General features: G+C 38.2%; 3 protein-coding genes across 4 annotated transcripts in view; all 3 read left to right on the forward strand.

Annotated features, from left to right (window-relative positions):
• LOC148875397 (protein DETOXIFICATION 40-like) overlaps nt 1–631 on the forward strand; it is a 6,311-nt gene extending 5,680 nt beyond the window's left edge. For both annotated transcript variants that reach the window (XM_088945334.1, XM_088945343.1), the window contains 2 exons: nt 1–31; nt 293–631. The exon at nt 1–31 is cut by the window's left edge and continues 56 nt beyond it. In XM_088945334.1, coding sequence (XP_088801460.1) covers nt 1–31; nt 293–364 — 103 coding nt within the window. In that variant the 3' untranslated portion in view covers nt 365–631. The remainder of the gene's footprint in view (nt 32–292) is intronic.
• Nucleotides 632–35,514: 34,883 nt separating this feature from the next.
• LOC148875398 (uncharacterized) lies at nt 35,515–36,213 on the forward strand. Its single transcript, XM_088964427.1, has one exon. It carries the CDS (start codon nt 35,515–35,517, stop codon nt 36,211–36,213), a length of 699 nt encoding a protein of 232 aa, XP_088820553.1.
• A 3,923-nt stretch (nt 36,214–40,136) lies between these two features.
• Nucleotides 40,137–48,218, forward strand: LOC148875399 (protein DETOXIFICATION 40-like). The gene is made up of 7 exons (XM_088965073.1): nt 40,137–40,937; nt 41,047–41,678; nt 41,790–41,846; nt 41,987–42,225; nt 44,279–44,397; nt 46,096–46,182; nt 47,781–48,218. Exons 1-7 carry the CDS (start codon nt 40,596–40,598, stop codon nt 47,844–47,846), a joined length of 1,542 nt encoding a protein of 513 aa, XP_088821199.1. The 5' UTR covers nt 40,137–40,595; the 3' UTR covers nt 47,847–48,218.
• The last annotated feature ends 3,283 nt before the right edge of the window (nt 48,219–51,501 follow it).

The raw sequence follows: 51,501 nt of genomic DNA on the forward strand, positions 1-51,501 counted from the left end.
GGTTGCATGTCGGACAGATTGGAAACGAGAGGTGAGTGCCTTAAACCATCTTCTTCTCAAATAAAAAGCAAATAAGCCCTCTACATTACAGGGATTGCATATAAAAAACCACTGAAAAAAGAAAGAAAGAAAAAATTTGATTGATAAGATGATGAAAAACGTATTCTTGTTAATAGAGTAAAATTAAGAAAAGAAAATTAATACAGCAAACATCTGTCTTCTGTCTATATATATATGTGTGGAGTAGGAACATATATACTTACCTCGTTAGTTGGAGCGAAATGAATTACAGGTGGAAGAAGCAGCAAAACGCTTGAATAAATGGGAAGACAAGCACAAGCAAGAGTCGCTTCAAATAGAATAAGGATCGATGAGGAAACTTGGTTCAGTTTTTAATTAGACGTTGGATGATCGCCACCTCTAAGTCTAAACCACCGGATGGCAAGTTGGCCACATTGAATTTGTTTGCAGTTGCAATGTACGTGTCACTATTATTAAATCTTTGTACTTGATATAACTCTCTCCTTCTATGGATTTGGTGCAATGTTTAACAGTAATCAATTAGGGAGTATTGGGATAGTTGGTTAATGGAATTTTGATTCTCATTAACCGAGAAACCCATGTTCTTTTTTCAAATATATGTGGGTATCTGGGATATCCATCTCCTAGATGGATAAATAGCATTCTCAGTTGAGGGAAAATCAACACTTGAATGGGATAAAAATGTCCCTTTTAATATTGAATTTTTATGGCTAAAATGATCATTGCAATATTTACATGGAAAATAAAGGAACATGGGCAAATGAGTAAATGTATTTACCTGGGTAAATAATTTATCAAAAAGAAAATGGGGTCTTAAGTTCATTATGCTCACATTCCTTTGTAGTATTTAGTGGGGGTAAGTTGGTCAACCCATAAATTAACCTTAGAATTTGCATTCATTTGCTCTTATATCGGGTTCTCTTGTAAATCAGGATAACTGAAAATATATCCTCTTCTGAGATGAATAAACAACTTACCCACATCTATACTATTTATAAAAGTGTGAATGATTAGGTATTGCCTTCTAGAATTTTTCTTTACTAAAATACCCTTCCTCTTAATGTAATTAAAATAATACCATTAAATACATTCAATTACCTCTTATTAAGTCTCACATTTAAGTCATGAAATAAATCACATTCTCTCTCATTGAATCCAACATTTATACTTTTGTTTATCATCATTCAATTCTATTAATAAATCCATACATAATAATTATTAATAGAATAAAATTTTATATTTTTAAAATAAACATAGAAATGAAATCATATATTTCATCTAGGTGGTGGGTAAGTAGTTCAAACATTTGGGTCAAACGGATAATTTCATGATGTCATAAATAAATAATACAAATTAATAAATATAAAAAACACTTTTGTTTATCATCATTAAATTCTACTAATAAATCCATACACAATAATTATTAATAGAATAAAATTTTATATTTTTAAAATAAACATAAAAATCAAATTGTATTTTCCATCTAAGTCATGGGTAAGTACATCAACCATTTGAGTCAAATGGATAATTATGATTTATGATGTCATAAATAAATAATACAAATTTAAAAATATAAGAAATACCAAATATATAGAAAAAAAAAAGAAATTTTGAAAAAAAATTGGACACATTTCTATTATTATATACTTGTCAAATTAAAAAATAACTATGATAAAATAGACGTAATTTTATTAATGATGGACATCAAATATACAACTTAAAATCGATGGGAAATTAAACCATCTTCCTATCTAGGGGTGAGTTAGTAGTTCAACCTTTTAGATTAAATAGGTTAACCCATGATTAAATAATTTTTTTTTAAAATAGAATAATATAAAAAAATATGAAACAATTTTGGGCACATCTATAATATTATACACTAATATATAACATAAACAAAAATAAGTATGATAAATAATAATTATTTTATTAATGATATAAATGAAATACAAAATTTAAAACCAGTTTGAAAATAAAGCTATTTCCATATCTATATGGTAGGTAGATCAATGATCTAACATTCCGGGTCAAATGGGTCAATCTATTATGTCATAACTAAGTAACGAGTATTAAATATATATACATACATACATACACATATAAACTCAAAGAAAAATATAATCTTTGTATAAAGCATTTTGATACAATTCTATTGTTATATATTCACTATGTTAAGCAAAAATAGATGTGAAAATAAGAATTACTTTTATCGATGATGAAAATGGAATACATGATTCAAAATCAACCAAAAAATAAAATGGTTTTTCCATCCTAGTGATGGTTTAGTGGTTAAACTATCTATGTCAAATGGGTGTTATTACTAAATAAAAAAATACATAAAATTCTAGAAAAATGTGGAAATTTGTTGATAATTTTAGGTACATTCTATAATATTATATATTCATCATATACAAAACAGTGATTAATGAAAATTATTTTCATTAATGAAAAAATAGGATAAAAAATAAAGAGCATTAATGTCTAACACATGACTCGACTAACCATGTCAAATGGTTCAATAATTTAATTAGCTATGTCATCTTAGTCAAGTGGTTCAATAATTTCAAATCATATTGAAATTAGGGTATATTCAAATCTTATCTGATCCAAAGATTTAACCAGATCTCATAAATATTGATTTGAATCTGAATCCGATCAAGATGCCAGATATTCAAATCTGATATGATCCGATTTGATTTTTTTAAAAAAAAGTAATGAATTATTAAAAGAAAAAGAAATATATAGCAGTTGAAATTAAAAACCAAAACTATACGTATTTTTTCAACTATTTCCATCATATAAAAAGTATACAAAAATGCAATATAAATAACATATTTATAAATAAATAATAAATAACATATATATCATATATAAATAATATATGTATATAAATAATTAAATAATTTATTTGACCACAATATTAAAAACCAATGTTCAAATAATATATAGGAATTGCATTTCCTCTTGGTAAATAAGTAATTTTATTATATCATAAATTAAATAATAAAAAATAAAAATATAAAATAAATTTTATGAAAAATTTGAACATACATTAATATTATATATTATTCATATTAAACAAAAATATGTTTGAAAAAAACGAGATTTATTGTTTGTAAAGATAGAAATGGTCAAAATACAAAGAAGAAAATGAATTAATGTCTTAATCATAGTTCATTTTCCTAATTAAATAGGTTAATGGTTCAACTAACAAGGTACTTTGGTTACTGATTATTGTCATCATCATTATTTGGTATTGTCACGTGTAAAAATAAATGCATAAATAAGAATACTTTTACTAATGATAGAAATGCAATACATGATTTAAAATCAACTAGAAAAGAAAAAAATGATTTTTCCATCCAAGTGGTGGGTTAGTGGTTCAAGTATCTATGTCAAATGGATCAACACATGATGTTATTATTAAATAATAAATACATAAAATTCTAGAAAATGTAAAAATTTGTAGATAATTTTGGGTACATTCTACAATATTATATATTCATCGTAAAAAAAGTGTGATTAATGAGAATTATTTTCATTAATGATATAAATGGGATAAAAATTAGGATAAAAAAAAGAGTACTAATGTCAAACACATGACCCCACTAGTTATGTCAAATGGTTCAATGATTTAATTAACTAGATCATTGTAGACAAGTGGTTTGGTAGGGATCCAAATAGATCGGATCGGATTTGAATCAAGGTATATTTGAATTCGATTTAAACAGAAGATCTGATTGAATCTCATAAATATTGATTCAAATCTAAATCCGATCAATATGTTGGATATCTGAATCTGATACAACCTGATTTAATTTAAAAAATAATAAATTAATAAAAGAAAAAATATAATAATTGAAACAAAGAAAAACAAAAAAATATAAGTATTTTTCAACTATTTTTATCATATAAGAAGTTTACAAAAATGCAATATAAATAGCATATTTATAAATAAATAATAGATAACATATATATTATATATAAATAATATATACTATATATAAAAATAATTGATTTGACCACAATATTAAAAACCAATTTTCAAACAATATATAGGAATTGCATTTCCTCTTGATAAATAAGTAATTTTTATTATCTCATAAACTAAATAATAAAAAAATAAAAATATATAAAATTTTATAAATTTTATAAAAAAAATTGTACATTAGTGATGTTGCGCGATTTGACTGCTCCCTGTTGGAGAATGATCTGGCTTCCAGCCAGACGACAAGTTAGGTAAATCTACAAAATAAGACGAGAACCCGGGGTGGCTAGCCCGGCAAGGTCGCTCCGATGCTTAAGTTAGTAAGTTGTTTGCAAGTTGAAATAGGTTTGAGAGTGTAGAGAGCTAGAGAGCTAGAGAGCAGCGAAATCACGCGTACCTTGGGCCATCGGAGTTGGAGCCTTTATATAGCTAAGTCCTCGTGGGTTTTGCGGATCGGTTCTGGGATTTTCGTCATGATGGGGTCCATTTCCGCTTTAATTGGAGGATAATGTTACCAACTAATAAGGCTTATCAATTTTTCTCGAACCAGGCAGGGAGGAGATAAGGATTTCCGTTATGCGGCGTGATCCCGAGAGGTTTGGGGTCTATTGGAGAGATTTCTAGGTCATCACGTAGTGGTTTGGGTCGGTATCTCCGAGCTGATACTTTTTTAGTTCCAAACTGGACTAAATGCCGAAGTGCCTTGGGACCGAGGTGACCCTGTACCGAGGTGGTCGGGTGTCTGAACTCAACTAGGCATGTTGGGCTGAGTTGTCATCTCTTGGTTGGGTCATGTCCACGTGTTCCCCTTTTACTAGGTTGGGCCAAATCACCCTTCATCAATTGCTCCCCACTCCCCGAGCCAGGGGTTTCGATCCGGTGCGAGGAGTTCATGACGAGTCCAGGTGGATTTTGCATGAGGTCTAGGCAGTTTGCTAAGCGGATCAATTGGTCGGACCTGTTCAAACTTCCAGTTTAATCAGAAATAACCCAAGTTGCATCAAGTGTACGCGTGGATGTCACACTGTTTATGGACTCTGCGGACATCAAAAATGCGCTCAACCGATTTTGTCCTCAAACGACGTGCAATTGGTTTTCATGAGAGCCGTCGGATCGAGTAGGTCTTAGTCGTTGATCACCTCGCGGTGAACTATAAATAGGGGGTTGAGGGACCCTTCTTCCTGGCCAAAAATCTTGTGATTGAGCTCTTTCGAGGTCGCGTCGGAGTCCTTCAGCTTGCTACTTCCTTCTTTGTATTCCGAGGTCGTTCTCCTTTTGGTGAGTTCGTCTTTTCTTAGTTTGTTCTCCTTTCTTTTTCCTATCTTAACATGCCTAGTGCTAGCATAGATAGGCTCCTTGGCGATTCTAGTGAGCTTGAGAGTGCCGAGGTGCAGTCCTCGGCTCCCATTGGCGAGGTCAGCTTCCCCCTTTGCCCCTTAGAGAAAACCTTTTTACCAGAAGTTGGGCCATCTCGGCCTGAGGAGCCAGAAGCTCGGGAGGAGGGACCGACCTCTAGAGAGGAGGTCCCATCTTCTTCTCGGGGTCGGGATCCGGATGACTTTGGTCCTTCTACCATGACCTTGGACAGGCTGCTGCCCTTGGTATCTCGTTATCATCTCCCTGATAGCATAGTTTTTAGCGTTCCTTTAGGTTAGTATCCTTGGGCTCACGATCACCATGAGCTCGTGGTTTTCGAAGAGGAGTTCGTAGCCAGCCTGCACTTCCCGCTCCATCCATTTATTATAGAAATAATCAAGTTTTTTGACATCACCATTGACCAACTACACCCGAACTCTATCCGGACCATAGTAGGTAGTATCTCCTTGTTCCACGAATACAACTGACCTCGATCCTTAGACGTCTTTAGTTCAATCTGCTCGATCAAAAAGAATTCCGCTTGTCTGCGCGGGACGTCCGACAAAGTTACTACATCTCTCAGCCCGGGTTTAAAATCCTGTTCGATAGCTCAAACAAAGTATCGGCTTGGAAGAGAATATACTTTTTTGTTCGGAGTCCTGAGGGATGGCCCTTCCCAACTCACTGGAGGGTGACTATCAAAGATCTTGGAGTAAGCTTAAACGCGGAGACTAGAGCGGTTGTTAACTCCTAGAGGGACCTTGGCATGGAGATGAGAGATTTCTTGGCTGATGAGAAGCTTGTGCGAGTTGGGTTGAGCCCTCCTGGTAGGTCTTCACCTCAGTACTTATTTACTTTAAATTTTCTTTAGTTCATGACTAACCTTTTCTTTTCCTCTTGTAGTAGATAATGGTGCGCGATCTGGTCACTCCTAGCTAGCGACGGACGCGACACCTGCGAGGAAAAAGGTGAAGGGTCTCGGGGGATTCACCCGGTGGGAACTCTCCGACGATCAAGTTAGTAACTCAGACTGAGAGTTGTGTGTGTGCGTGTGTGTGTGTGTGTTTGTGTGTGTGTGTGTGTGAGAGAGAGAGAGAGAGAGAGAGAGAGAGAGAGAGAGAGAGAGAGATCAAAGAGCTAAGAGTGATGATCACGCGATCCCCTTGCCCTTGGGGGTCGGGGTCCTTATATAGTGGTCTTCTGACATATCAGGTGTAGCTGCCTCCAAATCTCTGCCGCGGCGGTCTTCTGTCAAATAACGGCTTGGCATGGTTGGCCGTTATCTGTCAGAGTTGTGCTGGCGGGCAAAGGTAATCACTGCAGAGTATGGTCCTGCCAGATGCCGCCAGGCGAGAGACGTGGGTGCAGTCTGGCAGGTAGGTTGTTAGGCAGTGAATCTCCCATGATACGCCGAGCTGCTCTGCCACAAGCTATTTTACACTGAGCTACTGGTGATGCGGCAAGGTGCTTCTCCGAGGCGGGTCTTCTGAGAGCCTAAGTTTAGGTGGGAGCAAACTGATCCTAGTTAGGGGGCTGATGAATCTCACCTCTACTTGGGAGTCTTAGCTCGGGGTGCTCCCTACTTGGGAGTCTTAGCTTGGGGTGTCAGAGTATCATCTTGCAGTGAGCTGCCACTTCGGGCGAGCTGTCAGGCTGAGTTGTACCGAGCTTGTTATGCTAAGTTGTCACTTATGTCGGGTCATGTCCACATGTCCCCTTATTATGAGGTCGGGCCAAATCACCCTCCATCAATTGCCCCCCACTCCCTAGGCCAAGGGTCCTGACCTGGTGTGGGGAGTTCATGACACGACGAGTGGATTTGGCTCGAAGTCTAGGTCGCTTAGTCAGATAGTTCGCTAGTCGGACCAGTTCGCTGCTCGACTCAATAAAGGATAGCCCGGGTTGCATACAGTTCACGCACAGACGTCACGCGATCTATAGATTCCGCGGACCGCCCTGATCCTGACCGTTGATTCTTGGATATAGCGGCTATAAATAGGGGGGACCCGAGTCATTTTCTCCGCCATAAGTTCACTAGCGTTCACTCTAAGGTCACACCTAAACTCCTCAGCTCGGGTTCTCCATCTTGTCAACTTCCTAGTTTGATTGTTTTCCCTTGGTAAGTTTCCCCATCTCCTCTCTTTTTTCCAGTTCGTTTTAGTTCGTAGTTATGCCAGACCATAGCTTTGATAGTCTTCTAGATGCGCCCGAGGTGGGTACCTTAGCTCAAGTAGGTGTCTCTGAGGCACAGTCGACCTACGAGGCACGGGAGGCCTTGGATAACCCAGCGTCTACCTCTCTTCGAGTTCGGGTACTGGACAAGTTCGGTCCCTCAACTATGACCATAGAGAGACTTAGGACCCTGATACGTCAGTATAATCTTCTGAGGGAGTATTCCTATAATCTTCCCGCGGGTAACTTCCCTTGAGAACACGGTCATGATGAGATCGTGATTTTTGGAGAACAGCTCGCAGTTGGGCTCCATCTTCCTCTACACCCCCTAATCATAAAGGTCTTAAAGTTTTTCAATGCCACAATAGACCAACTTCACCCGAACTCCATTCGGAATGTGGTTAGGACAATCTCCCTCTGCTTCGACTACGCCCTACCCCTTGATCTCGACATTTTCTCCTCTATCTTGTCTATATAGAAGAATGCCTCTAACGTTCTCCCCGAGCATAGGCAGGCCTACTACTTGTCCCCTTGCCCAAGCTATAAGTTGTTGCACAAGCTTCCTAGTAAAATCCTGGCCTGGAAACGAGATTATTTTATAGTCCACAATTCCACAGGGTGGCCCTTTCCTACTCATTGGAGGGCGGTTGTTCAGGACTCTGGTATTAGGCTGGACTTGAAAACAAGAGAGATGCTCTAATCTTGGGCGGAGCTCAGGTTCGACTACAAGGACTATATCACCAAGGACAAGCTCATAGAAGCTGGCTTGAGCCCTAGTAGGTTGCTTTGGTCTAGAGTTAGTATCTTATCTTAATAGTTGTTGTCTCTTTTTTATAGCATCACTAATGTTGAGCTTTGTTGCCTATTCTTTGGTAGTGTTGAGGTCTTTTGTTAGCTCGGCATTTTAGCCCTTAGGCTGGGGGAGTGACTCATAGTCCACTCTCTTCTGGAGTTCGCCTAGGCCAAGGAGGCGACCAGGTGCCGAGGTCTTTTGTTAACTCGGCGTTTTAGCCCTTAGGCTAGGAGAAAGACTTGTAGTCCATTCTCTTCTAAAGTTCGCCCATGCCAAGGAGGCGACTAGGTCCTTCATGGTGCCAAGGTCCTTGCCAGTTCAGCACCTTTGGTCCTTAAGCTGTCGGAATGACTCAAAGTCCGCTCAACTTTGCCTATGCTGAAGAGGCGACTAGGGCTTATGGTGCCAAGGTCATTGCTAGTTCGACACTTTAGACCCTTAGATTGTGGGAGCGACTCGAAGTCCACTCAGTTTTTCCCATGCTGAAGAGGCGACTGGGGCTTATGGTGCCTAGGTCATTGCTAGTTCGACACTTTTGGCCCTTAGGTTGTGGGAGTGACTCAAAGTCCACTCAGCTTTATAATTACAGGTAATTTTGCCTTAGGTTGACAATATTCCATGCCCGACGTACCTGCTGCCCTTCTAGGGTTTCGAGCTCATACGTTCCTTCCCCAAGTACCCGCTTTACTCGGTAGGGTCCTTCCCAATTTGGCTCGAGCTTACCAACACCGAATTTAGGTATCGTGACTTTACGAAGGACCAGATCTCCGACGCAGAGGTTCCGCTTCTTAACCCTAGCGTTATAGTACCGAGCTACTCTCTACTGGTAGGCCACGGTCCTAATGTATGCAAGGTCCCGTACCTCATCGAGCAGGTCGAGGTTGGTGCGTAGCTCATCCATATTTGCTTCGTCATCATATGCTTCCAGGCGTAGTGTTAGGACCTCGATCTTGGCTGGGATGATTGTCTCTGTCCCATAAGTGAGGTTGAAGGGAGTCTCAACTATCACGGTCTTCACAATATTTTAGTAAGTTGATAGTACGCTGGGTAGTTCATCTACCCACAGTTAGGTAGTCCAGCCTAGCCTAGTGTACATGATTTTGTCCAATATTTAAAAAATTGTCCAGAAACTGGATCATTTTGACCACCAATTTCTAGGTTAGCGATTCGAATGTCTGGGTCGAGCAGATCGAAATGGTCAAGGTAAATTTTAGTTGTTTATTAGATATTGACCATTCAATTAGCATATTAGGTTACAGATTAGGAAGAAATATAAATAGAGAGGAGGTAGTTGTCGGTAGGGGAAGGAAAGAAAAGAGAAAGAAAAAGGAAGAAAAGAAAGAAGAAAGGAAGGAAAGAAGAAGAAGAAGAAGAAGAAGGAAGAGGACGAGGAGGAGGTGGTGGTGGTGGTTCATCCACGATGACGACGGTAATAGACAGCAGTGGCAAGCCAGTGATAGTAGATCTGACTTTAGATCTCATCTTAGGTGGCGTTTGATAACACTTTTCGGACCTTTGAAGTCTGAAAATATTACTTTTTAGACGCCACCCATGTTTGGGTTTGAGTCTGAAATTAAAAAGATTTGAAATATATTTTCAGATCTGAAACGATAAGACCCAAGCCAGGCACTAAACGCAGTCAAATGCGTTTCAGAACTGGCCAAAAGTTTAAAATATCCTCAATATTTTTAATAATGACATATTATACCCCTATTTTTACCCAATAAAAGCCCCATTGGATCTCTCTCTCTCTCTCTCTCTCTCTCTCTCCTATCTTCCTGCCACTGCCATTGCAACTCTCAACAGCAGTGGTCCTGTCATTAGCCACTTGAGCCATTCGAATTCGATAATGTTCATCTTCTTCGACAAGACCCAGAACTAGCGGTGGTTGGTCTCCATATCTCTCTCTCTCTCTCTCTCTCTCTCTCTCTCTCTCTCTCTCTCTCTCTCCATTTCCTCTCCTCTTTATCTCTCGGCAACATCCTCAACCACCACTCGGCCTCTTCCGTCGCTACAACAAGTTACAACAGCAATTTTGAATCTACCAGTGGTGGTGACCATAATCCTCTTCCCTCTACCTTCTCACCATTTCCATCATCACTATCTTACATTCTCCTCTCTTCCTTTCATTCTTCTACTCTCCCTCATGATTGTCCCCTCTCTATAATTTCTCTCCCTCGAACTAGTCATTGTGAGCAGAGCATCGCCACTCATCATTCTCTCCTTCCCTTCCTCCCCCCTCTCTCTCTTGAATTTAATAAATTATTTTTCATGAAATAATGTAAAATGAACTCAAAATTACCAAATATTCTATTTTGGGGGTAAAATAATAAAGTCAAGGAATTTCGGATGTTGAAGGGTTGATCCAACACAAACAACCTTATCTATTTAGAGCATCTGAAAAGTAGAAAAGCATTTATGCCTCTTTTCAGATTTTAGACACTTTATCTTTTTAACTTTTCATATTTCAGATTTATCAAACGTCACCTTAGATCTCCCAAATTTCAGATCTCTCTCTCTCTCTCTCTCTCTCTCTCTCATCTCAGTGATCTCAGAACTGATATCCCTCCCCCATCTCTTGATCTCCTCTTTGTTAAGTGTTAGCACTTCAATGAAAAATGAATTAAATAACAATTCAATAAACCATGAACCGCTGCCTAGGTTGAATGGTTTAGTGGTTCAACCACCCAGGTCAACGGTTTTTTACTAAGTCAGCATTTTTTTGAAAAAAAAAGGGTCCACTTAAAAACTGGAGTCGGAAATATGACAATTTCCTAGGTCAAACAATTCGACTATCCGATCTGGTTCAAACCGCCCGATTTTTAAAACAATGATTTTGTCTCCAATTCATCCAGTTCCCTCGTATCCACCCACTCTCATTTTTATTTTTGAAGAATTTGACCAATCAACATCACTCCATGAAATTATATCAATTTTCATCAATTAGTATGAGCCTTGCCTATAGCATACTTACAAAATAAACTAAAACATGCATGCACCTCTTTGCTTCTTCTTATTGAACTGTTTCTTGGGCCATTTGATTATCATGGGCTGTTACACTAGTACAAATAGGATTGTGTTTGGTATCATTGCCACTTCTACTTTTTTTTTAAAGATAAAAGCAAAGTATATTACTCAGAGGAACAAACTAAAAAGTTCTATACAAAGGGAACAAAGGAAGGATAATAAGAAAGCAAAATATGTTCCTATGAACTATGCTTACACCATTTCGCTAGTTTATGTGTAGGAACATTATATTTTCTATTAATATATACAAACTTTATAGAGTTAAAGTTAGGAAACAAGTTGGTAGTTGATAAAAACAGTCTAAGAGTAGTCCAATGTAGAGAATATCGATATTCAAGTGCATTGGTCACCAACTGAGAGTCTGAGCAAATTATAGGATTAGATTTCCCTGGTTGTCCTTGATAGATTGCAAAAAGTTCTGCTTCCTCTACTAATTTCAAAAGTTTCCTTCCACCTGCAACTTGTAAGCACTCCCATTGAGTAGTTAGAATAATAAGGCCAAAAGAGAAATAAGATTGGGTAATTTTGCCTGCATCTATAAGGATGATACAATCAGTATTATGCTTAAGATGAAGACAAATTTGAGGAGAGAAGATTGGACTTGAAGAACGATCTGTTGTTTTTTCCACTATTTCGTTAAAAATAATATTTGTTTTTTGAATAATCCACATATTAGAAAGGTCAGAATCCTTGAAAACTCTTTCATTTCTAGTAAACCAAATATAATATAATCCAGCTAAGAATCTTGCAAAGGTCAGTTTTATTTGGAATTTTTTATGCAAGACTAATTATACATTCAATCTAGTTATGATCCGAAGAGGTGTCCAATATAATGTTCATAGAGATGCAAAGAGAATAGTTTGAGTATAGGAATATTGAAGAAATAAATGATTGGTAGTTTCTAGATAGTCATGGAAAAAGACACAAGATTGATCCTAATCTCTGTTGAGTATTTTAGTTTTTACTAGAAGGTAATTATGTATAATACGCTAGAATAAGTGTTGATACCAAAGGGGACAAGCCAGATTCCAAATCCACTTAATGCAGGATTTCAAACTATCATTCAACTGAGGTAAGCTATTTTGGATTAAATCTTTATAAGCCATTGAATTTGAGAACTTTCCTGAAAAGTGTTTAGTCCAAATCCATGAAACATGAGCATTTGGAAGAAGGATAGGTGTTTGGAGTATGAGTGATTCTTGTACATTATCAAAAAGAGAATGGATTGCATGTGTATTCGAATCATCATTTCGGATTAGATCTCTAAAAGTGTAATTCAGAACTTTTGAAGTAATGTGATGGATCGTATGAAAAGAATTATTACTTTGGATCTAGGGTACTTGGGAAATAGGATTTATGGAGTTTACTGACACAATGAAACCAACCTCATGAAAGAGGGTTTGAATCTTGGGAGCAGTGTATTTCCAAAAATAAGAGCTGGTACGAAGAATGTTTCAAGGAAAATTTTCATTCGAAGGGATATATTTTGATTTCCAGATCTGAGCTCACCATTTATGTTGTTCATTCAAATAACACCAGGCAAGCTTCTTAAGAAAGACTAAATTAACCAGTTTGATTTCTCAAAATCTTAAACCTCCATGGATTTTAGGTAAGGATAGTTTGGACCAGGAACACCAGTGGTAAGGATGGGGTTTGGTTGATGATTTACCCCACCAGAAATTTTTAATGATACGATCTAAAGCAGAAATTGTTTATAGAGGTAATTATGCTATAGTCATAGTATGATTGGTAATTGAATGAAGCATAGATTGAATAAGAATTCATTTGCCCGCTTGACTAATAGTTGAAGCTTTCCAAGTATTGAGTTTATTCTTAAGAGTATCCAAGAGGAAAGAAAGTTGGTTGTGTTTGTTTCTACCCCAAATTAAAGGAAGCCCTAAGTATTTGGAATTGACAGGAAGGTTTTTCATCTGGAGTTGTCTTCGAATCATTCTTTGGCAAGGGTGAGTGCTTTTACTACAATAAATGCTAGATTTTTCCAAATTGATTAATTGGCTAGAACTAAGTTGGAAATTATCAAGAATGATTTTCAGATTGTCTATTTCATCTTAATGGCTTCTCATAAATAAAAGAGTATCATCAACAAAGAGAAGATGAAAAATAAAAGAAGATGTAGTGAAAATTTGGATTCCTTGAATCTATTTCTCCTATTCATCTTTATGAATCATACAAGTTAAGCATTCCATTGCTCGTATGAAGAGGTAAGGAGATAAAGGGTCCCCTTGTCTAATACCTCGAGAAGGAGAGAACTTGCCTTCAGCTGAACCATTTAAGAGAATAGAATAGAATACCAAGGAGATGCATTTAGAAATGATTTGATATAAATCTTGGGAAAATCCAAGGGCTTTTAGGACTGCTAACGAGAAAGACCATTCAAGTCTATCATAGGCTTTAGCCATATCTAACTTTATAGCTAGATAACTAATGCCTCTCTTATGATGTTTGAGATAATGGAAAACTTCATGGGCAATAATGGTATTATTTACCATTTGACGTCTTGGAATAAAGATTGATTGATTTGAGGAGATACATTTATCCAGAATAGTACATAGTCTATTAGCTAGAATTTTTTAGATGATTTTGTATGAGACATTACAAATATTGATGGGATGGAAATCTTGTACCTCGGTGCAATTTTCTGTTTTGGGAACAAGGTAGATAAAGGTATGATTTAACTATCTCAGTAGTTTCTTATTTTGGAAGAATTCTTTGGCAAAATTTATGATTTCTATGCTCATCAAATCCCAGTATTCCTTACAGATTAAAGCAGGCATTCTATCAGGTTCAAGAGATTTTAGATTTCCTATACTGAAAAGGGCTGATTTAATTTCTTCTTCAGAGATGATGGTAGTTACGATATGATTGCCTTTCTCAGTAATGATGGGGGAAAAAAGATCATTGATAAAGGATAAGACAGAGGGAGTTTGGTGGGAAAAGAGATCTGAAAAGTAGGAGATAAAAATATATGCAACGCCTTTGTGATCAATAATCCATAATCCTCGATTATCCTTAATTCCTTGAATGTCATTTCTTCTCTAGCAACACATGGTGCTTTTATGAAAATAATTGGTATTTCTATCTCCCAAGTTTAGCCAGAGTTGTCTAGATCTTTGTCTCTAGAAGCTTTCAATTTGGGATTGGAGGTCATCATATTGTTTATAAAGAGAAAGCTAATTTATTCCGATCCCATGGTGTTGATTGTTCCACGAAGATAATTTGAGATTCTAAGTCATCTAATTTAATCTGAATCAATAAATTTAGTTTTCCTCCAAGTAATCTAATTTTGTTTAATACTATCCATTTTGGAGGTTAATCGGTAAGTGGTATATCCATTTATATTACAGTTGCATCCATGTATTATTTCAGCTCTGCAAGATTCCTCTACCAGCCACATTTTATAGAATCTAAAAGGTTTGTGATGTAACGCAATCCAGTCACTCCTAGCTGGTGCTCGCGTGGCTCCTGAGAGGTACTTGAGACGAGAGGAAAGAGGAAGAACTCCCGGGGGGTTTCCCGACGGGAACACTCCGATGCTTAAGTTAGTATTGTGTGTAAGAAGCAAAAGAAAAACGAAGGCTAAGAGTGCAGGTTGCGCAGATGATTCGAAGATACCTTGTTCTTGAGAATAAACCCCTTATAACTGAATTCTGTTGCTTCAGGCCCTCTGACTTCTAACAGGGCAGGTATAACCGCCACTGTTAGTCTGCCACAGCCATTACAGGCAAGGCTGTGGTGGCACGCACGGGGCCACCATTGCAAGGTGTGTGTTTGTCAGGCACGGGACACCTTTCTAAAGGTGGCAGGAGTGGCGAGAGGGACAAGTCTACTGTCCACAGATTTGTTGAGTACAGCGGTCGAGCAGGAAGCCCTCCTGTGGTATACCGAACTACCCTCCAGTGAATTACCCTGAGCCGGGCTGTCCTTTGAGTGACAGGCCGCCTATAGCCGGTTATGCTGAGCTAGCTGACCCGAGGTGTCTGTGCCTCAGGGTGTCCTGAGAAGGATCGGTGTGTTCTTTCTTGGGAGTGATCGGTGCGTTCTTTCTTGGGAGGGGCCCGAGGTCCATTGGGAGGAGCTCGGGCCTTAAAAGGGGTCAGGGCGCCCCGAACTCGGGACCCCCCGAAGTGCCTCAACCTTGGGGAGGAGGTGCGGGTAAGGCGGCTCCCGGCAAGTAGTTTACTTGGCGAGTTGCCGAGCTGAACTCGTTGGGACTTTCCCTCCAAGTTGTGCTCACGCTCGTTGCGCTGTCATACTGAGTCACTGTTTGAGCAAGGTCACGCCCACGTGTACCTGTGCTGCGAGGTCGGGCCAAATCACCCTCCATCAATTGCCCCCACTCCCTGCACTGGCGGCGGTGACCCAGCGCAGGGAGGTCATGACGCGTCAGGTGGATTTGGCGTCGGTATTCATGCCACTTTGTCGCGCGCTTCGTCCAACTGGACCAGCCTAGCGTCCGGTTTGATCCGAAAAGACTCGAGTCGCGTCTGGGTTACATGTGGATCTCATGCGATTTGGACTTCACGAACGTAAAAAACGCGCTCAACCATTTTTGCCTCGAGGAACCCGCAACCATAGCTATAAATAAAGGGGCCCTTGGCCATTTTCTTCGCCACATGTGGATCTCTTAGCTCAGGTCTTTTGGTTCGTCCTGTTCTCCCAGTCCAGTCGTGTTTCCTTTGGTGAGTCTCCCCGAGCTTCCTTCCCCTTTTCAATTTGTTTCATCCTTTTAGTTCGCTATGTCGTCTAGCGTAGACAGTCTTATCGACGAGCTCGAGGTAGGTACCTCGGCTTGGGGTGTCTCCTCCGCTGCCTATCCATTTAGTTCGCTATGTCGTCTAGCATAGACAGTCTTATCGACGAGCTCGAGCTCGAGGTAGGTACCTCGGCTTCGGGTCATCTGGCGTCCACCTCCCATCGAGGTCGAGAACTAGATCAGTTCGGACCTTTCCATAATGACTTCGGAGAGGCTTCAGGACCTCATACAGAGGTTCTGCCTCCCTAAGGAATACTCATATAGCCTTCCCATGGGAGTACAGTCCCAACGAGATCGTGATCTTCAGGGAACAGCTGATAGTCGGGCTCTGACTTCCTCTTCACCCTTTAATCATTGAGGTGTTGATACACTTCAACATCACCCTGGACCAACTCCACCCAAACTCCATATGGAATGTGGTGGGGTCCATCTCTCTTTGCTTCGATCGCTCCCTCTCTATAGATTTAGATGTCCTCAGTACAATTTTGGCTATAAAGAAGAGCGCTTCAGGCGCTCTCCCCGGGCATAGGCGGTCCTATTACTTGTCCCCCCGCCTGGGTTTCAAACTCATGCACAAGCTCCCAAGCAAAGTGCCAGCTTGGAAGCAGGACTACTTCGTAGCCTGGAGCAGTATGGGGTGGCCCTTCCCCACCGATTGGAGGATAGCCATTCAAGACCCTGGCGTCATCCTTGACGAGAAGACCAAGAAGACACTCCAGTCATTGGCTCAGCTCGGGTTGAATTATAAAGAATTCACTTCTGAGGAGAAGTTCGTCCAGGCGAGCTTGAGCCCGGGTAGGTTTTCCCCACTTCAGTTTTCCGTTTGCATGTTTGCTTCGGGTTGCTGATGTTGTGTTTCACTACAGGTCTCATGGAGGTGGAAAGAATAGACAACCAGAAGCTCTTCCACCAGATGAAGAGAAAGAAACACATAGCCAAGAAGGCGCGTGTTGAGTCCCTGCAAGCTTCAGCTGAGCCCCAACCTCCGTAGACTTCTGCCTCGGGGCCCGAGGTGGTAGCCATGCACGTCGTCAACATGGAAGAAGGGGTCATGCCTAAGGGGCCCAGGTGATGACAGAACCTACCGTTAAGCCCACCGAGCCTGCTGGAGAAAGCGTTGCCAAAGCCAACGCTGCTGCTGCTGCCGGGGCTCATTCCGCAGAAGTTTTCGCTAAGACCTCTAAGAGTTCGACTCATGATGTGGAGATGACGGCTTCTAGCTCGGAGGGTCAGGGGAGCCAAACCGTCTTGAACCCCCAGTGCAGCCTGAAGAAGAGCAAGCTGGCTGCATACTCGGGGGAGGTCAACAATTGGGTCGAACTCACTCCTGGTCAGCTCGGGTGCATACTCGAGGGAGGTCAGCGATTGGGCCGAACTCACTCCTGGCCAGCTCGGTGCTCGAGCTGCCACTCATACTATGGCGGTGAGTCTTTCTTCTTCTTTCTTCTTCGTTTTTTCTCTCTTTCTTTTTTTTTTTTTTGACCAGTTTCCCTTTTGCAGGTGAACACCGCCATTCGGGCCTTTACCCTTCAATCAGATCAGCACTTGAGGCAGGTTCTGGAGGCTGAGAAGTCATCTCACGCAGCCCATACTGAGTTGATGGCAGCTCATTGTCAGGTTCACCGCCTGGAGAGTGACGCCTCGGCTCAAAAGAGCTTCATCGAGGTGTTAATGGTAGAGAAGGGGGAGTTGGCCTGAGACAAAAACAAGTTGAGGGCTGAGGTGAACGGCCTCAGGGTCGGCTAGGAGGCCTTAGGGCTCGAGGTGAGCAGCCTCAAGGCTGAACGGGATGCCTTGAAGCTCGAGATGCAAGGCCACAAGGAGGCGAAGGGGAAGCTGGAGCATGAAGTGGGGTACCTCCAGGAGAACATAAGGGAGAAGACTACAATCTTCGAGGGTGCTCTCGAGGAGGCCAAGACTTAGGCCGTCACTAATTACGTCAACTCTTCAAGATTCAACGACTTGATGACGGAGGCCTACCGTAAGGGCTTCAAGCTCAGTCAGTGGCTGATCAAGCACCTCTACCTCGAGCTGGACACGAGCGCCATTACTACTTCACAGATTACTGACAACATCGTGCGTCAATCCAAAGATGACCCCAATTCCGAAGATGAGGGCATCGAAGATGAAGCAGAGGATTCCGGTCTAGATACTATCCCCGAGGGGGTCCCTGATAGAGGCGACGAGCTCCCGAAATAGTTTGCTCTTTATACTTGTAACTTAATCTTTTCCCTTTTTCTTTCTTGTAAGGTGTTCTTAATGAAATTTATGTAATGAATTTTTTGAAATGAAGAAATTTTTTCCTTTTGTCAAAAGTTTGCGCAATTCATTTTTGTCGAAACGGTTATCTCACCCCAAGCTGTCAACCTATCGAGTTGGACTTCCGAAGTGGGTGTTCCTTAATGGCCATCGTGGCCCCGAACTGTTTAGTAGGGGTAGCCTCATGTACGTTGGGGCGAGGGACATAGTAGGGCGCATGCCCGACCTGTCTGTACCCGAGGTAGGTTGCCATCTATTATCCTCAGTGGGTCTAACTCTTTGCACGCCAGGGCGAGCTATTTGTTGTAAGTTCATGCCTGAGCCGCCTGCACCTCAGGCGCTACAAGTACTTTGTTCATGCTGACGGGGTGACTCAATTTTGTGTGTTGTTGAGGTTTCTTCATTAGTTCGGTGTTTCAGCTCTTAGGCTGGAGGAGTGGCTCATGGCTCACTCTCGGAGTTTGCCCATGCCGTAGAGGCGATTGAGTCCTGTTGTGCCGAGGTCATGTTAGCTCGGTATTCTGGTCCTTAGGCTTTGGGAGTGGCTCGTGGCCTACTCGATTCTTACAGATAGTATTGTCTTAGGTTGACAATATTCCATGCCCAAGGTACTTGTTTCTCTTCGAGGGTCTCGAGCTCGTATGTTCCTTCCCCGAGCACTCGTTTCACTCGATAAGGGCCTTCCTAGTTGGACCTGAGCTTGCCAGCGCCAGGCTTAGGCACCATAACTTTACGAAGGACCAGGTCGCCAATGCGGAGATTCCGTTTCTTGACCCTGGCATTATAGTACCGAGCTACTCTCTGTTGGTAGGTTGTTGTCCTGATGTACGCGAGGTCCCTTACTTCATCAAGTAGATCAAGGTTGGTACGTAGCTCATCTTCATTTGTCTGATCGTTGTATGCCTCTAATCATAGCGTAGGCACTTCGATCTCTACGAGAATCACTGTGGAGGATGTAGATTTCCTTGATTTTGGTGCATTGGGAGATTTGATGTCGATTTCTTCACTACGAGCTTCGTGCTTGATCGACTGTGGAGGATGCTTCTCTAAGAAGGGACTTTTTGTGGTGGCTTGATCTTCTTGAAAGAGATTAAATCCAAGTATATTGTAGAGAACGAAGGAGTTTTTCTCTTGTTTCTTCACTCTTGATCTTACAGTTGCTGGAGTTTGCAGGAGCTTGTGGTTGCTTGCAATCTTTAGTGTTGGTGTCTGAGAGCTTCTTGCAATGTGTTTGTTGAAAAAGGTTCTCTTTCTTCTTAGGCAAGGCTATATATAACCAAGGGTTAAGGCTGCCACCTCAGCCCACTTAGCTAACCAATCCCATGTGAGTGGGATGTTGGGTTAGCATTAACTCCTATACATGTACCATTATGTAGGAGTTAGTGGTCTTGCTAATGGAACCACCCTATTACAATAGGAGATGGGTCAAATTGAACTTAATACACTTGGATCCTTAGGCCACCTAGACATATCTATGTAGGCTTAGGCCTTGGGGCTCATGGAGGCCCATATTAATTCAGAGGCTGTCATGTAAATTAAGCCCATTTATTTGGCTTAAAAATTCACATGTCTACAACTGGGTAGAGGTAAAATTAGAGGGTCTGAAGATAAAGGATCTTGAATTATAACATGGTCTGCTTCATTAAAGTCACCTATTAAAAGGAAAATTGCCACTTCTACTTGCAACATTTTAGGTTGGTCAATAAAAATTTTATGAGAATATATTTTTTCTACCACAAATGCTTTGAGTTAACAATATAATATTGGCACCATTTATGATTTTTATGGGAAGCATCAAATTTGGTGTTTCTACTAGAAATGCCAATGTCTAATCCAATGTCAATATTTTTCTTAGTAGAAGTGGTTATTTGATATGATATAACAAGACAATTTTTCAAAAATTTGTATCAACCAACACAAAACGTTGCAAGTAGAAGTTGCAATGGTACCAAACACAACTAGAATTTACCATTATGGAGAAATAATGTTGAACCTACTAAAAGAAACAAATAAACGAAAGGAATATACATGTTTATGGGTCAGGCTGGGCTTTGTCTCTGTATCAATAGAATACATTCAAGCCAGATCCCAATCAAGCCCGACCATTAGGCCTAGGTCTTGATCCCAAGCCCGGGCCTAAGCCCATCCAAAAATTTGAAAACATTTTTTTTTCTTTTTTTTATCAATAAAAAAGTGTTCTATTTATATTAAAAGCCCTCAAAACTCAAAAATAATAAAATATCTCACTATTACTTGAAAAAAGAGAAGAGGAACAAAGAAAAATATATTGTATATATTTTTTATTATATAATATATATTATCAAGTTGGGCTTAGGTTGGGGTTTTTTGAGAAAGCCCAAGCTCAGCCCAAAAAAATACCGAGCCTTGTGTTTTAGGCCCAAGACGAGCCCATGAGCCTAAAATCATGTCCAAGACCGACTTAGAATGGGTTGGGCCAGGCTGGCCCATCGGGCTACCCAACCGATGAACATGACTAGAAAGGAGAGAAGATTATCCGTTGGATTAGGCTAATTTAATTGAATCAATCCTAATTATATATGGAGAGAGAGAAAGAGAGACATGCAAATGGATCAGGTCATGATATAATATGGTCCTATTTTGTTGGATTCAAATCACCCTATGTCAGATTTTTGGATCGAATCAAATCAAATAATAGGATCCAATTGAAAATCGAATTGAATTTGAATCACCACCTATCTGATCCAAAAGACATGTATACATTAATATATTGTGTTTTTGTAAATTTTTTATAAAAAGACAAGTAAATATTAATATATATTATGAAAATAGTTGAAAAATACTAATACTTTTTTCTTAATATAAACAATTATGTCTTTATCTTTTAATAAATTTATTAAAATTTTCAGATTAAATTTGATTAGGATATCTGGCATCCTTAACGGATTCAAATTCAAATCACCATTTAGAACCTGACTTGAATTGGATCCGATATATTTACATCCCTAGAGAGAGAGAGAGAGAGGGAGGGAGGGATATCGGCATGCTTCAAATGATGTGATGGTTGAATCCAATTTTCATGCAAAGGACATTTTCGTTTTCTTTCAAGTCAATCAAATCAAATTCTTGATCCCTATAACATACAACTGCATATTGGGAATATTTTCTTTATATTTAATGTTAAATTTATGGGAAAATATTCTCAACATATGCATTCAGAGTTTTTGTTTGGAAAAATAATTCTAACACTTTCCAAAAAATGCAAAATGATAAGACCTAGAGGTTTCTTACAAATACTAAAACTAGGATGTTAATGCTTTTGGGTTGTGTTAAAGATTAATTAGTTTTATGATGTTTTTTATGAGTAGATGTTTTATGTTAGTTGTTAGATAGGATGTGGGGACCATAGTAATTATGTGAGTCCAAATTTTATTATGTTTTTGTGTCTTATATATGTTGTTTTATGTCTTGCTGCCCTATAAGAGCATAGTTGTCTTTGTACTGCTCTATTATTTTTTAGTTCTTGGTAGGGCTGAACCATGAATTCAACATTGTTAGGCAGCATATTCTTTTTAGGGAGGGTGTGACACTCTCTCGAGCCTATGCCCTTATCTCTAAAGAGGAAAGTAGGAGGAATGTAATGCTGAGACAGCTTAGGATTGACCAGTTGGCTATGGTTGGTACAACAAAATCTAAGCCAAATGGCGACAGGGGGAGTAGGGAGACTAGAAGGGAAGATAAGAAGGACTTGGTGTGTGATTATTACAAGAAGCCTAAGCTTAACAAGGACACTTGCTAGAAGCTTCATCAAAATCTTATGCCTACCCGGATAAGGAACAAGAAAGGAAATGCAAATATAGCCACTACAGAATACTCTTTGGTCCCTCTTTCCCAAACTGATTGAGAATCCATTGCAGGAGCAGCAGTGAAGACAAAACTGGAGAGGTTTGGACAGCTTACGAATAAGAAAGATTCACCTAGCATTAACCTTCTAGATGGACAATATAATGTAGGAACCAACTACACCTCTTCCTTTGCACATACAAGTAGTTCATATGCAATTGCAAATCTTGCATCCACTTCAGATAAGGAGGGACCTCCCTGGATTATAGACTCAGGAGCATCTGAGCACATGACTAATGCCCCTATCCTTTTTAGTTCCTATCAGTTGTGTTCTAGTAGAGACAGAGTCTCTATAGCAAATGGTTCACATATTCCCATTGCTGGGAAAGGGACAGTTAGAGTGACCAATGATATAACTTTGTCTTCTATTTTACATATCCCTAGACTTCATACCAACCTACTGTCTATTAGTTATTTGACAAAAAATTTGAATTGTTTCATGACCTTTCTTCTTGGTAATTGTGTTTTACAGGATCTAGAGTCAAAGAAGATGATTGGGAGTGGTCGTGAGGTGAATAGAGTCTACATTCTAGATGAGATTTTGAGACATCAGGGCCATCATGTTAGCAACAGCAGTAGTAGTGGGTCAGAGTCAGTGAACCGGATTATGCTCTGGCACAATCGCTTGGGACACTTTTCTTTTAGTTCTTTGAAACGTCTTTTCCTAAAGTTATTTTAGTCTGTTCAATTACCTACTTTAGAGTGTGAGAGTTGTCAGTTAGGAAAGCATTGTAGACAGTCTTTAAACCAAGTAATAAAAGAAATACTTTTGCTTTTAATATTGTTCACACTGGTGTATAAGGGCCATAACATATCCCTTCCATGGGAAGATTCTGTTACTTTCTCTTGTTTGTGGATGATTATACACGTCATTCTTAGATATATTTCATGATATCATGTGATGAGGTTCCTAACTTGGTACTATAGTTCCACTAGATGGTTCTCACACAATTTGGATTGAGAACTAAGGTTTTTAGATCAAATAATGCTAGAGAGTACTTTGAGAAGGACCTAACCATGTATCTCCTAGAACATGGGGTAATTCATTAGACCAATTGTGCATATACACCACAATAGAATGAAGTTGCTAAGAGAAAAAATTAGACACTTTGTGAAGGTGGCAAGGAGTCTTATGGTGTGTGCTTCAATTCTTGTGCAGTTCTGGGGAGATGTAGTTCTTAGAACCGTGTATTTGATTAACCATGTTCTTTCATGGACTTTGGGGTTTAAGATGCCATTTAGTCTGCTTTTTCCAAATGGGAAGATATTTCATATACCTCTGAGGTTTTGGGGTGTGTTTCCTTTATTCACATTCTTGGCCATATCGCAAGAAATTGGATCCTAAGGCCAAGAAATGTGTTATTCTTGGGTATACTCAAAACCAAAAGAGATATTGCTAATATGACCCAATGTCGAGGAACAGATTTGTCACAATGGATGTTACATTCTTTGAATCCACCTTCTTCTTCTCAAGTGGTTCTCCTCAGGGGAGAGTTTTAGGGAGGAGAACTCACAATCTGTTCATCTTTCTATTTCTTTGGTGCATTCATCAGTTCAGCCAACACCTTCATCAGTTCAGTCAACACCTCCATTAGTCTAGCCAACACTTGCATCTCCAATTTCATTACCTAAGCCACTACGAGCAGCCTCACAGAAATATTAGCACTGGAAGATGATGGTTGACTCCACACATCCTCAACCAACAACTCTCTATTAGTCCTTCTAAAACTCCAGATTCAATAGATACAGTTCTAGGTATTCCTCTTGAGCCTGAGTCTGCTATGTTTTCTAATGATAATGTTCTTGTCTCTAACACCATGTTGTAGTTGATCCCACTGACCTTGATCTTTCCATTGCACTTTGTAAGGGGAAGAGAAAGTGTACATCACATTGCATTTCAGACCATCTTTCTTACAATGCCTTATCACCCTCCTACCATGCTTTTCTTCCTCCCCTAGATTATGTGTCTATAGTCAGGAATGTTATTGAGGCTCTTTCCAAACCTAAGTGGAAAACAACCATGCAAAATGGGATGGATGCTTTGGTTAAAAACCAAACATGGAAAAATAGTTGATCTCCCCCAAGACAAGGAGATAGTCGAATGTAGATGGGTATTCACAGTGAAGTATAGGGCTGATAGCAAGATAGAGAGATACAAGGCAAGGTTGGTAGCATAAGGGTATACTCAGACCTATGGTGTTGATTATCTGAAAACCTTTGCACCATTAGTGAAGATGAGTTCAATCAGTATCCTTTTATCTCTAGTAGCCACTTATTCATGGCCTTTGTTCCAACTTGATGTCAAAAATTCCTTCCTCAATGGTGATTTACAAGAGGAGGTATATATGGATATTCTAGCAGGCTTTTATGAGAATGTTGGTAAGGGAAAGGTGTGCAAACTCAAAAAATCTCTGTATGGACTGAAATAGTCACCTAGAGCTTAGTTTAACAGGTTCAGAAGGGCACTCATCCATTTCGGATACACACAAACACAGTCTAACCACACTCTCTTTGTGAAGAGGAGAGATGCTCTGGTATCAATTCTGATTGTGTATGTGGATGATATAGTGGTGACAGGAAATGATCTGGAGGAGATTTGTGATCTCAAAAAATCATTGTAACAAGAATTTGAGATCAAAGATCTTGGTGAGGTCAAATACTTATTGGGGATTGAAGTTGCAAGATCCAAGCATGGGATCTTCATTTCATAGAGGAAGCATGTACTTAACCTATTGCGGGAGACTTAGAAGCTGGGGACCAAACCAGCAGACACTCCTATTGATCCAAATCACAGAATTAATGGTGTGAATGGTGAGTTGGTAAAGGATGCATGGATATATCAAAGAATTGTGGGCCGTTATTGTATTTGTGTATGACACGACCAAATATTTCTTATGTTGTCAGTGTTGTGAGTCAATACATGCATGTACCTCGAGTTCAGCACTGAGAAGCTATTGAGAGGATACTTGTATATTTGAAGAAGCGCCTTGGTAGAGGCATTCTTTTCTCAAATCATGAGAATCTAAAATTAGAGTCCTATACAGATGTAGACTGGGTAGGATGCTTAGATGACAAGAGGTCAACATCAAGAGTGTGTCATGGGTCATGTTGTCTCAGAACTTCTTTGGGTTAGATCTCTCTTGAGTGAGATTGGGGTGAAAGCAAAGGAACGTATGATGTTATACTATGACAATCAGGCTGCAATCAATATTTCCCACAATCCAATTCAGCATGATAGGACAAGACACATTAAAGTTGATATACACTTTATAAGAGAAAGGGTAACAATCAGAGAAGTTTGTTTGCCTTATGCCTCTTCAGAGTTGCAGCTGACTGATGTCCTCACTAAAGGGGTGGCAAAGAACAAGCTTGAACATGATCTACGCAAGTTGGGAATGTGTGACATTTACTCCCAACTTGAGGGAGAGTGTTGAAGATTAATCAGTTTTATGATTTTTTTATGAGTAGATGTTTTATGTTAGTTGTTAGATAGGAGGTGGAGACTACAATAGTTATGTGAGTCCAAATTTTATTATGTTTTTGTGTCTTATATACGTTGTTTTATGTCTTGCCACCCTATAAGAGCATAGTTGTCTTTGTACTGCTCTATTATTTTTAGTATTAATAATAAGTGAAGGGGGTGGCCAGATTATTGCTCTCCCTTCTTTTCAACTTCTCTTCTTCTTCTCTCTTCCTTCTTTCTTCAAGAAACTCCTTTTATTTCATATTTTTTAATTCAGCAAGCTTTCTACTGGTTGGACCCCATTCAAATTAAAATTAATTTGGACGGATTGGATGAACCAATAAGATATATTGAATTGGACCAGTCCAGACTTAGTTGTCCAACTATTTATTGATTTAGATTGGACTGTCTATAATGGATTTATATTGGATTGAGTAGGATTGAACCAATTATCTGGTCCGTTGATAGAAGATAAGAATACAAGTGTCAATGGACCAGGTTTAGGTTGGAACCAATCTAAATTCAAACCAATTTGAACAGATTGAACGGTCCCAAATGGTCCAAAGTATTCATGAGAAAAAGATTCCCAATTCAAGGGGAGATGCTGTTTATAGGGAGAGTTGGGGATGAATATATTTGAAAAAATAATTTCCCAATTCTGAGATGGAATGAACCGTAAAAAGGCCAAATGAAAAACCTCTTTTTACTTATTCCACGATTGATTGCTGTCAACATTTTATTATACATGACATAAAAATTTGCTAAAATCCCAAAAATGGTTCAGCTTACCAATAACAAGTATACTCATGAGATTTGGCCCACTGAGCTAGAATATGGGCCGCTTAGTATAGTTCCTAGCTTTCTATACAAAGTTAACACTTGGAAATAGTTTGACCAGATCCAAAATTCTTTCCAGCCAGTTCAAAAAACACCAAAGAAGTGAAGATTCATGACCATTCAACACACCTATTGTCAAACTAGAATATGACACTAATAAAATGGAGGCCCACCCAACCCGATTGCCTAGTTTGGATAGATATAGTCTGCTCTTCAAGAGTCCAATACCCCTGAGAGTTTATCAGATAAGCCGATTAGCTGAACTGACCAGTGGGCTGGTTCATAGTTTTTCTAGTAGGGCCAGCCAGTTCGGTCCAGTTCTCTTGTTAATTACATAAAGTTTGACTAAGCAAAATAATGCATTCTTTCTTTGTCTAAAATGTCAGCCAAACGCCCAAACAAAGTTAGTCGTCTTGTACTCTCTATTTCTGATGGAGCGCAATCCGGCTGGTCTTAGCTGTCAACGATTTCGCCTCTGACTGGAGTGACGGGGAGCCTGAAACAGAGAAGATGAGGGAACTCCGGGGGGAACCCGGTGAGATAACTTCGAAGGCAAGGCTCACAAGTGGGAAGATTTTCTACGGTTAGAAAATCCAAAGGACCATCCTTTACCAGTCTTGTGATTCGGTCAATGCCGATATGGCCAAGTCGGTAATGCCAGAGGCACATGGGATTAACTATATCACAATTCATTTTCTTGGGATTTTCGACCGACGTAGTTTTGGTTAGGTTAGTTTCTAGAGAAGGATGTAGAACATAGAGACCATTCTCCAGTTCCCCGCATGCAATGAATTTATTATTCCATTTAACAGTAATCATATAACTAAAATAAACAGTATATCCATCAGCACATAGTTTAGAAACAGAAATTAAATTTCTTCTCAAGTTCTGTACATAAAGACAATCTTTAAGTACAAGGACTCCTTCTCTAAAAACTAATTCTACGGTTCCTATCGCCACAGCTGCAACACTTGCAGTGAGTTACATGCATGAGTTGAAGCCCCAGAGTCAACACACCAGGACATAGAAGTAACTAACATATTAGTTTCTATGACACAAGTTTCGATGTTACCTTTCTTAGATTCCAGGTAGGCAGGACAGCTCCTCTTTGAGTGGCCGGTCTGTTTGCAGAAGTGACAGACATAGATGCCTTGTTCTTCTTCTGCTTCTTGGGTTTGGCAGCCTTCTTCTGGGGCTTCTTTGCCTTTCTCTTTTTCTTGCCCAATTTGTTAGCTTCAGCAAGCATAACCACAAGCTCATCATTCTTTAAAAGATCCTTAGCCCTCTGCAACATATTGCTGAGTTCCTGGACGCTGACATTCAGCTTATTCATATTGTAGTTCATAGTGAATGCATTGAAGGAAGAGGGCAAAGAATTCAGGATGGCAACCACTTGCATGCCAAGATCTAGCCCGGACCCAAGAGCTTCAAGTTCGTTAATGTATCCCATCATCCAAAGACAATGGTCATGAACTTTCTTCCCCATAGACATCTGCGCGGTCATGAACAATTTCAGGACCCTCTGTCGAGTAGAACGGTTCTGCTCTTCATACATTGTTCTTAGACTGTCCAATATGTCATTGGCTAGTTCGATCTGATCGAACTGGCTTTGTATTGAGTTGTCTAATGAGGCAATGACAAAGCAGCGGGTTAGGGAGTTCTAATCCTCCCAATCTTGGTAGTCCCTCCTACGGGCCTCAAAAGCCCTATCACCTGAACATTCCGGGGCAGGATTTTTCACCAACTTATCTAACTTTTCAGAAGTTAGGACCAGCATAAGATTTCTGTACCAGTCGGCATAGTTTGGGCCCTTAAGCTTGTTATCATCTAGAAGCTTTGCAAAATGACCGTTTGCCATTTTCTGATAAAACAGCAAAAACGTTAATCCACAACCTTAGTTTGATTCATGTTACCTACATAGATATGGCTTTTAATCTATGTTCCATTCCCATTTATTCATCTCTGAGATTTTCCCTCCCTTCTCAGTGACAGAGACAACAGAATGTCTCTGGAAATGTGGGAAATCACATAGGGTGCGTGAAGCCAACTGTTTCAGTTGCATAACCCCACCACCTTTCTGTGACGGATCATATCCACTCATCAGATGAGCTTCCCTTTGGCCTCTGTCAGACAAGGTTCAGAGCTGTTTTCAGATAAACCTTTATGTCCAATGAATGCACACCCATCATATTCAGGTTACGCCAAGGTACCGTGAGAGAGTTCCCATTTTCTGGTGAAGCCCCTCCCACATCGGTTTATGACGCCCCTATCATCTAATGAAACACTCTAACAGATCTAATAGCAAATGGATAGCCCAATTTTATGGTGCGTTTCCTCATTATTGATGGACCCATCATTGTGTTAATGACGGAAGGCCTTTAAAGAGTCCATCAAATGGATCTCCCTATCACACGCACTCATATTTGCTTGGAGGGAACAAAATTTATGCCCTAGTTCTAATTTAGGTCATACCAAAGTGGCTCCCACTGACTTTCATAAAGCTAGATTTCTGGTGGGCCTCAATCGGCTAGGGGTTTCGTACGCATCCCTTTTCAGGGTTGTGGGGGCCCACCAAGTAGAGAGGGGTCATCCAATGACCTTAAGGGACACCATGGCAATGATGTACATTCAGCCATGGTGTGCGCAAGAGCCACTAACGAATTAACATGGGCCAAGTGCTTATGGCCCATGGTCGCAGCACATCATACATCCAAACATCACATGTAAATGAAGAATTGATCCAATCAATTAACTACTATAAAGCCCATCGAATAGCCCATTTAAAATCCTAAAGCATTAACAATTAATGTCTACTAGGTGTATGGGCTGAATAGCAGTTAGCAGTTCAACCCATACAGCTTTTCTCACAATTATGGGCTTTTGTAGTTTTAACCCTTTAAAACTGGGCTTTACAGATGGGCCGAATTAACCCCTGTAATTGAACATCAGATTTGGAATAATCAGTGTGAGAAATATGGACTGAAAAACAGCCCCTTTCGAATCTCGGATTCGGTCCAAATAGTTTTGGTCCAATCTAGTCTGAAATGGTCCAAAACTGATTTTCAATCTAAGAATTAATTCATGAGAGATCTGAAATTAATAATTTTTTATTTAGAAAATCATAAATCAAATTATGGACTGTTCGTACCACCTGCAAAACAGAGGTTAATCACAAAAGTTACAATTTCATAAACTGTAAATCGCAATATGCGATTTCTCCATCTGCAAATCTCCAGCCCCGCCATCTTCTTCCTTCTTCTTTATTCAAGAAAATAAATAAAAAACAGAAATCCTATTTCTATTAATTAATTACATTCTTGATCAAATCCTATACATTCAGTCTAGAAAAATAAAAAAATATATTTACAGACCGAATAATAATAAAAGAAAGAAAAATGGGTGCACAGACTATCTGCGCCAAATCTGCACTGCGATCTCCAGGTTCGAACAGTCCATTAAATCAAAAATAAATAAAGAACAATTCTAAATAAATTTTTGGATTTAACAGAATTAATTTCAGATCAAACGCCCTTAACAAGAAACCATTTCTTGAAAAAAAAAAAAAAAGAAAGCAATCTGCATAGATCTTGGCAGAACATTTTCTGTTCATCTGCGCAAGGTCAGATCTGATTTTCCTTTGGTTCAAGATTCGAACCTGTGGCTCTGATACCACTGAAAGAATGGTAGGATCCATCTAATGGACGCCAAGAAGGGTGCAGAATGGGGGGGCGAATTTCAAAAAAAATTCCTACCTTCTTCCAACTAGGGATCATATTCCCTAAATTTAGAATACATTATTCAAGGATCCTACTTGAACCATAAACAAATCAGAAATGAACCAAAAAAAAAACAGAAAGGATTATACCTGATCCGGAGAAATAATATCTCCCAAAGTTGGTGTTCACGCCCAAAGAACAAACCAAGATCTGCTCCTGCTGAAGATGACACAGTCGTGGATGGAACGGAACCAGCAAGGTGCATCCTACACACTGGATTCTTCACAAGAACCCTCTGGAAACCTTGAACACCGAATCCTTTTGTCTTTCTTGCAAAACTATTGTCAAGAACTGCTTTCTTGACTTCCTGTTGCTACAAAGATCCAATCTTCCAATAGGAAGTGGCGGCGGCTGAAGGAGGAGAAGTCCAGAGACGAAGAGGACAGAACTGTCTCTTCTCTCTGGAGTCCGTGAGAGATCAAATCGTAGATTGCAGGATGTGTTTCTTGCTTGCTCAAACCCCCTAGTTCGAAATCTGATATTTCTGCTAGGGTTTTTCTCCTCTTTCTTCTTGATTAAGAAACCTCCCAATATTTTGGGAGTTATCCCAATCCAAATCAGTATTTGGATAGAAGTTAATCTTAATCCTATCTGCAGATTAAGTTAGTTAACTCCTGATCTTATCAGGAGGTTACCAGATTCAAATCTAATTTGAATTTGGTCTCTTAGAGTGGATATGGTTAAAGGCCCAATCCTTTTACTAACATTAATCTCAGATTCGCCCCATGAACTGGTGATCATATCAGCCCAGTTCGAAATGGGCTTTTGACCCATTAAGTGTTCAGTGTTTAATCAGTTTCCAACCTGCTGCCTAGTTGGGCTTCTTTGTATGGCGTGGAACCCAAGCATTGATCTACACACCAATCACATGGATTCGGCCCAGCCTTTATTACAAGGCCCAGCCGAATTCACTGAAAGACTCAATGACCCCCTTGAGCCCATCACATGGACCCTATGGGCCCAACACTTACATTAAGTGGTCACTGGGCCAAGCCATCTTATAAAAACCCAAGGACTGTGGGCAGGTGCAAGATTAGCCCATCAGGTATTATCCTAAATGGTCTTACTCTTAACCTCTCAGCCCTTAATGATCAAGCACTGCCTGACAAGAGAAGACCTCTCTCTCGGCTGCAAGGAATAGTGCCGCACTCTCTACTCACATGGATCCCGGGAATTAAAATATTTTGTAAATCTTTTGAAACCGTACATATACAATATATATATATATATATATATATATATATATATATATATATATATATATATGTATTAATTTTGCAAAACAAAATTCCAACGATTGAAATCAACTGCCGGCAGTTTGGTTTCCATCAGAGAGAGTGCATTTCCGATCATTACCATTGTCCGACAAAGGGGCTAATCCTGTCACTATGACCACTCACTCAGATGAATTCTCAGACTGCCCCAACATGTCCAGGTTTCGACCCCCACTAAGGATTTCACTAATTGACACATCAAAGACAACCCGATCCGACACCTGGTGATGTGTCATAATCGAGTCTAGGGGTCAGGTGTAACTTTCCAGTTTTGCCCATCTGTCTCCAAGGTCTAGGGCAATACTGGAAATCTGGTCTGGTTCAAGGGTTCAAGCAATCCCATACTGCATGTGCCTTGGGTCTTACCCTGATGGCCGAAACAAGCCATCCCAACACTTGGTGGCACATCAGTATCAGCCTTGGCAGGATAAATCTCCCTAGACTTATCCAATGGCTGTGAACATTTAAAACTAACACAAGTTTCTATAAGTGTCTAGTTTTAGGGTCTTACAAAGAATTACACCAAACAACATGAATCAAACATGCACTTTAATTTATTTCCACTAAATAACAAAAGTACATCAAATCTGATTGAAGCTAAGGGCATACAAGACTGTCTAACACTTGCACCATTAGGGCCTCATTGAATCATGAAAAAACATATATCCAATAGTAAACAGTACTAGCTATATCCAAAATTATAATAATTAGGATTAACAGAAAATTAACAGAAAAAGGAGAATAACAAATTAATTGAGTTATTAACAGAAAATTAATTACGTTAATTATGTTAGTTTGTTTAATAAAATTAAATCAATATAATTCTTAATTAGGTTAATTAGTCTTATTAAGATAAGTTGAATAAACTAGTTCAGTTAAATTTGTAAATTCATTTAACTTATGATAAAGTTAAATAAATGAAGGTTATTAATGTTAATTAAGGTTGTAAAATAATACATAAATTTGATAGAGTTAGAGACCACCCTTTCTTGTTTGTAGACCTGTTCATGGGCCGGGTGGCCCGATGGGCCGGCCCGACCTAGCCCGTTCCCCATACAGGTTTGAACATGTTTATAGGCCCGCGGGCTTAAACTCGGGCCAAAAAGCCCGGCCTGCAATAAATTCGAGTCGGGCTCAGGTTTTGTCAAAATAGCTCAGCCCGGTCTGACCTAAAATTAGACTTAAAATGGGTTATGTGATTATGTCCATTTGAATAAATTTTTTGATTTAAGAATGTAAAATTGTGCTTTAAAACGTAAAAGAAAGGGAAAAACCATCTTGTAGGCCCATTGTTCATTTAAATAGGAAAAAAAAAACATCTAAATTTTTAATTCTAATTTGAATAGGAAAAATTGTAATTTTTTTATTAGGTCGGGCTTCGAGCTTTTTATTAGGGCCAGGCTCGGGCCCAAGTTATAGGCCCGTTGGTCGGGCTGGGCTCAGGCTCGGGCCCAAGTTATAGGCCCGTTGGTCAGGTTGGGCTTAGGCTCGGGCCTAGCATATTTCCATTAATGATGAGTAAAAGCCCGGCCCAACCCAGCCCAGCCCGGCCCATGAACAGGTCTAGTTGTTTGTCACCGGCCCCTCCAAATAATTCTATCCTCCCGTAATGTTTTAATCAAGAGAATGCTTTGTATAGCCATTCTTGTTTCATTATCAAACAAAAATTCAAAAACCATGCTCCTTTGCATTTGACTTCAAAAGTTATAACTGATGAGAGTTGGTCTCTGGACCGGATGGTTGGACCAGAAAATCAAGAACCAGTCACTTGATTGGTTCCGTTTTACCTCAAAACTGTCTTTTGTGAAAAGCCATTGATTTGGTCAGCGAATCATTGATTCCGACGATCGAATTGTTGATCCAAATAATGATTTTTTTTGTCAGAATAGATTGTTCGTTCGGACCAGATGGTCGGACCATTCGACCCGAGAAATAGACCCAAAACGATTTCCCTTCCAGTCCGATTGCCCTCAAAACTCCAAAGTAAAATAAAGTTATAAGCTTGGCTTATCTTTTAGTTTTTTTTTTCTTTTTTTTTGGGGAGGGATTAGAAAAAAGATTGGTTCAAGAGAAATATATATATATATATATATATATAAGAGATAAGGAAGCAAACTAACAACACCAACAATTCGGGGGGCCATCACATGCGCACAATGTCATTTCACCAGACATTCATTGATGGTTTTGTAGTCACTATCCCCAGCCTCCACAACCATTCTAGCTAAATAAGTTTCCCTTTTGCAATTAATTTTGGATCTTCCAAATTATAATAGCGATAGCTTCAGTTTGGATTTCATTGATAGCTTAACAAGGACCATAAACCAGTATCCACATAGATATTATGTACATAAATGTTTGTATGGTGCCAGCTGTGGTAGGATTCCTGCTGGGATCGCTGCATAAAAACTAGAAGAGTTAGATTAACACCGAAGTTGAGATACTCCTATCAAATTGGTGTGTTTCCTTTGAGATCAAATCAGTCCCCACAACGTCCCATTTTGTGTGATGTAGTAGGGGCAATCTTGTGGGGAGTTGAATTGAACTCGTTTCGTTTCATGTCCCATTTTGTGGTTATCTCATTTCAATCTCAAAATTCTCTTCACTCTCTCATTTCAAATTTTCAACTCTATCAATCCCTCTTAAATCGGCATCTTCTTCCCGCAAAATTGCTTTTTGGCCAGAAACCGCTCTCCAGAATGATTCCTTATCCAATCCGATTTTAAAAACTTTCACCAAAAGAAGCCTACAGGCCACTTTGGACTTTTCTCTCCATCTCAATGATTGCCCCCTATTGGCCCATCCATACTTCAATTATCTTTTAGCCACCCCTTATAAAAATTTCCTGGCTCTGCCCCTGGCTAACCCCAGTCCCCTCCCTCCCTCTCTCTCTCTCTCTCATCTATAAAGCCTTTGTCTATTTGTCACAGTTAAGCTTTAATTAACCCAGATCTGAGGCTTCCATCGACCCAAAATCATGCAGCCGAGAGGTCTCCTACTGCAATCTCCAAAAAATAATATACCATGGATTTTTTGTGTAAAATCGAACATGTGGAAGTACTTTTACAAAAGTGTTTTTATAAAAGCGCTTTTACAAAAATACTTTTATGAAAGTACTTTTACAAAAGTACTTTTATACGAAAGCACTTTTACAAAAAAACTTGTGGAAGTACTTTTACAAAAAAAACTTTTATAGTGGTACTTTTATAAAAGCACTTTTATGAAAGAACTTTTACAAAAGCACTTTTGTGAAAGTACTTTTATGAAAGCACTTTTATAAAGGTACTTTTAGAAAAGTACTTTTACGAAAGCACTTTTATGGAAGTACATTTATAAAACCACTTTTACGAAGTACTATCAATAAAGTGCTTTTGTAAAAGCACTTTTATGAAAATACTTCTACAAAAGTGCTCTTTCAATGCCAAAAGTGCTTTTATATAAATTTTGATATTTCATTCGGTTTGCATTGCGTCCTGTCCATTTGTAAGTGGACTCACATTGGACTAGATCGGGTTGGACCAAATCCATCCAATTGACACCTCTCCTACCCTATCCATGCCAAGGTAGGTAGACCTGGCTAGGCTTCACATGCAAGGATAGACATGCCTTCTTGATCTCTCATTAGTATAGAATAGTGATCCAGGGTCAATAAACAATGAAAATTATTAAGGGTTCATTTGGTTCTCAATAAAGGGGTTTGGAAGCAGAATCGGAAATGGCCATAAAAAACTCAAATTAATGGTTTGTGGTTTGTGCATGTTTCTCAAAGAGAAATGGGGGAGCCGCCTGGGGAATCTCGAGGTGCTGCTTCCTTTGCTTCAGTGGTTGCTACCTCTATGAATCCTTTTCCTATACTTCTTGATCCACAGCGATGGATATTCCTTTGAAGGTCCCTTCGATCAAGTGGGGAGAACCGGCGGTGCTTTTCTCAGAAGAAGATATTGAGAAATCTCTCTCCCCTCTCCAATTCGCACTAGTTGGAAAATACTCATATGGTCACCCTTCCCTTGTGGAAATCAAGGAATTTCTGGTAGGTACATTCAGACTCCAAAAATCTATTGTTGTCACTGCATTAGATCTGAGGCATGTGCTTCTCAAATTTGAAAGTGAGGAGGAATACCTTAGGGTTTGGCTGCGAGAGGCTGTTTTTATCAAGGATTTTCTTCTAAGATTTTTGAAATGGATGCTTGGGTTGGAGTTAGGATGGGAACCTTCAGTGGTTCCTCTTTGGATTTCTCTGCCAATGTTGTCGATTAACTTGTGCAATGACATGTACTTACGATCAATTGCGCAGGTAGCAGGAAGAGTGCTAAAAGTTTATCCGACAACTGCTTGTTTAACCAGAACAATTGTGGCTAGGGTTTTTGTGGAGGTTGATTTGTTGAAAGAAAACCCTAGTCATGTTTGGGTTGGGCTCGGCAATGAGGGTTTCTACCAGAAAATAGTTTATGAGAACCTCCCCAAATACTACACCTTCTGCTTCAAACATGGTCACGATGAGGGGGAATTCAAACTAAAACTGAAGAGAACTTCAAAATCTGAGGGAGAAGTCGACAATGAGGGTTTCTAGCAGAAAATAGTTTATGAGAACCTCCCCAAATACTACACCTTTTGCTTCAAACATGATCACGGTGAGGGGGAATTCAAACTAAAACTGAAGAGAACTTCGAAATCTGAGGGAGAAGTCGCCAAGCCTAAGTCCACTTCAGCTCCAAAGCCTATAGAACCTAAACAAGCACCCAGGAAAAAACCAACTATAAAGCAGGTTTACCAGGAAGTTCGAAGAACCATAACAGCTGTCCCAGAAATTGAAGTGATAGAAAATCCAAATGCTAAAGAGATACAGACTCAACAACTTGAAATCCTAGAACAGATGATAATACCTATAGAGGGGGTGTGAAAATCCTTTGCTTCCAAAGATGACATTATTTTGAAGCCTGTTCGGCAAATCAATCTGGAGACAATCTGCAAAAATCCAAGTTGGAATTGGACGAAAGGCTTTCTCATAGGGGATACAACACTGCTCCCCTCTTTAGAACTTTGAAATAAAACTTCCAAAGTCTTTTACTGCTTGTCTACCTTATTAAGGGGATATTGTTTACACCTACACAAGTGATTACTTAAGGAATAATACCACTTGAAGATGGGCAAGATAGGTCTTTATCACAATAATTATACTCTACCCTTTGTTCACTTTTGTCCTTATAATCAAGTTTAGTAAAATGATCCCACACCCAAGATTTTTTTCTAGAAGAAGTGGTAGTACAAACTTTTGAATCAATCTTTGAACTAGTTGGGTGAGATGAATTACCAGCATTATTTGAAGGTGCGGGAAAAGGAGATGGGTTTATGCTTGTGGTTCTAAGTAGATGATTGCTGGCACTTTGAGTTTGTATTGGGGTGTGGACAGGACTGGCCCAACCGAACGTTTCTAAATCCCATGGGGGGGAGAGAGAGAAGGAGAATGAGATCAGACCTTTACTCTATTATGCTTGAGAGAGAGAGAGAGAGGTGCAGAGCTTTGGCTAGGGAATCAGCCAAACCATTTGCTGGTTTATTAACCTATCCAAAGTAATAACTAAGATAGTAATACAAACAAAAAGGACAAATGCAAATTCCATAACCATAATCCATAAAAAAAACACAAATATAAGTTCATAACCACGATCCATAAAAACCACAAATACAAGTCCATAACCATAAAAAAAATTAAAAAAAAAAAAAACACAAGGTTTACATTTCACAACTACAACCACAAAGTCACAAACACAAATTCCACAACCACTCAACCACTTAGTTATCAATGTTGACAAGAGGATGCTCCTCGATCAAGGATGCCATTTCTGCAATAAAAAGACAAATACAAATTAGAATTATTATAACAAAATAAACATGAACATAAAAAATTAAAAAACACAAAATTTACTTGATTCCATATTTTCAAGCTCATCTAAGCTCCCCTCTATATAAAGATAACTGTGTGACATTCATAATCAATCTTGTCCACAAATGATAGCTTCTACTATTCTTGGATTTAGAGAACTACAAAATGAATCAAGCACATGACCTCTAGTGCTAAAAGCCGATTCAAATGTAACTGTAGACACAGGCATAGCTAATAAATCCCAAGCCATCAAAGAAAGCACCCGGTATTTAGAGGAATTAGTTTTCCACCAAGCCAATATGTCAAATGATTTCTTTATCAGAACTTCACATTCCTCCCCTAAATATTTATCCAGTTCCGTTTTGTTCTCTACAGTTCCTAGGCCCGCTTTTTGCTTGTTAAATAATGAATTCATAAAATCAGCAACATCCTCCACATTTTTAACTTCCATATCATTTGGATCTTGAGATTGAATACTTAAGTGAACATTAGGAGATAATTGGCTTGAACTATAGAACTCATACATAGAATTCAAAACTTGTCATACTTCATTTTCATCTTGTAAGCCATTAAACTAATAGAGGAATCATCACTCTTACACTTCTAAGAAAAAACAATTCCAATACCATAAATTTCTTTCATGTATTCATCAATGAAATGGATAGTAAAACACATGTAAATAAGGTTTTGAGATGATGTCCATGTGTCTATAGTGAAGAATACCTTTGATGATAGTTTTTTAGAAAATTGTTTCAACATTTTCTTTTCCTCCACATAAAGACTATAACAATTTTTAACTACCGTTTGACGTGAATGAACTATAAATTTTGGTTGCATCTTACCACAGAAGTCACGAAACCCCTCTCGTTCCACATGTTTAAAAGGTAATTCATCTATAATAATCATCCTAACAAGTTCCTTTTTACATTCATCTTGATCAAACTTGTAAAGCACAAGTGATGGTGTGGTGCTCCCCTCTTTAGAACTTTGAAATGAAACTTCCAAAGTCTTTTACTGCTCATCTACCTTATTAAGGGGATACTGTTTATACCTACACAAGTGATTACTTAAGGAATAATACCACTTAAAAATGGGCAAGATAGGTCTTTATCACAATAATTATACTCTGACCTTTGTTCACTTTTGTCCTTATAATCAAGTTTAGTAAAATGATCCCACACCCAAGATTTTTTTCTAGAAGTGGTAGTACAAACTTTTGAATTAATCTTTGAACTGGTTGGGTGAAATGAATTACCAGCATTATTTGAAAGCGCAGGAAAAGTATATGGGTTTATGCTTGTGATTCTAAGTAGATGATTGCCGGCACTTTGAGTTTGTATTGGGGTGTGGACAGGACTATACAAATTAGGTAAGATGTTATTGTGATATGAACATGAGATTTGAAATTTAAGAAATCCATCCTCACAAGTCACAACTCTCCATTCTCTCCAAATTGGAATGAAGTCGGTTGGCCCCTTACCCCAATTGGGATTTCCTACTCATTCTCTACCCGTAGTGAATTGGAGCCATACATCTCTATTATGAATTGAGAGATGTGTGGTTCCAATTCATGGCCAGTAAAAATGGGTAGAAAAAGTGAGTAAAAAATTGATAATTTTGCCGTATTCTATTCAGGGTACTCCTACCCTACTAACTATTTTTTTTTTTGGTAAATACCCTACTAACTACTCAATCAATTAAATTCCAAAAATTGATAATTTTGATAAAGTTTTAACAAAAATCAATCTTCACTATTACAGTTTTTAACAAAACAGAGTATTATATATTATTTCCAGTGAAATCAAGGGAGAGAATCAATAATTCACTGCAATTAACCAAGTCATCAGGTATGTAAAGAAAAGGAGATACTCATCTGCAGCCCCACCACTGATGTCTAAGGCAAGATGGGTAATGAGGCCTCTAGATAGAGAATAAAATCAAATCAACAGGCTCACTCTGTCGGTAGCTAACGGTTATATACAATGTTTTTGAACCGCTGTTGATTCATATGATTAAATCATTTGGTCTGGAAATCGTTTAGAAAATCAGTTTTGTTTTACCTCTAAATTTGGTCTTTGATAAAAAATTGTTGAATCGATCAATGACCTATTGATTTAGGTGATTAAATTATCGATATGTTCAATTCATTTAATAGTTTCTGGTTATTTTTATTTTAATTTTTTTATTTTTTATTGATATGAGTCATTCATTCAGACATTTGAACCATTAACCTAAAAACCGATAGCCAAAATGATTTCAACTTTGAATCGATTTTAAAAACCTTAGTGTTATATATAAATTATATTTAATTGGATTTGAGAAGGCGAAAATATGAGATGAAATAAGTGATGAGCTCAGCATTAAGACTCATATATAATTTGTTAGTACGAAACAATAATAAGACTAAGTCAATGGATCAGTATTCAGAAACCGGTGGCCAAAACAGTTAGATTTTGGATCGATTTTAAAAAGCTTGGTGTTATATACATTGCATTTAATTGGATTTGAGAAGAAGGCGAAAATATGAGATAAGTGATGAGCTCAGCATTAAGACTCATACAATTTGCTAGTACGAAACAATAATAACTCTAAGTCAATCGATCAGTATCACCTCAGCCAAAATCAAAACACAAATGTTGACCGTCATCCACATATTATTTTATTACGTTTATCTTTTTGCCCGTTCTTGTTTTGTTCAAGTCGAAACCTTTTTTTGAGGAAGCCGTCGCTCTGGCCGGCTGATGGTTACCACATAATAATAATTAATCACGCCTCAGCCTCATGAAGTATATATTTAATTCGCCTTAAAACTTAAAACCATTTGTTTGTTAAGAGTAATTGAATTATCACATTTCACAATAAAGCAAATAGAACAAAATCATTAATGTCGAATTCTTTCAGTTTTATTACAAGCTATAGAATCAATATAAACCCACCACTCATGCTCTTTAACAAGTCAGAGGTAGAACTTTCACAAACCAGCTACAGTTAGCACTGTATAAATCCATTAAAATTTCATTCCCCGTCATCTCCCCTGATATAACCCACCCAGAAAATAAAAAATAAAAATGGAGACGTCTGGGGAAGAGCTCAATCAGCCCATCTTACATTCAAAATCTCCGGCTGCATCTATTTCACGGCAACAATCGGCGGCGGAGCAGGAATGGAGCAAAGAACTCGAACAGATACTGTCGGACATGCAGATGCCAGCGTTCAAGCGTTACCGAGTTGCCACCTGGATCGAACTGAAGCTCCTCTTCTACCTTGCTGCCCCTGCTGTCATCGTATACATGATCAACTATGTTATGTCCATGTCCACCCAGATCTTCTCTGGCCATCTCGGCAACCTCGAACTCGCGGCCGCCTCCCTCGGCAACACCGGTATTCAAATTTTCGCTTACGGTCTCATGGTACTACACATAACCCAAAACCTCTCTCTCTCTCTCTCTCTCTCTCTCTCTCTCTCTCTCTGCTACAATATATGATTCATACTCTGGTTTATATAATATACTGTTTCAGTTGGGCATGGGAAGTGCAGTCGAGACGCTGTGTGGGCAGTCATACGGGGCTGGCAAGTATGAAATGCTGGGCATCTATCTCCAGAGATCGACAATTCTGCTTATGGCAACTGGGATTCCACTGGCAGTGATATACATCTTGTCGAAGCCACTGTTGATCTTCCTGGGTGAATCACCGGAGATCGCATCGGCGGCAGCGATGTTCGTCTACGGCCTCATCCCACAGATATTCGCATACGCTGCCAACTTCCCGATACAGAAATTCCTGCAAGCCCAGAGCATAGTGGCCCCCAGCGCATACATATCGACGGTCACGTTGGGGGTGCATCTGCTGCTAAGCTGGTTGGCTGTGTATAAGCTGGGCATGGGGTTATTGGGAGCGTCGTTGATATTGAGTCTGTCGTGGTGGATCATCGTGGGAGCCCAGTTCCTGTACATAGTGATGAACGAAAAGTTTAAGTACACGTGGACAGGCTTCAGCGTGCAAGCTCTCCATGGTTTGCCGGCCTTCCTCAAACTGTCGGTGGCATCGGCGGTGATGCTCTGCTTGGAGACTTGGTACTTTCAGATACTGGTTTTGCTTTCTGGGTTGCTCAAGAATCCTGAGTTGGCGTTGGACTCTCTCTCTATTTGGTAAGACGACAAATGAGCTCGATCGCATCATTCTTCCTTTACAGCCGATCGGTCTGCTTGTCAACCATTAATTGATTTCTAAATTAAGCAAAACGCGATTGGTATGTGCAGCACGACGGTTTCTGGATGGGTGTTCATGATTTCAGTCGGCTTCAACGCAGCTGCAAGGTGAGCGAATCAGTTTTACTTTTAACTAATAGTAAAGGGAAATACGAGATAAAGATTCCCTCAGAAAATTAATTAACTAGAACCAGTTAATTTAATCGAGGTGTTAATTAATGTAATAATGGTGAATCTGAGTGACGCAGTGTTCGGGTAAGCAACGAGCTGGGTGCCGGAAATCCGAAGGCGGCAGCATTCTCAGTATTGATAGTTACTTCGTTGTCATTCATAATATCGGTGGTGGCGGCCATGATCGTCCTCCTTCTACGGCATGTTATCAGCTACGCCTTCACCGACGGTGAAAGGGTGGCCAATGCCGTCTCCGACTTGTGCCCTTTGCTGGCCATCACCCTCATCCTCAACGGGGTCCAACCCGTGCTATCAGGTAGCTAGCTACCATCCATCTCTATTCACTTTCCATCGTTCATACGCTATTAATCAGAGATTAGAGAGAGATCAGAGACGTGATGAATTTGGCTTTGCCAACCACACATTGACTTGCCGTAATTGTTTTATATTTCATAAAAGGGTAAATTACAAACATCCCTAAGATTTCACTTTGTGATAAATTAGATAATACTCTATGTTCATCAGCTGTTTTAACATTTTTTAAAATCCCCAAATTACCTTTTATTATTTATTTGAGTGATTTACTATTCAATTGATTTTTAAAATATAATATTGAAATCCTCTTAGTTCCATGCTCCAAAAGATTCTTGCAGATTTTTTGGCTAGGTTTAATATTTAAATGAAATTGTAGAAGCTTTCATTTTGTTTTTTCTTGATTTATTATAGAAAGGAGTGGATAACTTTTTATATTTTAAGATGAAGTGATGCATTTTTTTATCTAAATAAAATGAAATGAAAATTTAAAGATACCTGTTTTTCTATATCAGTGAAATGATTCTTGTTATTTTAGTTAGTCTGGTCTAAAAAAAATAAAAAATAAATAAAGGTATTTTTGGATCAATTAGAATGGGCATTTTAATAATTTAACACATTCTATAGTCTGAATTAACGGTTTAAGTTTAGGCATCTTTGTGTTAAATAAAAGAATACGATAATTACAATAGTACGCCCCACAGGCGCCTCACATGTACATCTCAGCGTCTACTTGCTATTGAGAATACCGTTGGGATGTGCTGTGGGGGCCGATGTGAATTCAAGTAGTACAGTATCTTTGTAATTTACCCAACTCACTGCCTGACCCCACCCACATTTTGCTTAGTCCACCACGAAGAGATGCAAAAAGAAACTGTTTTGGCTTTATCTTCTGGTAGCCGTAGGGTGTCTTCTGCTTTGCAAGCTGAAGCCCAAGCTGTTTTTGAAGTTTTAAAGTTGGCAATCTCTCAAAGGTTCAGTTCTTTTGTTATATAGGAAATGATTGTTAAAACTTTGGTTTACTCTTTAACTAAGGAAGACTTTGTCTGCCCTGTTGATATTTACTTTGTTGTAAGAGATCGATATCTTAGCTCTGGCTCAAGGGCAGTGCTGCAACTCTGTTTTCTTTTTTTGCTCTTAGATCTGCAAATTAGGTAGCTTATATAACTAGGTTCTTCTCTGTTCTTTGAAAATTTCCCTCAGTGCGCCCTTACTACTCTGGAATAAGAGAATCCGGTGTCTGAAGGAGGTTAACGGATTTGGTTTTAACCTCTTTTATTTTATTTTATTTTTTTCTTTTCTGCCTTTCTCTCCTTTCCTTGTAGTGTTTGACTTTTCGCTGTGTCTTTTTTGTATTGAATGAATCATCCTTTTCACCGAAAAAAAAAAAAAACTGTCTGACTGACTCCGGATTAGTTGCAGACAAGAGTGTATACACCGGGTTGGGCTAACCGTGTTCACTCGAAATAGGTAACTCAGCCCGATGTCTACAATCTTTGTCTCCGGCCTTCGATTTCAATAGTACCAAGAAAAAGATAATCGAATCTTTCAGTGTTCTCAGTTACTTTATCAATATTTGTCTTTTGGCAGAAAACAAATTAAATTATGAATAGAGAACAATTAAAATATCATGCACGGCTGCTGATTCCACGGCAGCGGTCACGATGGATGAATAGTATGATCCCAACCTTTGTCCCAAAATTTTGAAAAGCCAGTAAGCGACGATGATGAACAGAGGGTTACCACTTGTATTCGATATTCAATCGAATCTCTGTTTTTCCTCTACCAAATACGAAAATAAAAAAAATAAGAAAAAGGAGTCAAATCTCTGTTTTTCTGTCAATCGAATCTCTTACACAGGGCGCTTCACTCGCGCCTCACATGCATCGGAAACATCTCTCTTATTTATAAATTATTATTCACGGGAGATGTTTCAATGTAGGTGAATGTGCATTTGACGCGCCCCCGTGTGAGGAGTAGATCCCGTTCCGTTTATCTCTGGATACTGATATTTATTATATTTTATTGGTTTGAATCGGATCGGATCGGATCGGTAGGTGTGGCGGTTGGATGTGGATGGCAAGCTTTTGTTGCATATGTGAACGTGGGATGTTACTATGTGGTTGGGGTCCCGGTGGGGGCTCTACTCGGTTTTAAATTCGATCTGGGTGCTAAGGTAATTTCTTCTTTATTTAAATTAATTAAAGTGATTTTTTTGGTATTAGACCTGACAATTGGGTTGGGTGGGTCGGGGTGCTTTTCGGATTGGATTATTTAATGCTAGACCCTAATCCTAAAAAACTACATGAAAAATGTCAAAATTAAAGGAGTTAACCTTAAAATTTCAGATATAAAATAAAATAAAATAAAAAACTTGAACATCTAAAAATTTAAAGAGTAAACAATAAAGAGTAAAGATTAAATAGAAAAAATTAAAGACTGGAAACTTCTAAAAATGCATAAATAAATAGTCTCAATTAGACTTGACAATCGGGTCAACAGGTTGACCCATAACCCAACCCAACCCAGTTTTTTCTAGGTCGGGTCGGGTTAGGTCATTCTCACATTCAGGTAGCTAAATATGAGACCCTAACCCTATTTTTTTGGGGTTGGGCTGGGTCAGGTTCACGAGCTAGGTCAACTTTTTACCAGGTCTATTTCGTATCCAATACTGAGAATTGGGATCTGCTACTCACACGACACCTCACACTGACTTACATCTCACCATGCATTGGGAATATCTCCCATGAATAATAACATTTAACTATGGGATATGTTTCTAATGCATAGTGGGATGTGCCTGTAAGGTCGGTGTGAGGTGCCTTGCGTGATGAGCAGATCAGATCTCCAATACTGATTTCTTAAAAACAAATGTCATGTTGGAATTACATCAGCGTTGGAAGAATTCGCATTGAAATTTTTGTTTGATTGATTGGTTATAGTATATGTTTGGCATCGATGTTGCTGATGTGTGGGTTGGAGTAACAACTTTTTCTATTTAGTACCAATGCTCCAGAAAATATTTTCAGCATTGGTACCCATTATCTAGTGCCACACCACTGCCACCTCACATCCATGTTGGCAACAATGAGCTACAATTCCAGGAAATGCCAAATTTGGCGTTGCTCCAAGCCATACCTGCCCGATTAATGAGGCATGGCTTGGAGCACCATTTTATGTAAAAACGGTTTCAAACAAATGCTCATTTCCTGGAGCACCATTTTTTCTGACATAGCGCTGATGTGGCACCAATGGCGACAATGCCAAATAGACGCTTAGTGATTTTGAAGAAATCTGTCAAAAATCGATTCTTGAAATTAACCCTTTTCAGATATTACATTTTTTTTTTATGATTTTCTTATTTCTAATTAATTCTGACTTTTTAAGAATGACATGGCATCTAATATGGCATTGGATAATAACTCTAATACATAAATAATTAGTCCTTCAGAATCAGTACCAAATAGACGAAAAGCCCATTTCTCAAAAATCAACTTACATGACAGAAATGGTACCAAATAACAAATTTTTGAAAAAAAAAACACTGAATGGGCATTATAGACTTATCTGGACGGTACAAAGTCCCACCCTATTTCTGTCATGTCCACAAATGATGTGGCTAATCCATACCATCCATTATATTTTGAATTTTCCACATAAGCTTATTAGCTGGGTTTAAGTGCCCTTACAGCCCAACAATTCTTGCTGGGCTGGGCAACCAAGCGGGGCCGTCATTGTTGGCAGTCCGATCTACTTCTATATGAGTAATATGAGTTAGGCTGTAGGAGATGATTTAATTTGTCTATTTTTTTCTTTCTTCTTTTATGATCCGTCCGATATATATAATAACAAAAGAAGGTTGGGTTTGTTGTAGGGTATTTGGTCTGGAATGATCGGCGGCACCACAGTCCAAACTCTCATTTTGATTTGGATTACGTACCGGACAAACTGGAATAAAGAGGTAACTTTTTCTTTGAAAAAAGAAACTATGAGAATAATTCCTCTTTGGTAGGTAGAATATTAGAAGGAGAAGCATGTAGTACCCCACACAATTCTTACTTCACATACATGACGATTAAGGTCATGTTTGGGTGTTTGATACTCTTTCTTTTAATAAATATTTAAACAAGTATTTTTATGAAAGCACTTTTATAAAAAGTATTTTTATAAAAGTATTTTTGTAAGAGTACTTTCTTAAAAGTGTTTTTGTAAAAATTCTTCTTAAAAGTGTTTTTTTTAAAGTACTTTTATGTATAAAAGCACTTTCTTAAAAGTGATTTCATAAAAGTACTTTTATAAAATCCAACTATGGATAATTTTATAAGTGGTATTTTAAAATTCAATTGGGAATAATTTTGGAAGAAATTTTGAATATGTGCTTATTGTATAAACACTTAAAAAAGGCTGAAAATTTGGGCTTAAAAAATAACTTTTTTTTTTTAAATAAACACTTATTTTTAAGCACTCCCAAACATGGCCTAAAGCAAAATGCCAACAATAGTTACATCTGGTCCAAACCCAGGAAAAAAGAAATGGAATTAAATTGAAATTAGAAGAAAGTTTGGTAGTCAGCAAGCTCAAAATTCCTAAATACATTATGAGATCACATTTGTGCTCCACAGAGTGCGCCCCACCAACACCTCATAGCACATCCCAACAGTGTATTGGGAACATCGCCCAATGACAAGTATGTGAGATGCTACCAATGCTTGCGCAGATGTAAACTCCTACATTGTCCGCATCTCCTTCCACTGTAGGTTAAAGAATATCCAAGGCAGGACCAAACAAACTATTTAGGATATTATGCTGATAGTGAGCATGGGTTGGTTTGGTTCGGCTTCATGTGATAGAATTTGAAACCCTGTTCTTTCTTTATTCTCCCCCTTTAAAAAATGGCATGTTCTTTAAAAACTTAATTTTCAATAAATATAATATATAGTTTAAAACATATATAATCTTTATTGATTAAATTGAGTAATGTAATATGTAGATTAAAATATGGTTCAAAATTCATCATTATAATTTAAATTTTGTAAATATTACTTTTTACATTACTTGGTATACACATTCAAATATTAAATAAAACAAATAATAAAATCACTTAATTAACTCAATGGTCAAGTGAGACTATGGCTTTGTATCCATGAGTGCTTGGGTTTAAATCTCTATATCCTCAAAAGTATTTTGGAGTTAATTTCAAGATAGGCTCAGTTCCAAAGCCAGTTTCACCAAGGCCAATCAATGCCAATTCATCATGTTGGTTTGGGTAGGGTAAACCCCTAGAACCGACCTAGGTGAAGTCAATTCCAAGAATTTAAAACCAAACCCTACCTTATAACAAATTAGGTAGGGCCAATTCAAAGCCAGTTTGGGATCAATTCCAATTGGTTTCAAGTAAAACCTACCTATTTACTCACCCTTAGATATAACTCAATATAGAATTAGATCAGTCCATCGTTAATCTAAGGTTGTTTATGGTTCAGTAGTGCAATAGAATTATGTCAGTCTATTTTTGTGAACAAGCGTTTTAATGATGATTGCATTTTGAGATGGATTCAGGTGGAGGAAGCCATGAAACGATTAGAGACATGGGACGGAAAGAAAGAGCCGCTGTTGAAAGATTAAACAAGATTTTGAATGATGGGTGAATATCGGATATTTATTGTTAGCGATGGCAATCATCTTATTCTACTGGTGCTCGAGAGCTTCCAGAAAAATTATCGGTAGATATTCATTTCACGCTTCATTAATTCAGTCAATTGTGCTCATTAATTGGACAACATCAGCTGATCTACTTACTGGTGTTTTAGTTCTATATTTATATGTTATGTTTTTTATTTAAAAAAAAAAATAAGAAAAGGGCGTTCATTTTTTGGATTTTGCAAGGGGGAAGTTAGTCAATGGGAGTTTGATTCCTATTGACCAAGAATCCTATGTTTGTTTTTTCAGATTTATATGGAGATCAGGGAATGTTTATTTTCCTGGATATTAGATAAATGATATCCATTTCGTAGGTGGATAAATAACTTTTACACCTTGGGGAAAATTGCTAATACTTGAATGAGACAAAAATGCTCCTTGTAATAATGAATTTTTATGACTAAAATAATCATTGCCTTATTTACATGGGAAATAAAATAACATTGGTAAATGCACTTACCTGGATAAGTCTTTCTTGAGAAACACTACCTGAGTAAGTGCATTTATTCGGATAAATAATTTACCGAAAAATGAACGGAGCGAAGAGGGATTACACAAGACTAGAGAGGGGGGTTAGCACATCCTCAAATGTCAGCATACGATAAAACTCTTAAAGAACTGGGAAGAGAATGAAGGGATACATCATTGGAATGAGAAAAATTCGCAAGCCAATCAGCCACTTGATTACTTCCCCAATGGGTGTGACAATATGCAACATCACCATCAATTCTCTCAATTAATCTCCATGGGGTTTTATACAGTTCTTCAAACTGTCAATAACCAACTTAGAGTCCCCGACAATTGTGATGGATTTTCCGTTGAAGTTGGGGGCAAGATTATGGGCTTCCCAAGCAGCCCATGCTTCAGTTAGATTAATAACCGTAAATCTAATTTCATAAGCTTTGAAGTCTAAAATCTAGCTTAGGTGATTTTTGGCCACATAAACAATAAAACAACAATTGTTTCTGCAAGAAGCATCAAAATTAAACCAGTTTCGAACTCTATCAAGATTATCCACTTGATTGGGGTACACTGCTTAGCATATTCATTGTTTGAATCACTATCAAGACCCGAAACAGCCTCAATAAACGAGTTTCAAACTCTATCAATGTGTTCCGAGCTCTATGTTATGTTCATTACCTATTTGGCTGCACCATTCAACTGATACAAGAATTCTCATCCTGTTATAACGATTTGTAGAGGATATATCACAAGCCATGTATCAAGGTGTTGTATCATTTTATACCTGAACTGAATGTAGCATCTAGAACGTTGGCAATGCTTTGGTTTCAGTGTCAATTTATCTGTCTCCAAGAGCGTTAGAACCTATCATATATCAGCCGTATCAATCAATACTCAACCATTACCAACTGATAATTATCATAAATTGATGCTTGACTATAACAATTTTGCATAAAGAAGGCCATTTGCATTACTACTAAGATCTGATGAAAGAGCCTGGGGCGTTCCAAAAAGGGAATGAATTGAAATAGTGAGAAATGAACCAAAAGCCCATGATAAAAATTTATCATGGGTATAGCACCAAATAGGATGGAACTAGCTAGCAGGGACTCTTGCGATGTATAGACTTTGTTAAGAGAAAGTTAAATAATAGAAATATGTAAGAATAGGCAATTGTTTAGTTTTAAAATAATTAATAATTATTTATATTTTAAATATTATTTTTAATAATTATTTTGTAATATAAAAATAACAATAATTAATTTCAGTTAGGGTTGTTCATAAATCGATGAAATTGACCAAACTGACCCAATTCGACCTAACTTGGTCACTTTCTAGTATTTTCAATTGACTTCGGTTCAACAATTTCCCAACCCAACCAAGTCGGGTTAGTTTTGGTTTGATCATTTGCAAACCAACCAAAATTGAACCATTACCCTAACTTGATTATGGGTCTAGTTTAATTGAAACTTGCCCTTCGGTCAAAACTGTTGACTTGGTAAAAAGTTGCCTCACTCGGATAGTTCAATTATTGACCTATTTGACCTAGTCACTGGGTTGCAAGTTGCATACTTAATGCATGTGCAAACTTTTAGAGGCCATAACTTTGCACACTGATGTTCGATTATGGTGATCTTTTTGTTTTTTTTTTGGATAACTTTTCAAGATCTATGTGTCCCAAGGTTCCATAGGTGCCTTGCCCCATTATGCTTGCGAAAAAAAGCCCCTTTTAGACCTTAAATCATAATTTTAACATTTTTTATGAACAAAAAAAAAGTAAAACTGAATTAAAAAATATAAATAAAATATAAAATAATACATATATTATATGTAAAACATAATTATACACTGTTTATTGATAAAATATGTATTTGCACACATATATACATATATGTACATTTATATATAGAATGCTGATGTGGAATGGTCTGACTAGTTTGACCCAGACGATTGAACTGGTGACCGCAACCCAGATGCAAAAGCAATTCAGTCTTCGGGCTGGTTTTTAAAGCATTAGCCTATACAAATCGAGTTGGTCATTTTTCACTAATGGTTAGTCAATTTCAAGTGACCAACTCCCCAACCCAACCAAATTAGTTTGGCTAGCCAAACAATCTATAACTGAACTGGGCCGCCTAGTGAAATATTCCTAACTTCAGCTAAATTAATAGTCTAATCTCTAACAAATAACAATAGTTTAATCTCCAATAATTGTTGAAATTTATAGCAAAAAAATACATAACTAATGAAAATCGATTTATAACGAAAATACAATAAATAAATAATAAAAAGTTTCAATACCTGTAAGTTATTTAATCTACTTTCACTATTTCAATAATATTTAAATTTTTTTCAATTATTTATATTTTATATTCTTATTATCAAATATTATTAAATATATTATAATTAATTTTGTGTTTTTGATAAATTTTTTAAAGTTATTATGTAATTTAGTTATTTAATCTATTTTTTAAATAACATTTAAAATATGATTTAATATTAACTTTTTTATATTTAAAATTAGTTATTTATAATATTATTTAGTTATTTTTAAAATTATTTTGTGTTTTTGATAATTTTTTATAGTTATTAAATAATTTCGTTATTTTAACTATTTCAAATTTAGTTATGTTAAATATTTTATTATTTAAACATTTAAATAAAGTTATTACATAATTTTATTATAATATTTAAATAATTGTTATATTTTTTTAATTGAAACTTTTTTAGATAGATATAGATGAAAAGTGGGAGAAAGGATAAATAAGAATTAGAAATAATTTAGGAGATAAATAAGAATTAGAAATAGTTAGAGCTAATTTCGGAGAAAGTGGGGGATAATTAGCTTCCTAATAAAAAGGAGAGGAAAAAGGGAGATAAGCCATGCTAGGTGGAAACTCCATGGGCTTCTAGAGGGAATCTTACACCCCTCTAGAATTGCTCGATTTGGGTAATGGAACACAAAGAGACCATCATCTGATGTGGCATAAAATTGGTTTAGTATATAGATAGATAGATGGATAGATAGATAGATAGATAGATGACAACAAGATTCTTGCATCCGACCCCATGTAAACTACATAATTAAAATGAAATTAATGAGTCTAAATTTGTGATA

The sequence above is a fragment of the Nelumbo lutea genome, chromosome 1 (genome assembly GCF_056320005.1).
Source record: "Nelumbo lutea isolate HS-2025 chromosome 1, American lotus-T2T, whole genome shotgun sequence".
Classification (NCBI taxonomy): Eukaryota; Viridiplantae; Streptophyta; class Magnoliopsida; order Proteales; family Nelumbonaceae; genus Nelumbo; species Nelumbo lutea.

Excerpts from the sequence above, each read along its gene's own strand:
- LOC148875398 (XM_088964427.1), top strand. The coding sequence starts at position 35,515 with ATGGATATTCCTTTGAAGGTCCCTTCGATCAAGTGGGGAGAACCGGCG.
- LOC148875399 (XM_088965073.1), top strand. The coding sequence starts at position 40,596 with ATGGAGACGTCTGGGGAAGAGCTCAATCAGCCCATCTTACATTCAAAA. Across the intron at positions 40,938-41,046 it reads TTTTCGCTTACGGTCTCATG|TTGGGCATGGGAAGTGCAGT; the intron begins GTACTACACATA and ends ATACTGTTTCAG. Across the intron at positions 41,679-41,789 it reads TTGGACTCTCTCTCTATTTG|CACGACGGTTTCTGGATGGG; the intron begins GTAAGACGACAA and ends TGGTATGTGCAG.